Consider the following 72,089-nt stretch of genomic DNA (forward strand, 5'->3'; position numbering starts at 1 on the left):
AAAATACTAGACCATGGATGAAATAGAATTTTTTTTCTTGTAGGTTCTCCAAAGAAAAGCAAGTGCAAAGAGAAATTGGCCGACAACATGTGCTTTGTGATGTTACAAACTCATCGTCCACCATGTGCTTAAGCCATCCTTGCAATGTTTGTGGATTAGCACGTTCCTTTTTCTTTTTTTTTTTGTGATGTTACAAACTCAATGTTTGTGGGCTGCTTTTTAAAATGTGCTAAGCAAAAAAGTCGACACCCAGCAATGCTACAATAAATTGGTCCAAGACTCCGATCAAGTGGAAAAGAAATGGCTCAGGGCGACTTTGATAGGACCATTTTTAACTAGGGCTCGATTATATTATGTTAACAAAATGTATATTATTATTTTCCAAGCTTATACACATAAAGTTAAAAAAATAAATTATTTCAATTGATTCATATAATCATTTTTAAGAGATGATATTTAACAAGTTTAACATTCAAATCATAACATTTTTAATCATTTCTCTTATCTTCAGATTATAGCTTTCTCTGTAAAATAATTTTTAAAAAATTATAAAAAAATCCAGAATCCAGATTAAATAAAAATGGAATGCTATTATGGTTTATTTGACCATTGCTATTATGGTTAAAAATTGCCTTTGGAAAACATGGAGATATAGTTGAAACATTTATATATGTTGGAAAATTACAATGAAAATTTATTGTGGAAAATTTTGTATAAGATTTTTAAATAATGACATTGTTGTAAGAAAGTATTTTGACGAGTTTAATTAATGAAAAAAAAAAGCTAAATTAAATAATGAAAATTAAATGAGTTGTGCCAAGATTTATTTTTTTTTTTATTATTAAAAATGGCTATTGTGGACAACAAAGCATGCCTTTACTTCACTAGAGAAATATCAGTTGGCCTTTACAGAATGGATAACGTAGGACCTGCCATATTTTGTCACTCTTCCATATAGGCTTTTATAAATCTGATTTAATTTGTCTTCGTGTTCTTAGAATCAAACACTATGAAAAAAATGTTTATTATCGACGGATTTTTACTGCTGGAATTTTTTCGTCATTAATTATTGATGAATTATCAATAAAATTTTTAAAACACTTTTACCTATAGATTACCGACAAATTACCGATGGATCACCGACAAATTACTTTTAATATTGGTTTTAGAGTTTTTTTTTCATTTTTTGAATCATTTATTTTTTATTTGTGAAAGTTTTGTTGACATTTGTTGGGATTTGTTATATATTTATTAACTTTTAGATGTGTAAGATTTAGGTTTGGTTAATTTGGGTTTGATGTGTATTAATATTTATATTTATTTGTATAGATGTTTGATATTTAATATTTTCTAGATTTTAATAATAATTATAGATCTTAATAATGAAATAATGAAGAGATAAATTTAGCAGAAGTGACTCAAGTTGAAGAACAAGAAGAAAAAGAAAAAGGAGATGATGATGATGATGATGATGAAGATGATGATGATGATGATGAGGATGATGATGATGATGATGATAATGATGTTGATGTTGATGATGATAATGATGATGATGATGATGGTGAAATATATGAGTTTGCTTCTTCTAATAGCGATTGATGTATACAGTGCGATTTTTAATACTATATATAATGTTTATTCGATGTTCACAATATATCTCAAGTAAATATAATACTTTATTGCTTGTTTTATCTGAAATTAAATATATTTTGTTAATTTCATTTAATCTTGATTACTAAAGTAATATTATATATATTTGTTTTTTCTTGCTATTATTGGAATACTGAGGGAATGTTTTTGTTCTATATGGATCAAATGACGGGATATCGTGCAAAAAGTACTATCCATTGAGGTGGTTCTAGGGTAGGCTCCAATAGAGGTGATTTACATATCAGGTCATTATCAGAATTGATACAGCATAATCCACCATATGAGTCAACTTCACCATGCGAGTCAAATTTACCCCAGATGTGTTTGATTAACCATATTGGTCACCTCCAACATTGATGATGGGTGATTCATCAATAGAGCAATACGTCAATCCAAAATTAGCCAATGATCCACTAGTTGGAGAAAAAGAAGGGAAGACAACTAGGTAGAGGACGAGGGGGCAAATAAAGGGTTACTGACTCCTTCAAATCTAGTTAAACGAGTATAGAATACTCAGTTTAGAGATAGGTATTTATTGTTTTCTTATTGTTATTTGCTTGTTAATGAATTTATTCAGTTAAAATAATCTTTCTAACAAATGGATGTTGTTAATTGTTTTGAGTAATCATCGATTAGCTCAATAATTTTAGGAATAATTCAAGCAAATTATACTGGTCCTTGGCCGACATAGGGTAAAGTACCTATGCCAGTTTTGATAAATTTAAGGTAGTAAATGGATATTTATTTTTTGTATATATTTATATTTCATTTGAATTAAAAGTTCAAATTATTGTTAATGACTTATTATATTCTTATTTATTATGTTAGAAAAAATGTTAGTAGGCTGAGTCAGATGATGATCTTATTCAATGAGTCTAGAACAATATTTTGAAGAATTGATTGAAAGACTTATTGTCTGACAAGAGATATTTGGCAATAAAAAAGCATGAAGTTGATAACATCATAAAGTGCAAAGGTATGGGCTAGAGGTAGATCACAACTCTGATTTAGGATGCTCTTATTGACAATGTATGGAACACTCCATAATGGTAAAATATCTCCATCAAAGCCAAACAAAATCGTTGAACACAAAAAGAATAAAGTATTATAAAGCACATTAGGGGCTCAATTGCTTTTCCTATTCATAAAAAATGGTACTATCTTATTTCATGATTATTTTTATCATTAAATGTTAATAAATTATATATATATTGTAATGTTACATGTTTCATTGAATGTGTCTAAACAAATGCATTCACTTGAGTTGCAACGAGAACCCACCTTTATAAAACTTTTCAATCGCACTCATAAACATTTAAGAGGACATGGTAACTACATTGACAACAAGTCTAGAGTTGTCAATGTAAATGACTTTCAAATGACTGAATAATGATGAAATTACTACCTTGCTTTATTGAAATAGATAATATCTAGTGTGTTTTATAATGCAAAGACTTTGTAAAATTATGAAAACTATTGCATAATTTGCTTTATGTTTGGGTTGTATATTGTGATCTTGATTGTGCATTGTGATTGTTGATCAAGTATTGCATTTTTTACATTGTAATGATGGTTATGTAGTGTAATTATTGATGAACTATATATGTTAATAGTATATTGCGAAAGGTGAAAATTATTACGTATTTTTGTTTGTGATTCTATTTGTGTATTTTAATTGTTGATGAAATAAATAGTAAAGTAATTAAAAAGCAAAGACATGGTAAGAAAACCTATATTAAAGTATATAGTTTAGTGTATATTGAAATGCAATGAATTTGTAAAATGTGAAAATTATGCTTGAAGTTGTGAATTGTTTGAAGTTGCTAATTGTTTGAAGTTGTTATATTTTAGTGAACTATACAAATCCTATAGTAATGATTATTGTTTTAAACTTTTTGTACAAAAACTATGCTATTGCATTATCTCATAAATATTGTGAAGGCTATTCCAATAGCCCAAATTTCGATCCACAAACATGAATTGAAGCTATTGGAAGGGTTGAAACTACATGCACTTATGTGTATGACTTTGGACTAACAACTAACTCTAGGGGCCTCCTTCACTCAACTCAGTCCACTACTACAGTATGATCATATAACTTTGTTTGTGGTTTGTTATATGTACTTCCTCAAGCTTGTCAACCTCAAATAGAATAATGAATTAATGAGTTGTGGACTAAGCTGAGAGCTAAGCTTAGGTCGTTTATGGAGCAAATAATGCAGTTGATAGGGTCTAGATAAAGTCTACCATCACAATATTCTAGACCTGATAGCAACATCGAAGATTCTAGATTAGAAGGTGTAACAGCAACATAGTGACCTTTTTTGTTGGATTTGTATAAGGTTTAGATGGATAGATGCTATGGATGTTTTATGAATTGATATTTTATGATGTTTTATGGATGTTATAGACATTTAATGGATGTTTGATTGATGTTGGATGATGTATTTGATGAATGTTACCCAAATTTGATATTTTAATTAATAATAATGGCATATTTAAGTAATTACACATGTTTAAATTGTAATTTATAGGGTTTGGAAATAATTATAGGTTTTTTGAATAATTATAAATCTTTTTATTTAAATTATTGATGAATTTATACTTTTATCGACAAAATTTTACTATTATTGATGGAATTTTTATAGTTACCGACGGATATACCGATGAAAAAATTTTTTGTGACCAATCGATGGATTTACAGATGGAATTTTTCTATTACCAATGAAATTTTAATTATTATCGATGGATTTATCAATGAATTTTTTTTATTACTGATGGACTTATCGATGTTTTTACCAACAAAGAATTCTATAGCTAATTACCAACAAAAAATTTCGTAGGTAAAACCAAAACTAATAAATCCATTGGTAATTACTGATGGATTTTAAATATTATCGATGAAGTAGCATTATCAATATAGCTAGCATTTAAGAAATTTTTTCGTAAGTAAAACCATCACTAAAAGTATTACTGATGAATTTTAAGCTTTTATCAACAAAAATTCTGTCGATAAAGCCTATTTTTCTGGTAGTAAAAGTACATTAAAAATATTCTCAAAAAGTGACCAACAAAGAAGCAAATCACTTGGTCGCTTATGTGAGTGGTGCAAATGTTACCCTTGATGTTTTTCTATGGATGCATGATTCAATCATATGAATTATTATTTGATTAATTTATATATCAAAAATAAAGATTGGTTTCAAGGCCTCAAATTTCATCTTTATCTAAAAATTTGGCTTGGATATTTGGGTATTGGTTTAAGGGAAATCAAAGCTAATAACCATATGATAAATCTAGCCTATACAATTCTCCACTTATAAATTTGCATTACATTATATCATTGTTTTAAGATTAAAGATACAAGTGGACTGATAACTTGGGTGATCTATTTACCATTAAGTATGATGCAAACATACAATTATAACATTCATTGTGTTGTAACATAGTATATATAAGCCTAGCTCATACATATTTAATGATAATCTTAATAAACTATGTCATTATGCTCAGAAAGTCCCTAATCTATATGAAATGTTATAATGCAATGCATAAGAAACCAAACATGGAATAATTCTACACGGCATGCAAAATCATCAAAGTACCTCCAAGGTATATTAATGACTAAATGTACTAATTCTAAATGACATATTTGAAATGATATGTTATAAACGTCTTAATCATGGCATATTTTTATATGACACTAAATTCTCAACATACCTTTACCCTAAATAACATAGTTTGTACAATATAGTAACATAAAAAATATCTTTTATAATTTCATAATACTATCATATCAAAATATAAACCTAATTTTAAGTACAATGCATGTATTGATCCCTAATGTCTACTTTGTAGGCTGACCTTACATCTTAAGTTTTACCTAAAGAATAATAGCTACCTTGGCAATTGATAAGGATGGTTGCGAAGAGTTTTCTCTTAATTGAGCTATTCAGATCATGGTCGTGTTAACGTGAGCCCTACAAGACAATCACAGTTAGTTGTAGAATACTATTTTGTGATCATTTTATGTATTACATATTTCTTTAGTTGTAATTGAAATATTTCTTTATCCATATGTTTTACAATAATATGCTATTAATAGCTTATGTATAAAGCTTATGGAACATTAAGGCTTTGTAAAAGAATAATAAAAGATTATAATTATGATATCTTTATGCACTAAAGCCACTAAAACTATTTCTAGTCATTGTATTATCAAAGTAGGGCTTTGGCAATATTCAAATAGTGGCACATGTTAAGCTTCCTTACTTATGAAACAAGTAATTAATCTTTTAGGTTGAATTATATAGATACTTGGATAACATGTTGGTGCTTGTCAAATGAACAAGTTCATTGAACATGACCCACTATGAGAGTTTCGTTTGGTATTTCAATCAAGTCTCTATGGAATAATTTTTATATGCCAGTAGTGTAACTAATATTTTGACTTGTGATACTAGGTGATCTTGTGTGTGAATTGTCACACTCTAATTTCATCTCTACAGGTCTAAATAAGGAATGCTTAAAAAGGGTGATTTTAGTTGTAACATGAAGCACAAAAAGATGGATAAATAGTTGAGAGACAATTTATCACTCTAAGTGATAAGAGGAGACATATCTTCTTTGTTCCTAGTTTATATTAACTCAACAAAGTCCTTGGTCAATATGTCTTTAAGGATATAGAAAACAGAAGACTAATATGGAAAAAGGGTTAAGAGAAGACATTGTACTGCTCTTTCTCTTTTTGAGATATATGATGAAACGATCAAATTACACTAACATACTATACACTGAAAGATTTTTCAAAATATATTAACTTTCCTAATATTTGGTTTAACATGATGCATAACTAGATGTCACTCATGGTTGGTAAATGAATTCTTAATAAGATTAATTTATATTCATTGGTAACATGTTGGAAGCCAATAGATTACACACATTAAAGGTAACATTATTGAATCAAGCTGGGGTTGAGAAGTTTTTTTACTTAATTATGAAAATCATGATTTTCCTAGAAGGACATAGTTAAAAAGTTAATTAAATAGGTTAAAAAGACAAATAATGCAAAAGTTGTATAACACTTTGTTAGAATATGTCACCCATAATTGATGGATAAATATTCCATATTGATAATAACTGCATATAATAGTTATAAATGAAGTTGCCCATGGTAGTTAAGAGTTTGATTTTTGAATCAAACTAAAAGAAAATCAACTCTCTCATTCTTCCTTTGATATAGTATTCTGTTACATGAAGAATAACATGAAAAAGTTCTAGCTACGTCTATTCCTTTCTCAATGCTAAACATGGAACTTGGCCATAGCAAATTGAAGATGAAACAAATGGCATTTAGCTATTATGTGTAATGAAAAATATGAATCTATTCATCCAAACCAAGTATAAGAAAAGTCTCATATATGTGGGTTTATATGATGAATCGCATTTATAATAAAAGAGAAAAAGAAAGAATCTCTTACATTGATGTTTAAGGATTTAGATTATGAATAGTGGATAATTTTCAAATACATGATCTTGTCTCTAACCAATGAATCAAATCAGTATCACTTTTATAACATTTTTGTAAAAATGCTTTTGCTATGTTTTCGCAAATCAAATAAGTCTTTAACATTATTTTGATATATTATCATGTTGATATTAATTTTGCTTCATTGGTATAAGAGCCAAGCTGACTTGATTTTTGGTTGTTTTAAACTTTGCTTTAAAACGACAAAAAGTTTGACATGTTCTTGGTTTCTTACAAGAATGCATTAAGAAATCTATCAAATTATTACTTAAAAATGTATAACTTCATAGTAGAAAGTTATTGTCAATGTTTTTTAACATTAAAATGTGAGTTAGCATTACCGTTTAGATTATTTTTTATCGAGTTTTCGATTTTTAGAACTTAAGCATTCAAATGCTCGATAATGTATCTGAATTCCTTAAGTAAAATTTTAATTTTTAATTGTAATTTTTTAATATGCATTTGAATACACATCTTAGAGCATTTGAATGACCCTTTGATATTTCAAAAATAAAAATACTAAGGCATTTAAATACCTTCTTAAAACATTTAAATGCCACTATTTAAAAAATAAAGAACGCAATTGATTGTCCATCCTGAAAGTCGGCTACCTTACAATATTTTCTTTAAAAAAATAATCAAAATTTTTTTATAGTTCTTGAGTAATTTTAAGAGTATGAAAAGTACAAGAATGATTAAAATATATTTTAATCATTATGAAACTTGTGTGTGTTCATGAAATTTTTTTATATATGTTATAGAAAATCATGACAATGATTATGAAAACTCCTATTGTTATAAAGATTTAGGCCCAATTACTTAAAGTCATAAGACTGCTAATTGAACTAGCATAACACGAATCGATCCAAGTGATGATGATATTATGTGTTGTATAATTATAGGTTAACAACAACATTAATGAGTTGAACAGATACACTATAGACAATTAGACAAAAAAATCTTCTCAAAGATCTTTGGACATTTAACAAGAGAAAACATCTTAATGTTACAACTTTGATAAAAAAAAAAGTTTATGATTTTGTGAAAAGAGAGAAAAGAGGAATGCTACCTTCTTAATAGGCCTAAGTCTCCTTAATGGAACATACAAAGTTGTTGGATCTCTATAGATGGGTAATGAAAATGTGAAATAGTCATACGAATTTATGGATTCTATCATAGTCACTAAACAAGTGATACGTACTGATTGAGAGCTTAGTTTAATAAAAATTTAGTATGTTTAATGATGGAACTTGTTTATGTGCTTAGTATCTATATGCTTTGTAAAGCTTGCCTAAATGAATGCAATTGATATGTATTATTAATTGAAAGTAACCTTATGGATTATGAGAGTTCTAAGGTTTTTATAAATGCAATTCCCTTAGAATGATAAATTTTGCATAATGGAATAAAATGAGTGATAATCAAACACTTTAAAAATGGAATTTGCCCTAACATAGTGACCTTTTGGTTTCATTTTTATATGAATGATTGTCAATATTTTATTTGTGACATTATGGCAAAATAAATGTATGTATTGCTAGCATTAATTAATACATGAGTATCTTAATTTAGAATTATTTTTTGAATATGGCTTATTCATCTATGTACATAGTTACTGAATAAGGATAATTATAAAATATGGAGTATGAAAATTCAATATGTATTAGAATAACAAAAGGTTCTTGAAATTCTTAGCATAATCTTAATAGAGCTTGAGTAAAGGAATACATCTTTACATTGAATAAACCAATAGCTTGTAAAGCATAGATAGAGAAAATTCTACAACTCATATTATATTGCTAAGTAGTACGAAAAATAATATCATGTGTGAGTTTAGGTAGCATGATATTGTTAAAAGAGATGTGAAGTGTCTTGACAACAAAATTTGGTTAAAAAAGAAGGCTGACCATATTCTAACAAATGAACAAAAGCTTCAAGCTATCATTCGGTCATTCTCACATTACGAAGAGCACATAAAAGAGCACTGACCCACAATGAAAGTATAAAGACTCTTAATGATGCTTTTCATCATTTTAAATTAGAAAAAGATCATATAAAAAAATCTAAGCTTGGTATTAATGTGTATATGGCATACACAAATTCAAAGGAATGGTCCCAAAGCTCAGTCTAAGAAGAACAAAGCTAAAGTCAAGTACATTAACTGTGATAATAAGAGTCACTTTGCTTGTGAACATAACGAGATGAAAAAAACATTACGGCTACAAACCATGTAGCATGAGACATGACAAAAATAGTATATGTAGGAAACAGTCTAAGGATTTAAGTAATAAGCATTGACACTTACATAAAGTGTGTGTTGTGAAACAACATTATCTTACATAGTGTCTTATTTGATCTTGATATTTGATGAAATTTAGTTTTTGTCACTATTATTCTTAGTCTATGATTTGTTATAAATTTTAATAACAATCATATGTATATGTTTTTGGAAACAAATCATTATGGATCTAGATATTTACTAAATGGTTTTGTGATGCTAATATTAATGTGAATATTTGGTAGGCTAGACTTAGCCATATGGGTAAACAAAGAATGGATAGATGTATACAAGAGAGATTATAAGGCCCTACTAATTAGGTTAATCTACCATTATGTGCAAAATGTCTAGTGAGAAAACTAACAAGAAAATCATTTAATAAAGAAACTAGAGTTGAAGTTCCATTGCAATTGATACATTCTAAAATTTGTGTCATAATATATGTAAGGGCACGTACTAGAGTTTAATATTTATTTACATTTATTGATGATAAAACACGTTATAGTTTTATCTATTTGATTTTTTCACAAGTTTGAAGCTTTCAAAGTGCTTTAAAGAGTATTTGTACTTCACAAAAAATCAATTAAATAAAAAAGTTAAGACATGAGATCTGATTGTGGATATGAGCACTTGTTTAATTAGTTTTTATGTGATAAAAATGGTACTGATAGGTAATTAACTATTTCAATGACTTTACATCAAAATAGTATTACACAGAATAATTAAACTTTACTAGAAATGATTAGGTCAATAATGGCTTAAATGGGTTTGCAAATCACTTTTAGGGTGAAGTATTGTTATCAACTATCTATATGTTCATTGGAGTATCCTTTAAGTTAGTTACAACCCATCCTTATGAATTGTAAACTTGTAGAAAACTCAATCTCAATAACTTGAGAATGTGAGGTTATACTGCCTTTGTTTTTAAGTTCGCACATTAACATGGCAAGTTTGGTCCATAACGCAAAAAAATATATTTTTAAGATACTCTAAACATTCCAAAGGGATATGTGTTCATAAGTGAACAATGGAAAAAAATGTAATTGAATTTCGAATTTTAGAATATCACTTTTTTAGAAAATAAGTTTCCAAATAAAGGTAAGATGAGTTAAAAAAATGTTTCTTTATGAGATTGAGGATGCAAATGATTTGGTAAGTTACAAATCAATTCATGTATATTCTTGATAAATAACTAATAGTATTTCATCCAAGTGGAAGCATGATTAAAGATAATGAATTTGTTGAATTTGTTTTAAAAGAATCACAAGTCAGGCATAAAAAAGTAGATGAAAGTAATGAAAGAAGAAAGATGAAATCTAAGATCAAATAATGTATGAGAATTGATTGATATACCCAAAAGATGCAATTCTGGTCATTATAGTATGTTTAGATTTAAAGTTACATCAAATGCATGTGTCACATGCCTTTCTAAATGAAAAACTAGAAGATAAAATCTACATGAAATAACCCATAGGTTTCATTAACAAAGGTCAATAGCACAAAAGTGTACAGATCATTTAGATCATTTTATGGTCTTAAAGAATCTTTAAAACAGTGTTTGTATTCATCAAATGACAATATCATATGATTTTATCATGATCGATGAAGATCACTATATGTATGTCAAAAGAGTTAAAGATGAGCTTGTGATCATGTCACTTGTTGTGGATGACATACTATTGGTTATAAATGATTAGGAGTATTTTACTATGGTGAAAATTGGTTTTCCTTAAATTTGAAATAAAAGACATGTGCAGAACAGTTTACATACTTAGTTTAAGAATAAAAAAGAGATCATTTCAAGAAATTGTTCTCTTTCACAAGAGTAATATATTAAGAAGATTCTTGAATGATCTAATATGCAAGACTGTAAGCTAATTGATGCTATTATTAGAAAAGGTTATGGCCTAAGCTAAAGAGTGCGTCATATGATTCCATAAAGGAAAAAATGGTAAAAGTTTCTTATTTTAGTGCTACTGAAAGCCTTATATATGCTATGATGTGCATAAGACCGAACATGTACTATGCCATGAGCATGACAAGCTATTAATTCGATATTTTTATAGAATTATCATAGCTTTTCACGACAATTTGTGATGAAATTCTACTTGTTGCTTAAGAAATTATGGTTAAAATATTCTTAATTAGTAAAATATTTTTTATGAAGGTATTTTGATAACTTTTTAAGAAAAAATATTATATATATACATGAATTAGAGGCAATTTGATATATTTTAGAAGAGTTTCTCCTAAAAGGCCAATTCTAAAGTTCAAAAGATACCATTATCAACTTAAAAGACTTTTCTAGATTTCATTTAGTTATTTTTTGTGTAATTGAGCTTAATTGGACATGATTTAAATGCTTAATGTGTTCATTTTCTTTTTTTGTTTAAGTGTTATAATGTTGAAAAATTGCATGAAAGCTTAGGGGATTGTATTGTGTTGTCATTTCATAGCCCTATAGAAGCTAAAGTTAAGCTTAATTTTGTTGGAAAAATCACTTACTTAGCTGACATTTTGGAGACATATCATTGGCCGAAAATACTTCTCTTGGATCACCCAAGTTAGAGCTTGAAAGGAGTTACAAAGTGAAGATGCAAGTTTACCACATACGTAAGACCTTTAATGGTACAAGTGTGAATACAAGGGAAGGCTAATGGTTGCTTATTGACTTGGACTTTTAAAGGCTTTCCATTGGTTAATTAAAGTACACTTGAATCTTGAATAAGTTAAAAAAAAGATGACTTGAAAAGGAGATAAAGAAAAAAGTGATACATTTAAGCTTCTAAAAGGTTTTAAATGAGCTAGAAATATCTTCTCCAAATGACATTTTAGATAAAGCTTATTGGCTCTCTTAGATCCAAGATTTGTCTATAAATAAGGAATAGATGGGTAGCAATTATAGTTTCCATTTTTGCAATTTTCAAAATTTTTTTACTTGCATTTTCTTTTTCATCTCTAAAATTTAAGATGCATTAATTTCAAATTCTGTTCTTAGATGTAGCTTTTGGTTTTGCCTTCATGGTTCAATTCTTGCTTATTTTCATATTTTGCTTATGAAATAAAAGTAAAAGCATGAAAGTAAACAAACAAGATAAAAGAACATTGCATGTAAACATAATAAAAAGGCAAGTAAATAGACAAATAATATAATAAGCATGTATACATATATTTCAATGTTGATACTTATATGATAAATTCCATGGAATATAAATAAAGCTTTGCAAGAGAATTATAATGAGATTGTAATTATGAATTCATCATTACATAAAAATTATATGTTCAAAAATTGTTCCTAGTTGATGTTTTATCAATAAGAGGACATTGACAAAAGTTGTTAAGACTAGCACATGATTATACTCTTACTTATGAAGCAAGTAACCAATATCATAGGTTGAAGTTTAGGTAAACTTGAGCTAACATATGGGTGTTTGTTACAAGAAAAAGTTCATTGAATATGAATCTATATAAGAATGCTATATGGTAGTTCACATAGTGTTTATAGCTACATTTTCATATGATGGTTGTATAAGTAATCCTTTGACTTAAGATACTTATGATCTTATATGATGAATGTTATAATTTGACTTTACTTATGGTTCTAACCAAGAATGCGCTAATCAAGTATTTTTTGGTATAACACGAAGTATATGAATATACATGAAGTAATCAAGTTGAGATTCTTCACTTTTTGTAATCAAAAGAGTATCTCAAACAGTCTTGATTGAATTAACTTGATAAGTCTTTGGCCAAAGTGAAATAAGATTTAAGAATTGTTCTAAAATTTATTTGAGAGTCAATATCAAGGATAGGACTTAACATGATTGAATAAAATTAATTAGACACTAAACCATACTCAATATTCAAACCGAGATATTATGTGATAAAAAGATATTAATTATACACTAAGACCATTCATGGATAAGTTGTCAAGTCATATTAACTTTTTTCTAGCAACTAGGGGGCATGGCAATAAAGCTAAATAAAGTTAGCATTGACAATGATCTATAAATATAAGATCAGCTAATTGGAGGATTGGTTATAGAGTTTCATCCCTAGACGAACACTAAAACTTATAATGCTTGTGTTTATTGCTAACATGTTAAAGAACCAACTGGGTTACATGCAATAAGAGAATTGTGAAAGATTAAAATTGGGACAAGTTAAGTTGGACTTAATTTGATTTTATTATAACCAAAAATAGAGAAAATAAAAACAAGAGAAAAAGTTTCTCTTATTTGGTACATTTGACTAACATAAGGTTAATTATGAAAATTTGTATTCTAAGCATTAACCCTAATGTGGCTAAATGTTTCCCCTATAAAAAGAACATCAAGCCACTCCCTTTTATAACAATTAAGTGAGAGTAACCAACCAAGAATCTAAAGATCACTCAAGAAAATACAAGAGGTCTTGCAAACACTTATTAGCTATAATGTGACTTTAAGTTCTACCAAATTTTAGAGAAAGTTAATTCACAAGAGTTCATATGGATCACCATTAGAGACTGAATACTTGAGCAATTTCTTGGCTTGAAATCTATTTGGAAGATCACCAAATTGAACTAAGGGATTTTTAGCATTCAAGGTAACACCTTTAGCCGAAACTACGCATGCATGTTTTTTTATGTTGTTTGTATAATCTTATTGATTGATCTTAGCTTTAGAGAATTAAAATTTTTTAAAAAATTTCACTGCTTTAACTTGATAATGATACATAATTTCCTTCAAGTGGTATTTGAGCCTTGTCAATATAGATTATACAAATTAGAAGTTTGTTTAGTTATTCATGATATCAAAATTATTTTTATTACAATATGTTGTTGTAATGTAGAGGATGGAAAGTTAATTTCTTTTGTATTATTTTGACTTGATTCTTTTAGAATATCAAAATATGATGTCTTAGGATGATTGACATTAAATTTTATGATTTATGGATATCATTTGCAAGCTCAAAAGAAATTTTGTTTGCAATTTGTCCATATCAGAAAAATTTTGTTGTAGTGATATTATGAAAAATGTTTCTCACTCTAAAGATATTAGTGGCTACAAAATTTTAAAACATGAAAATAAACATATTGACTATCATTGTGTAAAAATTTCAGAATTTTTGGAGCTGATTTGGTCATTCAAAACTTGATGACAAGTTCATCTTAGAAATCTGCTAGTGACAGCTGGGCATGTAAAATATGCATATGATGCATGGTTGCTTTAATACAATTATGGTAATTAGTTTTCTTGATATAACAAGTATTTTTAAAAGTTAAGAAACTTTAAAAACTTTTTCATTGAGATTTTAATGAAAATTTAGTTGGTAATCAATATTTGGGATATTAGAAAACTCGTTATAATATGTATGGTATATGGTATTGATATTAATTCAAATAATAGATGTGTAAGATCATAAATTTGAACCAAACATGATGATTGTTATAGTATGTATGTTAGTTATGAGATAAATATCATGTAAGGCTATATTGATTTATTGTTATACATGTTAGAATTTATACGTGATAAATACCATGTATAATTGTGAGATGCATGATAAGATTACATGTATTGGATATATGATGAATTCTTATGCATGCTTGATGAGACCTATGATAAATCAAAAATCTTTCATGAAAAGTAATAAGTCTTGATGCCTTCCATTAACATAAACAACTGAACTTTCTACTAGTAGGGATTGTTGAGACAAAACTCAAGACTCTCATTATTCAAAATAAGATTGTGTTATGATTAATGGGTCTTACTTAACTATCATTATATTGTTTAGATGTAAAAAACTTGACCATATAATGATAGAGGTAATGATTGGGCAAATCACATAAGATGTAATTAGACAAGAAATTGTCACCCAATTGATTTAGGAGTCATATAAGGATATGATTGATAAGCAAGTTATCTACCTAATTTACTTATCATGGCTTGTTGAGACAAACCTCAAGTTATGGTAAACTAAATGGGATTATAGCCCATTAGAAAAATATGATTTGCTCAAGTTGGTAGTAAGGGTTATTGATTTGATTAAAATAGTGGGACAACCAATATATAGATTTGGCTTTTATTTTATATTGGTATTAAACAATATGATTGATACTTGTTCATATTTTATGGGTTACAAAAAGAGTAATAACTCGTTGTTTCATAGCATACTTGTCGCTGACAAGCTCACAAGGCCTAACTTGAATAATTGGTACCGCAGCTTGAATTTTATCCTAAGGTAAAAGAAAATGCTTTATGTTCTTGATGAATCAGTTCCATCGAAACTAGATGCTAGTATTGATAATGCAGTATGGCAAGTTCATGAAACCCATAAAAACCATGCTAATCAAGCCACATATATCATGATGGCCAGTATGACCGTTGAGTTACAAAGGCAACATGAGAAAATGGAAGCTCCGACAATCATTCTACACCTTAAAAAGTTATTTGATAAACAAGGGTGGACTGATATGTTTGAAACCTCTAAAAAATCATTTCGAACAATGATATTTAAGAGCACTTCGATCAAAGTACATTATCTTAAGATGATCAATTTGATTGAGAAACTTGGCTAATTAGGATTTGTGATGGATCATGAGTTACGTGTTGACTTGATCTTGTCATCTCTTTCTAGTAGCTTTACACAATTTGTAATGAACTTCAATATGCATTTAATGGAAGTAACATTACCATATAACCCTGCCAAAAAATCCATTGAGAATAAAAAACCTAAGGCTTTTCTAGTTTCTTCATCTAAAGCAAAGAAGAAAAAAAGTAAGCAGGTTGATAAGAAAAAAGACGTAAGCAAGGCTATCAAGCTTGCTAGCAATATCAAAAAAGACAATGGTGCATATCATCACTGTGGTAAGAAAAGTCATTGGAAGAAAAATTATAAGATCTACTTGGCAAGCTTGATAGAAAAGTCTAAAGAGACTTTTACTTCAGATATTTTTATAATTGAGATTAATAAATGATAATGGCTTATATGTTCTTAAATTAAAGAATGATATTTTCAATATAAATGTCAAGAAAGCTAAACAAGATAAACTAAATAAATCTTACTTGTGGCATTGTAGGCTCAATCATATCAATGAAACAAGAATCATAAAGTTACATAAATAAGGATACTTTGATCCTTTTGATTATGAATCATATATAACTTATGAATCATGTTTGCTTAAAAAGATGACCAAATCACCTTTTACTGGAAAAAAAGAAAGAGTCAATATGGTTCTTGGACTAATACATTCGAATTTATGTGGCCCAATGAACATAAATGCTAGAGAAGGATACTCGTATTTCATTATATTCACTGATAATCATATAAGATATGGTTATATGTATTTAATAAAACACAAGTCTGAATACTTTGAAAAGTTTAAAGAATTTAGAATGGAGATTGAAAAGAAAACTAGTAAAAGTATCATGACCCTTAGATTTGATCAAGGTGGTGGTGAATACTTAAGCCATGATTTTTTAGGTTATCTAAAAGAGAATGGGATTCTCTCGCAATGGACTTCACCTAGAACACCACAACACAATAGAGTTTCCAAGAAGAGAAATACAACATTGTTGGACATAGTTCGATCCATGATGAGCAATTTAAATCTTCTTATATCCTTCTGGGGTTATGCATTTGAAACATCAATTTATTTTTTAAATATAGTTTCATCTAAATCTGTTTACAAGACCCCATATAAGATGTGAAAAGCTAAAAGACCATACTTGTCCCACATAAAAATTTAGGGATGTGATGCTAATGTTAAGCATGCACAAGTTGACAAGCTTGGCACTAGATCGGTTAAGTGTAAATTTATGGGATATCCTAAGGAAACTATTGAATATTATTTCTATAGCTCTGAGGAACAAAAGGTGTTTATTTCTAGACATCATGTTTTCTTAAAAAAAGAGTTTATCTTTGAAAAGAATAGTGGGAGTAAAGTAAAACTTGAAGAAGTTCAAGAAACAAAAATTGACACAAGAATGAAACTTAAGCCAATGGCTAAAGCATTAGTTGGCAACTGAAAGCTCAAAATACATAAAAACTTTATAATAGTAGGGTTCGCCAAGCTTTTGAGATGTATGAATTTCTCATGGACAAAGATGAGTTTTATCATAGATAATGATCTTACTACCTATCAAGAAGCAATGTTGGACATTGATTCTGAGTAATGGCATAAGGACATGAAACCCGAAATGGAATCCATGTATGCAAAGTAAATATGGACTTTGGTAGAACAACTTAAAAGGATAAAACCCATAGGATGCAAATGGGTTTTCAAGAAGAAAACCAACAAGGATGGCAATGTACAAATATACAAAACCAAGCTAGTTATAAAAGGTTATTAAAAAAAAAAAAAACAAGGAGTTGATTTTAATGAAACTTTTTCACCAATAGCCATGTTGAAATCCATTAAGATTTTGCTTTTTATTGCAAGATACCATAACTATAGGATTTGGAAAATTGATGTCAAAATAGCATTTCTTAATGGAAATCTGCAAGAAGATATGTACATGACACAACTCAAGGGTTTTGAATCTAAAAAGAATGCCAACATGGTTTGATAGCTCCAAAGGTCTACCTGTGGACTTAAGTGAGCATCAAAGAATTGGAATATACATTTTGATAAAGCAATTATAGAATTTTGATTCATAAAAAACATAGATGAACCTTATGTATATAAAAAGACAAAAGGGAATGTAATCGTTTTCATAGTACTGTATGTGGATGACATATTGCTTATAGGAAAACTATATACCCATGCTACAATATACCAAAATTTAGTTATCAAAGAAGTTGTCCATGAAAGATTTGGGAGAAACAACATATATGCTGGGCATAAAGATCTATAAAGATAGATTAAAGAGCCTGATTGGTCTCTCACAATGCGAATTAAAAAGGTTGCTTGGTCTCTCACAATATGCTAAGACAAGAAGACACTATTGAATCTCTTATTAAAGTTATATCCCAGCAAAAACATGATACATGTATACAAATATGGAATTAGATACATGCATAATTGGCTTTAGTGCAAGTGAGAAATTATTGGTATTTGCCCTTTAAATCGAATAATATTTGTGCTAAGATATTGTCATATTTTGTAGTACTTTGATATTTAATATATTATAAAAGTCTTATTTCTTTATCATTGAGCTTGTATACATATTTTAATGTTGATGCTTATATGATAAAATCCTCATAATATAAATAAAGCTTTGCATAGGAATTACAATGAGATTGTAATTATAAGATCATCATTGCATAAAAACTATATGTTTGAAAATTGTTCCTAATTGATACTTTATCAATAATATGACATTGATAAAAGTTGTTGAGACTAGCACATGATTAAGTTCTTACTTATAAAGCGAGCAATCAATCTCATATGTTGAAGTTTTGGTAAACTTGAACTAACATATAGGTGGTTGTTACAAAAACAAGTTTACTAAACATGAGCTAATATGAAAAAGCTATATGGTAGTTTATATAGTATCTATAGCTACATTCTCATGTAAAAATGATCCTTTGACTTGAGATTACTTATGCTCTTATATGATAACTGTTATATTTTGATTTTACTCATGGTTCTAACAAAGAATGTTCGAATCGAGTATTGTTAGGTATAACATGAAACATATGAAGACGCATGAAGTAATCAAGATGGGATTCATTACATAGTGTGATCAATAGAGTATCTCAACTAGTCTTGATTAAATTAACTTAAAAAAATCTTTAGTCAAAGTGAAATAAGATTTTAGAATTGTTCTGAACTTATTTGTGAGTTAATATCAAGAAAAAGACTAAATATGATTAAACAAGATTAAATAGACACTAAACCATACTCAATATTCAAACTGAGATACTATGTAATGAAAAGATATTAATTATACACTAAGACCATTCATGATAGGTTGTCAAGCCATATTGACTTTTCTTTAGCAATTAAGGGTCAAGGCAATAAAGCTAGCATTGATCATGATCTATAATAAGATTGGCTACTTAGAGAATTAGTGATGTAGATAAAAAAGTTTATTTCATCCATAACTAAATAATAAAGCTTACAATGCTTGTGTTTATTGCCAACATTCTAAAAAACTTAATGGGTCACGCAAAATAGGACAATTGTAAAAGATTAAAATTATGACAAATTAAATTGAATTTAATTTGATTTTGGTATGACCAAAAATAGAAGAAATAAAAATAAGAGAAAGAGTTTCCCTTGTTTAGTACATTCGATTAGCATAAGGTTAATTATGAAAATTTGTATTCTAAGCATTAAACCTAATGTGATCGAATGCTTAATTTATAAAAAGAACATCAAGCCACCCCTTCTTATAATAATTAAGTAAGAGTAACCAACCAAGCATCTAGAGATAAATCAAGAAAATACAAAAGGTCTTACAAACACTTACTAGCTATAGTGTGGCTTTGAGTTTTACCAAACTTTAGAAAAAATTCTTTCACAAAAGTTCATGTGGATCACCATTAGAGGCTAAATACTTGGGCAATTTCTTAGCTTGGAATCTATTTGGAAGATCACCAAATTGAACTAAGAGATTTTTTGCATTCAAGGTAACATTTTTAGCCAAAACTATACATGCATGTATATATATATATTGTTTGTATAATCTTATTTATTGATCTTAGCTTTAGAGAATTAAAATTTTAAAAAAATTTCACTGCTTTTACTCTGATAATGATACATAATCCCTTTCATAATATAGGTTAAACTTTTTTGTTTCAGTAGTGCTAAATATTGTTTGAGTAGGTTGAGCCCTAGTACTTAGATCTAAATAGCTCACATTTTAGTCTTTTGGAGACAATACTGAACTCACTTTCTTTATTACTTGCACAGTCATACTCTTACAGCGAATCAAGCTTTTAAAGATGTTACCTAGGACCGAACAACTTGATCTTAGGTTTACTATCAAAACTTCAACATGTTTAATTGTAGTTTAGTTCACTTTCTTGTGTACATAACCTTATTGTACTCATTTTTTGTAAATAATGTACATATACCTTTACTTTCCTTTAGTTGCTCTTAGGTTGCCTTAGTTTCTTTAGGTTTCTTTGACCTAATTATCCTCTTGGTTAGTGCATGCAACAAGTTAGGAATCGAGAGTTAATTCCACTTGATCTGAAAATTGAACAAACTTTTAAGGGAATAAGAAAAAAAAGACAACTCGATCCTACAAACCTATACAGCATGATCGATCTATGGACAATGGGGTTTTAAAAGACTATGTTATGCCTCTTATTATGGATTTCAGCCTAACATTAGGAGGCCAACCATACAAGCCAATAACTTTGAGATTAAGCCTGCAATTATCCAAATGATTCAAACTTTTATTCAATTCAATGGCTATTTTAATGAGCATCCCAATGCTCACCTAGAAAACTTGGAAATATATGATACTTTCAAACATAATGCCATTAGACTTAGGTTGTTTCCATTTTCTCTTAAGGATAGTACCCAAAGTTGGTTAACTTCCATACAACTAGGTTCAATAACAACTTGGGATGATCTTGCTTAAAAGTTCATAGCTAAATTTTTTTCCTCTAGCCAAGATAGCTAAGATGAGGAATGGCATTACCACTTTTGCTCAACATGACTTAAAGAACTTGTATGATGTATGGGAAAAATACAAAAAGCACTTAAGAAAGTGTCCACACCATGGACTACCTAAATGGTTGAAAGTACAAATTCTTAATAATAGCTTGATGGGACAGATTAGGACTATCTTAGATGCTACTACAAGTGGGGCATTGATAAGTAAAACTTATGATGTTGTTTATGATTTGATAGAGAATACGACTATAAATAGTTATTAATGGTTTAATGGTAGGCAGAATCTTAAGAAAGCTTCAAAAGTTTGAGTTAGATTTCTACACAATCTTTAGTGCTAAGGTAAAGTCTTTGACCAAAGCTTTGGAGGCCATGAAAACTTCACACTCCAAGGCTAGTTAGTCTAAGTCCATTCGGAGTTCATTTAGTTATTATGAAATATGTGATGGGGCCATTTTAATGATCATTATCCTATTCAGACCGAACGTGTCTAATACATAAGGCAACCAAATAGCCATACATATAACCCTTACTCAACCATATTGGAAAAAGTAAAAAATATATAAATTATTTTCGAATTTGTTATAATGAATATTAATTTGAAAATATAAAAATTTATTATATAAAAGAATTATAATTTTAAAAGGGATCAAATTTTAAATGATGATATTAATTATTATTAATTTTACAGATCACATCACTTTTATGATAAAAGTTTCTTAAACTTTTAGATGAGAATTATAGTACTTTTCAATATAGTAATTTACTTACTTTTGATGATTTAAAATAATATCGTAAGGTATCTATCAAATATAATAATTTAATTATTATGTGTAAATTACTATGAATTTTTAAACAATCGTTTCATCTTAACATTTACTTATTGTAAATATATATACATATATACATATATATACATTGACTCATTTCGCTAAATGTTACAAATCTATAGTTTTGCGAAAGAAAATAGTATATAGATACAACATTCTTCCCTTCCTTTTACCTTTTGACCCGGTTACGCACGTGAGCTTCATGCATCCAATGGTCCATATATATCCTGTCATATCTAACGGTTCATAAGAAATATGATTACATGTTATCTCGTTGAAATGGAACCCATCGTAGTGATCAACCTTTATGGAACATCGAACCTAAACCCTCCATCTATTTGGAAAAACATAAACATTAAGCACAAGAATGTTCGGAGTGGTATTCCCCAATCGAAGCTTCCCAATGGACATCTCTAGCTTCACCCAAATCGGCACCTTCCATTGGGTCCTCGACATGAACACTTTCATTGGTGAGGCCTACCATCAAATTCGTGACATCTGCATCTTCCTTTTGAACAGCTTCACTTTGCCTCCGGGCAAGGCTTTAGCTGTCTACGTCCAGTCCCCTGGCTCTCCCTTCGTTTTCTGCGGCGCCGTCACTTTACAGCGCCCCTCCGCTGTGCTTTCCCTCATGTGGCCAGAGCCCGGTGGCCAGATGCAGTTACCCTCTCCTGACTCTGCCACGCCCTCCGCCAAGATCGGTGTCTCGGTGGAGGATCTAATTTCCCTGCCGTCCTTGGATGTGGCTGCCGAGAAGAAGATCGAACGGCTGGCGTTGAAAGTTGGGGAGAACTTGTTCAATTTTATGCAGTCGTTTTGTGGGGTTGATGGGTCTAAGTTGGTGGTGCCTATGGACATTTTGGATAGATGGTTTAAAAAATTTCAGGAGAAAGCCAAGCGTGATCCTGACTACTTGAAGGTTTTTGTCTTGTAATTTTCTGTAACTTTCTTTCTCAAGGTAACTTTTAAGGTTCTTGAATCGTTACAGTCTTAAGTTACCAAATCAAGTAAATTATGCAATTGTTGTAGTTAGAACTTGAGTATGCAGATTTTTTTTTTTTTTTTTTGGTAATCTTTAAAAATGAAGTTTCCTGGTTTTAGTTTCAATTCTGACTTCAATATGGTACTTCGCAAATACAACGTAATTGAATAGGTGGTAGGGTATTACTCATAAGTTGCCAGGAGAGGTTGTGCTAAGCTTGGTTATGGTAACCAGAATTACTCTTAACACAATTGCTCATGCTGAATGCTTTGTTTGCTACTAGTTGCTTTGTGGAATGATTTCTGTGAGTATACTGATTTCAATCCAATTACTATCACCAATTTTCTGTTTACAATGAAACAAATGGAACGAAGCGAAAAAAGCGGACGTCAATAAGCTGATATACATACACACACACACACATATATATATATATATAAGAGGAATCCCCTTTAGGAAATTCTGATCTATATCTTTGGTTCCAATGACTGTGCCCTGGTAAAACTCGTAACCCCCCAAGTGGTTATGTGTAAGCTGCACTTGAATCTGTGCATCTCGTTTTTTTTAATCCAACCATAACCAGTTGTTGTTTATGAAGCCACCTAAACTGAATCTTCCAAGGAATTTTATTTGTGGATGCATTTCATTTTAAGGGAATTTTATTGACTGAGTAACTGTTAGATTGCCATAAATTCCTGTAATGTGTTTTTGGCAAGTTAAACATGTTTCAAAGTGAACTTATCTTTATGGTTCAGTAGATCTTCAATCATTTCAGTTGAGTCTGTTTAGTGGTGTTATCTTGGATTGGTTAACTTTAAGATTTTTGTTGTGCCCTTATCTTCAAGTTAGACTTTTACACTCATTGCTAGTTTGTTTAGTGGTTTAATGCTTAAAAAGTATTATAACCCAAGTTTTTTATTGCTCTAATTATTTTGTCATATGTTGCTCAGTTTTTGCCCCATATATGTTTTCCATTTTGGAGGTTGGGGCCTTGTTAGTTGGTATTGTTAGAATTTTTCGGTAAGTAAACTTTGATTTTAATAATTAATAAAACAAATTAATAAATTTAGTTATAATCAATATCGAGAAAAAGAAAATTTTCAATTGTTGACTCAAACCAATTGTCGAAGTCCACTCAGCGAAATAAGGGGGTACTTATGGCAGAACGGGCCAATCTGGTATTTCACAATAAAATAATAGATGGAACTGACATTAAACGACTTATTAGGAATGGCATATACATCACACATCCTGGATCAAGTAAAAACTCTGGATTTCCAGCAACCCACTGCTACATCCATTTCATTAGGAATTGATGATCTTTTAACGATACCTTCTAAGGGATGGCTAGCTCAAGATGCTGAACAACAAAGTTTGATTTTGGAAAAACACCATCATTTTGAGAATGTACAAGCGGTAGAAAAATTTCCCCAATCTATTGAGATACGGTATGCTACAAGTGAATATTTACGACGAGATAAATATGAAAATCTAAATAATTTAATGTGATCACTTAAATATGGGTTTTGCATATCTAATTGAGTCAGTGTGATAATTAACTTTTATGCTATTTGCTCTACGTATTCTTACTTCAAAGTTGTGCTTTAATTCAATCTACTCTCAATGAGCATTTGAACTAAAATTTTCCTTTTTTTTTTTTTTGAATTCCTTAATCTAACCTGAAAGCTTTCCCATTTCTTTGTTCATGTTTATGATTTATATGTTCCAGAGAAGGAGAAATGGTTAATTGGGCATAGTGGTGACCCTAGCGGTGATATGTTCTACTTCAAACTAAGGCTGATAAAAGCTATCTGATAGGAGATCTACAAGCGCATAGAATCGTAAAAATAATATAATAATAAGTAAAAAATTGTTCCCGCAGAAATTGTTATATTGAGAGCAACAAATATCGAAATTGTATCACTCTTTTTTATACTTAGATAAAGCAAATAAAAGAGAATATAAACTAATCAAATTAAACCTAAAAACATGCAATACTAACATAAACTAGTCTAAATAAACTAAACAAGATCTAAATAGCCCTAAACTAGCAAAACCAAATGCAATAAAGCAAAATATGTTGAAACCGAAACCTAATCTAGCATAAATAACTAAACCAAAATCCTAAATAACTTTTAAATCATGCAATAAAATTAAATTAACCACTAAACATGAAATTAAATCAAAACAAAACAAAACAGAAATTAAATCAAATCAATATGCAAAAGTCATAACTAATAAAACCCTAAATTTATGCAAACATGCAAACCCTTATTAAAAGAATATAAATTAAATAAATGAAAATTCAACTAAATATTAACAAAAAAATAAAACAGAAACTGGTTTTTAAACAATTAACACTAAACCGAATGAAAACATGCAAAAAATAATGCAAGTAAACAAAACAAAAACCCTAAAATTGCAATCTAAACAAAGCAAGCAAAACTCAATTGTAAATCTAGTCCAGTTACATGAACCGAACGCTTTAAAGATAAATTAAACATGCAATTGAAAGATTTAACTAAACAGAATATGAACTGAATCAGTTAAGCAGCAAGTAAGCAAGAAACGCAACAGATATGCACCAAGAAGCAAAACCAAATGGTAAAGAGTAAGGCAAGAACATAAAACTAAATCTGTTTTAGCACGATAGATAAACCGAATGTAAATAAACTTGAAACTGAATGGAAATTACTCTAAGTAAAACTTTATTAAATTGAAAACTTGAAAAAGAAAGTGCATCAAATAAAAATTAAAAGAGCAGAAAACTAAAGAACCAAGAAAGCTTAAAACCAAAAATTAAGAACAAGAAAACTAAAATTGCTAAGGTTGATTTGTCACCACAACCATTGTACGTCTTTTCCTAGCACTTAAATCATGTATTTATAGGCCTAAAAATCCCCTATAGTGTTCGGCTGAAGATGAGAGTCCAAGAAATCTTCTCCCAATTTCGGTTGGACTTAAACTCTTCAATCCAAGAATGCTTTTAGTCTTTCACTTCAACAAGGATTCTTGACAAGAAAGTTTCGAGACCATACTTTGTCTTCCGTACCATAATCTTCATCCTCTTTAATATGTAGTAACTCACGTCATAATAAAAGAATGCATAGCCGAACATTAGATACCATGAAAATACATTCCGCCAAACTTGTATCATCTTCAAGAAACACGGTTTGCGTTGCACCAAGTTACGGCATTGCTTGAATTCTGGGAGGAAATTGGAGTTTCAATCCGTTTAGACTTCTTCTTAATTGCCATCCATAAAAGAATAGAATTTAACTCTTCATGGAATCCACGTTACATCTTATGCAAGCCTTGGCCTTTCCTCATCATGCCAACTCGTGGCTAAGGCAATTCAACTTGGTACCATTTCATGCCGTCACCTAATATCTTCATGCAAGTTTCCTTATGCCGCCACCTCCTACCAGGCATGCAACAACACGGTTTCCTTGTTCTTTTCCCTTGCAATTTCTTCTCCCGCCACCTTGCATTCTCTTACTTTGTCATGAATTTGCAAATCTTACAATAAATGCCTTGCACTAATGGACAAAATCTTCAAGGCAATGTAGCAACGTTTTTTCTCTTTTCTCTTTGATCCTTGGTCGGCTTTCCCTTGGCCTAGTCATTCTCGCATATTTGCTCTAAAATTCATCCAATTTGCTTCAAAATTCTTTTTTCATGAATTTTCCTGTACGTGAGAAAATTAAGCAATTTAGGAGTAAAAATTAAATTATTTTACCCAAAACTAAGCAAAATTCATAAAATTAAGCACTAAAGACAAATCAAAATAACTATTTTATAGAGTTATCACTGTCACTAGAATATGGGATACAGGACAGCACATGAAGGCTTTCTAATTGGAAGTTGCCTTTCAGACATTGGGTGTGATTTTCTTGGTGAACAACTTCTTTGAGGAACCAAGATTAAAGCAGTATCTTTATAGAAGTAATTTGAGGGCTTAGTTAATGCTGAACCACATGAGATTGTGAGGGGAACAGAGTCAAAGAACACTGTAGTTTTGGGTTCTCGCTATTCAGATATTTGTGTACATAATTTTCAAGACAATCATTTTTCAGGAGTGTATCGATAGACTGGAGATAATAGGAGTTATGATAGGAAACATAGACGAAGGTAGTAATCGTGATCTTGAGATTTGAGCTTTTAGGCTGTTGGATGGGAGGAGTCCATGGCTATGCCACAGAGACCTTTGGCTTTGATGTTTCGCTGCATCCTAAGGTATCCTTTTTCACCCCATCCTGTGCCCCATAAGTTCTTGATAAGCCAATAGTTAATACCATCTTCAGAGGTACCATAACCAACGGCAGTGACAGCATGGTCCAGTTCAGTTCCATAGTCTCCAGTGAAATTCCACTGGAGTAGAACTGAAAGGCATAACCTCGAGCATCAATGGACACTGATACTGGTTGGTTTGCAACAGCTTTCTGTAATGCCTGTTCGTTATTTGCAGGAACAATTTCATAGCCAGTAATCATAGCTGCATGGGAAGCCTCCTTTGCTGTGTTGCAAATACCGTCATCGCCCTTGTAGAGGTAAGTGGCTTCAGATGCGATGCCTTGATTCCGGATTATGAATTCAAAGGCATCTTCCATTTCACCACCACCACCACCAGCACGTCCACCGTTGGTGTCACAATCTACCAGCTCTAGCTCAGACAAGGAAATTAGTTTTTTTGTAGTTAGTTGGCGAATTCCCTCAGTCGCTGCCACAGTGGAAAATATTTGTTGGGCTAAAAGCCTCCAATCCAATCACACAAACGGAAGCGAAATCAAACAATAAATCAAACATATAAGAGACAATAATTTAACGTGATTCGGTCTAACTGACCTACATCCACGGATGAGAAACAAGATCTACTAGTTGTAAAGAATTATAAACATACAACAAATCATCAACCTCACTCAACAATTAATACTCATAAGACACTCTCAATCTCTTCTAGTCCTATGAAGTATTCTCAACCCAAACAAACACAAATACAAACCCAAACCATTGTACACCATTTCAACATAATTAAACACATACCCATATGCGCTTATACATCATACCTATGTGAACCCTCTTAGTCTCCTCTAGTCCACTTACAAACAAATATACACATCCCTAAGACGTAGAGCCCGCCCCAATACTCCTATGGGGTGTCTATCCCACAAAACCCTATAACTTTTTTACATCTTTTTCTCATACCTAACTCTATAGAGACTTCACCTATTTATAATCATACAAACTTACCCATTAAGAATCCCTCTTCTCTTAGAATTCTTCTCCTGTAAGTCAAACTTGCTTATTAAAAATCCCTTTTCTTTTTAAAATTTTTCTCTTGCAAGTCAAACTTACCTATTAAGAATCTCCTTTCTCTTAGAATTCTTCTTTTGTAAGTCTTCTTGTCCATCAAGCAATATCTAATAAATCTCAAACAAATTCCAAATAAATTTCAAATAAATCCCAAACAAATCCAAACAAATCCTAAACAAATCTCTTATGGGATTTGAGTCAATATTTCCAACAATCTTCACTTTGACTCAAATTCCATCAATCATCTATCTTCATGCTAGATATGCTTGGCTCCACCTGCAATAAAAGTCTCACAATCATTTTCTCTTATGTGTCTTGACGCTTCATACAAACTGATCTTCAAACCTCAAAACTTGAACTGGAACTCTTCTCTTAAATCGAGCTCCTCTAAGCTTACTTCTTCCCATGTCTCAAACCAAGCTCTTCCCATATCTCGAACTATCAACTCTTTCCATGTCTCGAACTATCAGCTCTTCCCATGTCTCGAACCTTTGACTCTTCTCACGTTTTGAACCTTCAACTCTTTTCACATCTTGAATCTTCAACTCTTCTCACGTTTTAAACCTTCAGCTTATACCACTTGTTGAGGAACACCACCGCTCTGATACCATTTATTAGAAAAAATAACACCCATACGCAACAATCATACATAAAACAGCAAGCTCAAATCAAGAATAAGAACACACAAATATATTTGGTTCGGCCCAACTCAAAATGACCTACTTCAAACCTAATCAACTATCAAATAAATCTTTACAATTGTGAGACTTATCTTCAACTCTTCTCACGTTTTGAACCTTCAGCTCATACCACTTGTTGAGGAACACCACAGCTCTGATACCATTTATTAGAAAAAACAACACCCACATGCAACAATCATACATAAAATAGCAAGCTCAAATCAAGAATAAGAACACATAAATATATTTGGTTCGGCCCAACTCAAAATGACCTACTTCAAACTTAATCAACTATCAAATAAATTTTTACAATTGTGAGACTTATCTTCAACTCTTCTCACGTTTTGAACCTTCAGCTCATACCACTTGTTGAGGAACACCACAGCTCTGATACCATTTATTAGAAAAAATAACACCTACACGCAACAATCATACATAAAACAGTAAGCTCAAATCAAGAATAAGAACACACAAATATATTTGGTTCGGCCTAACTCAAAATGACATACTTCAAACCTAATCCACTATCAAATAAATTTTTATAATTGTGAGACTTTTAAAATTAGAAAAGTCTCATAAAACTCTTTACTCAAAACTTAACTCAAAATCCAATTACACCTTTTAATAGGCTACTCACTTAGCTATTCTTTTGGTGTCTAACTCTCTAGGATTACCAAACTAAAAATAAAATACCTTATTTATAAGGCTGAAACCCCTTATACTTTTCTTAAACTCCCGATGTGAGATACAAGATAAATTCAAACTCACTTAACTTTCGATGTGAGATTCTAAGATTCAAGGTAAATCCCAACAATATCCAGCTGCCACCTATTTTTTAAATGCGTATTCATTATTCTGGTTCATCAAAGTAAGGTTTAGTTGTATGCTTGAATAGTTAATGCTCACCGCATTGGCCTTGGTTCTTGACAGGTGTAACAGCCCATTTTTTCCTCCAGCCTATACTGACTGGCGAAGCGGTCACATTCTCATACCTAAAAGATGTCTCTTTTCTTGATGTCAGTCTTTGGGGCCTCATGTACCCGTTCTTGTAAGCCCTAAACTCTTCGTTGGTCTGGTCTCCAAATTCATTGATGCTTAGCTTGTAAGCTTGATTTTCGGTAGCATTAAATGACTGTATAAACTCCACATTGCTTTTAAATATTTTGAATCACATTTCCTTCTCGGCATCATTCTTCTAGACTTGTCTATGTTCTGCCATCCACTGCTCGTGCCTCTCGTACAATAATGCCTCGTGCAGCTTGTGAGACATAACATGTGAGATGCAAACAGCTAGTACATGAAAACATGCTACGACACAATCTCTTGGGAAGACCAAAGCCATCTTTAAATTGGTGATGCTACAATTCAGAATTGTGGCATTTTGGATATGGACTTTTCCTTATATATAGAATGAAAACGATGCATAGAAACAGAATACTTACCTGAATTTTCACCTCACTGTCGTGTAATATGGATAGAATTATTCTTAGAGTAGCTGGTACACTGAATAAGATTTGGATTGATAGTGTTTCGTACAAGCTGTACTGCTTGCTTTAATTTCCTTATTTTCTTGTAATTATCATTTGTTTCATTCACATTTGATGACAAAATAGCTGTCTCCGATGATTTAAAAAAAAAATGACCATTTTGTAACTAGTGATTCCCCTGAGCTAGGCTGTGGGAGTTGTAATTTGGGTTTTGAAATTAAAACTAAACTAAAGTGTTTAAGTGGAATTTGAAAAGAAATTTTGAGTCTTTCAAATTTTTTCATTCAAATTTAAAAAAATTTTAGTTTTATTTTACTAATAAGGTAATTTTATTTTAGAATTTTAACTCATTAAAATCTCTTATTCCGAATGCATTTTTAAAAAAATAACAAATATATATAATCAAAAATTTGCTGATTGCCCAATCAATAGCTATCTAACATCTATACAATCTACACTAACAATAAAAACTATCTTTCTCCCAATTAATATGCATATCATATTTGTCTTAAAAATTAATTAGAGGGGTAATTTGGTACATTACATTAAAGATGAGTAATTTTTAATGATGGTTTGTTCATTTTAACAAGAAAGTCTCTCTTTCTTCCTTTTTTTTGTTTGTTGGTTTTGTCAGTTTGTAATTTTGGTTTTTTTCTTTTCCATCTCTTTATTTTTTCTAATTTGTTATTTGGGTTTCCTTCGATTCCTTTCACGCATATATATATATTATTTTTGTTTGTTTTTGTTAATTGTCAAGAATGTATAGTCAAATTTATGTCTTTTAATTATTTTGTTTTTATCTCAAGTTCTGTTGTTTGCTTAAAGTTTTTCTCTTTGTCAAATATAAGACCACTGTATGCAAAAATTTTTATTTTTTTTAAGGTTTGTAAAAAAAAAAAAACCTAAAAAAAGAGATAAAATTCTAAATAATAAGCTTATAACTTTCAAGAGACTAGGGAAAAGAAAGAAAAAAGGATTAAGTATGGAATTTTTAGGAGAAATGTGAGTTGAAAATAAAAAAAAGCACAACAACAGAGTAAGGAAAATGCAAAGAGATTTGGATGGTGAAAGAAAAAGAGGAAACAAAGGTGGGCAGGTGAAAGAAGATTTATATATCTGATTTGATTTCTTTTTCCATTTTTGAAACATTTTTTAAGACAAAAAGAGAAAATGAAAAGGAATGAGAGAAAGCATTGGGAGCTAGGTTCCATCATACTTTTCAAATTTAGGCTCTTAAACTTGGGTGGAATGACCACATTTAGGACCAAGCACAATTCAACAATATCCATTGAACCATAAAAATCCATCCCTTCAATAACTCGAAACATTTCTTCAATGAGATCCATTTTCTGTTGAGATCCAAAACCTACCTTGGTTCCTACTATGTTTGTCTTTAGCTTCTCTTGTTCCTTTGGATCATCTAGATTAGGAACTTGAGTTAGAGCAAAAATAAAAGCCATGTGAGTAAAAGCGACAATTGAAGGCATGTCAATATGCATATAGGGGTAGCTTGCCATAAATGGCTTTTGATGTTGGACCCTTTAAGATGTTTGTTTAGAATATAGGCCAAAACTAGGTAGGTATATTGGATCATTAATCTTTCAGCCACTACTTTCACTTTGTTCAGATTCTTCAATAATTCAACCATATCTTCTAATTGCCCTTTTATCTCTTCTAATTGCCTTTTCATCTCTTTTTATGCTTTTTTTCATCTTTTAGAAACGAAAAGTTAGTTCTTCCATTATAATTCTAACTTGATATGAAGATTGAACTATCTATAAACCTTAATTTACCACAATTAAGATGCATATTTAAAAAGATGTTCATCAAACCCTCATATCTTTTGCATGAATGAATGCATGTATGCATGAATGCAATAAAAAAGATTCAATAATGTAAATGCATGCATATATAATAAAAGAAAAGGGTTAGTAAGCATGATATATACAAGAAACAATATAAAGGGTTAATATGCATATAATATATACAAGAAAAAATTTATAAATTTATAAGTAGAATAATAAATGTCCCATAATGTGTCATATTTAGGGTTTTCTAGCAAAAGGAATGGCATGGCTCTAACTTAGGTTTAGATCCTTAGGGTTTATTTACATGTTAGGCTCAAAGGTCTAACATTCTAAAGGTTCTCAAATTATTCCTTATATTATCATCTATTTTATATTAGTAAGACACCACAATCCTCGTTCACCTTAATAAACTCAAATGCAAAAAGTTCAAGTTGAGTGAGTTTTTGCTAGCTCACATAGAGGTTATCACTTACAAAAATGTAAGTGCTTGCTCCCTCCTAAAAAAGTTAAAGCCCGGCTCTAAAGCTTATACATGAATACAAGTGTGGTGTGTGTAAAAAGATAAACCAACCTATATAATCAAATAAATTAGTATGCATAAAAAATTAAAATCTACAAAACAAACAAATAGATTAGTACATATAAAAAATCATAAGCTATAAAATAAACAAACAGGTTAGTACACATGTAAAATCATATATAATTACATAATAAAAACTATCAAAACAAGGCTTAAGATAACACATACCTAACTAATAGCTTGACTCACTAATGTCCCTAGTGGAATGATCAAACTGTTATAATGTTTAGGTTGAAAACCTACCCATTAGATACAAAAAATTATGAAGTTATCACTAATCTTTTTTATTTAGGTATGATTGATCATCTATATGAATTTATCATTTGTAAAGTTATTTTAAACCTAAACTAATGGTCTTTAAAAAGAATAAGTTTTATTCTACAACAATAAAACTAAAATTTGAGAGTTTGTTACATATAGAAGAAATATTAGTAACCTATTACATTCAAAATTAGTATTAAATTAATTATGTGTTATTTTGCCTAAACTTTATTAAAGATAGTTTTTTATCATACATATCAATCAATTCCAATCCTTTATTTATTTACACAACATGATCATACAAAAATTCAATCAAAAATATCAAAATATATAATAACAAGCAATCATACAATCACGTAAATATCAAAAATATCATGCAAATAATAAAATATAAAATCACACCAAAACCATACAATAAAACATGCAAATATAATATTATAAATCACACAAATAAATATATAATCATAAAATATTATAAATCATGCAATTAATAAATCATATAAATAAATATATTAATAATCATACAAATATTATTAACCATACAATTAATAAATCACACAAATAAATATGCTAACAAACATGCAATTATTATAAATCATACAATTAATAATATAAATCATATCAAGGTTTTTTTTTTTCTTTTTCTCGTCCTTTTAAATTTAACTAGTAAACAAAACAAAAAAATATATTAAAAAAATATAAAAACCAAGAAAAAAAACATAATATTAAAAAAAAAAACTGAATTAAGCTAGTAGATCAAGGATGGATCTCGCGTCAACAACCTCCTCTTGTAGACACCGAGAACAGTAGCGTTTTAATCTTCAATAAGACCCAAAATTATCAAACTTTTTTCATTTTCTCCCAAGCTTTCTCATTCCTGCTCTTCCTTTCTCGAATCTTCAACCAACCTCAAAATTCCAGAAATTAACCAACCACCGAGCTTACGGTGGGTCTCGCCATTTCTTGCCATTGTCGATGTCAAAGAACCCAAAAGCCTGATTCCCCCTTTTCTCGTTTTTCTTCTTCCTCCCTTGTGTTCTTCTCTCTAACTGTACCAAAGTTAGAAAAATCTCAACCTAGAGATAGGCAAGTTCCGTCGCTGTTTTGTCGTTTATCGCCGCCTATCACAGGTTTTCCATGCGCCACCACCATTTCCAGTCACCGATCGGCCAAGTCTGTTTTCCCTCTGCCAATTCCCGAAAATCCTAAAAGCTCTTTTCATCAAAACCCAAAAACACCAATTCAATCCCTAAAATCAACCTCTTTTGCTTCCTCTGTTTTACGCCACTATACAAAAGAATTTTTCTTTTTCCTTTTTTTGTCAAACACTGGTTTGCAGAACCCAACTTTCACCAAGTCAAAAATCTAAAGTTCCTTTTTTATTCTTTGCTTTCCGAACTGTGTTGGGTTTTGATTTTGATGATTGTATCTTGTTGTTGATGCTTTTGTACGATGGTGCCGATTTCTCTTTATGTGCCTTGTGTGTAGGGTTCGGGTGATTGCTTATGGGTAAGGCTGTAAATAAACCAAACGTGATAAAATGTATGTTTTTGTTAAATTATTTTTAAAAGTATTCGTATTTAATTCGCATTCACTAAAAAAATTATTTTATTCGATATATTCATTTATTTAAATAATAAATTGTTTATATTTAATTCGTATTCATTCAATCAAATTAAATAAATTTATTTATGAATATTAAAAGAATATGTTCATAAATATATATAAATAAATACATTTATAAATAATAAAAAAATCATAATTAAATAAATTTAAATAAACAAACTTTAAACAAATATAAATAAACTCAAATAAATATAAACAATTTTTAAAATAAGATTAAGGTAAAAGATAAATATATAATTTTATTAATATTATTATAAATGAATAATAAATAAATAATAAACGAATAAATTTTAAATTAATTATAATCGAGTTTGTTCGTAAACGTAAATGAATGAATAAATAATTGTTCATATTCGATTCATTTAATAAATGAATATATAAATAATGTTCAAGATTATTTATTAAGTTTAGTAAACGAACATAAATGAATTAAAATTAAACATATTCATAAACGGTTCATCAAAACATAATGAATTGAAATTAAACATATTCATAAACGGTTTATCAAAAATTGAGTTCGCTTACATCTCTAATTACAGGTTTAGTGGGTATGAATGCTTTTGGCCATGCTGATTGTTTCTTCTGGTTCTTCATGCGTTGAATTTAAATTCTAGCTTTGAATTACTTGTGATTCTGGTTCTAAAAATTGTGGGGCTTTCTGTCTTGAAGCTTTTTACCTGTGTTTTAATCTTTTGTGACTGTTTCTTAGTCAACTCCTACTACTGCTTGAATTTCTAGACTTTAAGTTCTTGCTCAACTTGTTGATTCGGTTGTCTTTGTTGGTCTTGGAATTGCTGTTTGCTGTTGTTGTGCTCTTTCTCGACTGCCTCTGATTTTATATTGCTTGGTGCTTTTTCTGTTTTGATCTCTTGTTCAGTGTTTGAGGCTAATTTTCGCTGCCTATGTGTGCTGGCTTCATATCTACCTCTTTGATGACTTCAAAATTTTGCCCAAATTTCTTGCTTTTCAATAGCCTGTCATTGATTTTGATTTGCAGTTGTCCGGCCTCCTCCTTTATGTTGATTGCTTGGTCAATTGGGATTGAATCCCTTTCCGTTTGGAAATCGAATATAGGAGAATTTGTGAGATTTGATTTTCTTTGTAATCATTCTTTTTTGCATGAAGATTAGGATCTAAGAATCCTCTTCATTAAGTTTTAGAATCCAAGGAATTTCCCACTTTTTATTTGGTTTTCTAACTTTTTTTTAACAATAGACTTTAACTCAAAATTAAGATAAAAATTAAAATTAAAATTAACATTAAAAACGAAATTCAAATCAAAATCAAAATTACAATTACAATTACAATTAAAATTAAAATTTTTGAGCTTTTAACCTTTAGGTTCAAAATTAATTTTTTGAATTAAGATTTAATTGTACAATCGAAACCTACTTATTTTAAAAAAAAAATTCCAACAAAATAAAGTGTCTGTGCCAACGATCAAAATTTGCTTTTGATTTCGTGTCGCTGATTGGTGCTGCATTTTATTTTGATTTTGTTGAATTGTGGATTGGTTGCGTAATTAAGTCTTTGCTTCTGTTGAAAAAATCTGTTCATTTGAATTGTATGACTTTCTTTTGCTGGAAGTTCTATATTTATTGCTCTGTGTGTTTGGTCCATTACTAGAAATTGGGTTGTGCTTTGGTTATTTTCTTTGTGTTCTGGAAAATGGTCACATGAAACCTAGTGGTGGTTTTGTTTCTGTAGAAAATTGGGCTATGTGAAAATTGTGTATTGTTGTTTGGCTGTTAACGGAAGGATGCTGGTTGACTGGTGAGAGGATAGCGGCTGTAGGAATGTGATACTGGCAATGGTGGTGTGTAAGAGACTGGTGGTCATCGGCTAAGAATCGGTTGCATATTGCAACGACTATTGAAGTTGCTATTTTTCTCCCAGTTTTCTAAGACTAAATTTCGTAACAATCAAATGGATTCTTAGACTGTTATGTAGTTATTAATGACATTTGTATGTTTATATAAGAAATTCAATCCCAATTATGATAAGGGATTAGATCAAAATGAGATTTATCTTCACTATTTTTTGAAATTTTTTCAAATGTTCCCAAGTTTAACTACGGAGGACTTCATCCATATCCGCACCACTCTGCATGTCAGGGGAAGATTCTTCATCCCTATTAGCCTTGACCCATTCATGAGCAATCCATATCTTTACCTGATTATTCTCCAAAAATTATACATTCTTATTTTATTTTTTCATTTTTTATTTTTTTTACTTTTTACGAAAATAATAACAAATAAGACATGAAAAATAAAATAAAATAAAGTAATTTAAAAAAGGAAAGAAAGGAAACGGGCTATGGTTTGGGTTTAAAACTCAGATCAAGTCCAATTAACTTAAAAGACTCAAAATGATATGGACCAAAATCAGCAATTTAAAATCCAGTTGAAAGTTTAAATTTTGTTAATGAATAAAAATAACTGAAATTTAAACTATTCCGAATAAAAATGAGGTGTTTAAATTAATTAATTTGTACTTAAAATCAAATTAATTTAAGTTTATATCCTTTTAACTTAATTTCTTAAATTATTTTAAGTTTAGGTTATTTTATATTTAGGCTGCTGATTTTTTCTGAACAAAACCATCGAAAGGATTTTGGAGTGTTTTGAAAGATGTAATGATAGAATAACAAAATAGGGACTGGACAAACAGAGTAACAGACAATGACATTTGGTAAGCAGCGCATTGCACACGCGGTGCATGCGAAAGCCAACAGTAGCAGGGGCAGGGCAGGCTCACCTCGAAGCCGACTTGTATTATAAAACGGTTAGGTTAGATTTCGTTTCGCCATCTCTTTAGCTTGCTAGCCGCCTTCCTCTTTCTGCTGAACGTGAATATTTCTTCTTGTGCAATGGCGGCGGCTGCTTCGTGCTCTCCCTCTATCTCCACTCCCTCTCCTAAGTCTTCCTCCAAAATCCACAAAACCTTAACTACTCCTTCTAATCTAGGCTTCTTGGTTTCCACTTCCAGATCCTTGAGGTCTCTCAAAGCAACCAGATTGAATACTGGTAATTGCTGCGGCTCAGCTCTGGCCTCTCGCATGGTCTCCGTTCCTGCCGTTGAGCCTCAGACTGCTCTTGATTTCGAGACCCCCGTCTTCAAGAAGGAGAAAATCTCCCTTGCTGGTCACGACGAGGTGGATTTAATTTTATTTTTGGTTTTCCATTTCTGATCATTTAGTGGCTTATTGATTTGGTTTTGTGTGTTAAAATTGGTTCAGTATATTGTGAGAGGAGGAAGAGATTTGTTCAAGTTGCTGCCCGATGCTTTCAAAGGGATTAAGCAGATTGGCGTTATCGGTTGGGGTTCGCAGGTTCCAAACAAAAACTTCATTATTCTTTTTAGGAATATATGTTTCGTTTTATGTATATGTTTGTTTTTTTTTTTTTTTTTTGTATCTTCAATCTGTTTGACGTTCACTCAGTCGCTTTTCTGATTTTTACTGGCAACATATAATACTTTGCACCTTCACTCAATTAAAGAAGGAATTTTTGTATCAATGGAGGAATCCACAACAAGAGTTGCTGTTGCCATTTCATTTAATGACTTTTCTTTTTCTTTTTCTTTTGAATCAATTTCATTGAATATCTTCTCCCTAATGAAGAATGTGTGTTTTTCTTCCGTCTCTTTTCTTTTCTTTTTTGTTTTTCTTTAAGGGACCTGCTCAAGCTCAAAATTTGAGGGATTCTCTTGCTGAAGCAAAATCTAATATTAATGTCAAGGTAATCTCTCTAGTTTAGTTTCCTAATTATTCTTAGCTGATTAATATGCTGTTTATGTGCTGTAGGCTGTTGTTGTTGCAACCGGCCTATTCTTATCTGCTTAATTTGTTTCACCATTTTTTTTTAAATACAGATTGGACTTAGGAAGGGTTCGCGTTCTTTTGCTGAAGCTCGTGCTGCTGGATTCTCTGAAGAGAATGGCACTTTGGGTGATATATGGGAAACTATTTCTGGAAGTGATCTTGTGCTGCTGTTGATTTCTGATGCTGCACAGGTTTGTTGAACATATTTCTTTTGTGTTTTTTTGCTAAACTGCTAATGATAAAACTAGTTATCATTGGTTTTCCTTTGTATGTTTTACTTGTTAAAAAAAATCGAATTCTATATGATTATGCAGGCAGACAATTATGAGAAGATATTCTCCCACATGAAACCAAATAGCATCCTTGGGCTTTCCCATGGCTTTCTTCTTGGACACTTGCAGTCTATGGGACTTGATTTCCCAAAGAACATTAGTGTAATTGCAGTGTGTCCCAAAGGAATGGGTCCATCTGTAAGGAGACTTTATGTTCAAGGCAAAGAGATCAATGGTGCTGGAATCAATTCCAGTTTTGGGGTCCATCAGGTATGTTTTTCTTCTCCTGCAACTTTCTATTTATGATATCCCTTACCCTTACCGTTCTTTGTTTAGTGTTAAGGCATTGACTAATTTCCTTGCGAACAGGATGTTGATGGTAGAGCTACTGATGTTGCCTTGGGGTGGTCAGTTGCCCTTGGATCTCCTTTCACTTTTGCTACTACTTTAGAGCAGGAGTACAAGAGTGACATCTTTGGGGAGCGAGGTAAGTAGTTTTTCATGCACTTCTTCTTCTGCAATCAACACACACCGCTATTCTTTTTTCTTTCTTTCTTTCTTTCTTTCTTTCTTTTTTCCCCTTAACTTACTGTGCTTAACAATTCTTATTGTGGATTCTAGGCATTCTACTTGGTGCCGTTCATGGAATTGTGGAATCTTTATTTAGAAGATACACAGAAAATGGAATGAATGAGGATCTTGCTTACGCAAACACTGTTGAATGTGTTACAGGAATTATATCAAAGACCATCTCAACACAGGTTGCCCTTTGTGTCCAATTTCTCAAACCTATTCTATTTCTAATCTTCATCTATTTCTTCTTCCTCTTGCTTTACTCCTGTTGATGCATTCACACCTAAGGGTGTAAATGAGACAGTGATACTAGCAAGCTATTCAAGTTTGACTCATAAAAAATTCAAACTTGGCTCAGTCTATATCGAGCCGAGCTTAAGCAGCTCAAGTTACCGAGCAAGTCAAGTTGGAGTATCTTATTGTTTGGCTTGAGTGGCTTGAAAGCTTAATCGAGCTTTTTCATTTTTAATATATATTTATATTTGCAATATTAATCTACAGTTTTACCCTCCAAATTGTATACCTAAAAGCCTGATATTCAACTTTTGGCTTCATCTCTCTTCCAATCCCAAATTTCCCAGTGGCGCCCCCAAACCCCTTTCCCCTCCTATCTCTTGCAAACCCACCCAAAGTACCCCATTAGCCAGCCATTCCTTTCCAACCCTTCAATGCCTGCAAAGCAAGTAGATTCTTCCCTTTGTTTCATTTAAAATTTTTCTTTCTCTATTTTTAAGCATATATTTAAATGCTTTTTGGACTTTTGATATTACAGGGCTGTTATTGTTTTCCTGTGAGGAGGTGCCTTGGTAGCTTGTAATTGTTATTTTACAGGGCTGTTGTTGTTCTCTTCATACTTCAGATCTTGGCTTTGAATGTTAAGACTTTTTAGCTTGTAATTAGTTTTGGGGCTTTAAAATTTTGTTGTTTTCTTTGATTAATAGTCGTGAAAAATATTTGCACACTTTCGAAGAGGTTACAAAGTATATCAAAACTAAAGATTGTTGGCTGATTATTTCTGGAAAATTTTCTTTTATTTAATTACTGGTTTTGATCTTTCCAGCAAGAATTTTTTAATTGCTTTTCCAATTTTAAATTATGATTTTATGGTTTGGATTACTTTTATTGCTTTTTCTATTTTAAATTATGATTTCCTGGTTTGAATTATTTGTGTTGATAGAAGCATGAGTTTAGTTTTTCTCAAGTCGAACTCGAACTAGATAAATGGAGCTCAATTGAGCTTGAGCTCAAGTTTTGAATTGTATTGACTTGGCTCGGGTCAGTTACATCCGCTACTCACACCAATTCATGAAAATGTTTGTATTTATTTACTTCATTCTATTTTTTCCTTTAACAGGGCATGTTGGCTGTGTACAATTCGTTGTCTGAAGATGGAAAAAGGGAATTTGAGACTGCCTATAGTGCATCTTATTACCCATGCATGGATATACTGTACGAGTGCTATAATGATGTCGCCAGTGGAAGTGAAATCCGCTCTGTTGTCTTGGCTGGGCAACGCTTTTATGTAAGTATTTTCTGTCATCTGCTGTCAATTCTTCAACTTGTAATGAATATGGATTTCTTATAATTTAAACTTTAATATGATCATAATTATCCATATATAGTTTTATGAATTTTTTTGCACTTGAGACCAATAAGATTCATTTTGTGTTTTGCATTGTTTTACAGGAGAAGGATGGTCTCCCAGCTTTCCCAATGGGGAAAATTGATCAAACACGCATGTGGAAAGTTGGTGAGCGAGTACGAAAGGCACGACCAGCTGGTGATTTAGGGCCATTATATCCATTTACAGCTGGTGTCTATGTGGCCTTGATGATGGCTCAGGTATGACACCTGCCTTTGATACAGAAAAAGGTTGTCCCGCTAAGTTACCTTTAGGCTAAGAACAAGTGTAGTGTTCTTATCAGTTTAGCATCTAATAACCTATGAGCCTACAGTTTCACATGCAGGCCTATGAGTTTTGCCTATAGGTTGATATTAAAACCAAAAAGTTGAAACAAAATATCTCTATTTCTGAAAAGTATTTAAGTACCCAAAACAAGAATGCAATTATTTGTAACAATAAAATAAGGTAGTAGGAATATATGTTTTTCTTCAGTTATGCTAAAGCAATTGCAGTGATTTAGACAGACAAAAAGAACAGAAACAAAAAAAAAAAATACTATGCTTTGGTAAGATAGTGGCTGGTTGAGAAAACAGTTGACTTGGTGCTAGTCTGATGATCCTTTTATGCTGGTTTGAATAAATGCAGATTGAGATATTGAGGAAGAAAGGGCACTCGTACTCTGAGATCATCAATGAGAGTGTGATAGAGGCAGTGGATTCATTAAATCCGTTTATGCATGCTCGCGGAGTTTCCTTTATGGTTGACAATTGCTCTACAACAGCAAGATTGGGATCTAGGAAATGGGCTCCTCGATTTGATTATATCCTTACCCAACAGGCTTTGGTGGCAGTGGATAAGGGCACTCCCATCAACCAAGATCTGATCAGCAACTTCCTGTCAGACCCCGTGCATGGTGCCATTGAAGTCTGTGCTCAATTAAGGCCCACGGTCGACATCTCTGTGCCTCCAGATGCTGATTTTGTGCGACCAGAGTTGCGTCAATCTGGCAATTGAGGCCTATAACCTTTGAACTTGAATGGACAACTATTTATGTAAGTTGAGGCAAAACTTGCTTGAATGAACTGAGTGATGTGGTTTTATCTCATGTGTTGGGCTAGTGTTTATGTTTTTTTTTTTTTTTTTTATATGTAACTGTAGGACCAGAACTATCATGTGTTGAGAAAATGAGGCATGATAATAATGTATTTTCTTGCTGGTTTTTGGGTAGTAATGAAGTACTCGGTTTAGCTTGTATGAAACATATATGTAATTCCCCAATTCTCATTGCATGCTACATAAAATAAGATTTTGGTGGGAATGAATGACCATTCTATTCCCCCTTTGTTCCAGCACGAGTTCCAAAGTCTTTGAATAGTCATTCAGAACTGAGATCCAAAAGTGGCTACTACCTCAGTAATCCATTCTCCTTTCCCCCGATACACGTCCATAGATAATTGTTTAATGCAAATATATCTTGGATTATTTTTTTATAATCAACTAAAGTTATTTAAGATGAAAGTGATTTAATGAAGCTAAAATTCTTACTGAATATATTATTATTATTATTATTATTATTATTATTATTATTATTATTATTATTATTATTATGTCATTGACTGAATTGATACTTCGAGTTACATAAACTTGATTGGTAAATTTACATTAAACCAAATATGTGTCATTTTATTATTATTATTTTTTTTTTATAAAAAACACATTTCTAAAAAAAAGAACTACGTATATTTTAAAAATTCTACCACAATTTTAATCTCGTAATTTCCTTTCCTCCTATAAAACAATTACTTTTTCTAATACCCACATAATGGGTTATCAAATTCTAATAATAATTAAAAATGAATTTAAAATTAAAAATGATAATTTAAAAATATAATAAACAAATATATTTGTTTTTGTTAATTCAAAAAAAAATTTTAACATGCGTACTTCAATAAATATTAGTATTTGTTGTCATGTTTCTTGCAAGTGAATACTTATTTTTATCTATTTTTAAATAATAATTATTTATTGAATGTATAGTTATATATTGTACAAATAATTGAAATTAATAAAGTGTGTGTTAACATGTAGAGTTTGTTCTATATAATTGATATAGCATATATTAATTAACATAAAGTTTATTACTTTTAATGTTAATCTAAAATTAAAACTTTGAAAAAAAAAGTACAATGTAAATTTTAACTTATTTTTAATTATCGAAGACATTTATTCAATTAGAAGCTTTCAATGGAAGTAAAATTCTTATATATAAATTGATCTAGGTTGCTAATATTTATAATAAAAAATTAAAATGGCAATTTAGAACTATAATGTACATAGATGTCCATTTTCTTTAGTTCAGAAGTTTCGCATCATCCGCGCTCCTATATATACTAATGAATGATCGTGTACGTCGCACATGAAAATGCAATAATTATAAAATATGTAATTACTATTATTAATTGAGTTTTACATTTCTTAATCTCACAAAATCTCAATTTGTTTTGAATTAAATAAGATCTCATTAAAATAAATTCTTAATTATAGGATCAATTTTTTATTAAAACAAATTAAATTATTAAAAAAATAACAAATCTTGAATATATCAGTACAAATATATTTTGTTAATTGGAATAAATTTGTTAATTGTAAGATATACAATTAACCGCTCATGAATATTAACATTAATTTGACAAATTTACCCTAATGCCAAGAGAAACAGATTCTCTGTTTGAATCAGAAAGATTACAGAACAGAAAAGAGATGTTGGAAACAGAATTTCCTATACATAAAAGTCTAAGGTAGCAGCTAGCAAGCTACATGATGGAGATAAAAAATATGCTTTGGAATAGTTATGGAGAACCACATCAACCTCTATAATTCACCTAGCAATTCTTAAACTCTACTGTGTCATCAGCATTATTAACAGGAAGACACCCGCAAGAAGACTCGTTCAGATCAAGGGTAAGTCATAGTGTAACATGTATTTGTTTTGCCAAATTGTTTAAAACAACGATCAGTTTCTTCTTTTGTCTCTAGCTTTATTAACACTTGACAGGTTTCATGGCAAAAATTTCTACCAATCTATGAAGACTGCTCGTTTATTACAAAGTCTTTTAATGAACCTATAATATACGTACAGAACAGTTCCATGTTGCTATGAACTAATTTAGCTCCCTCACAAGGCAAAAAAAAAACAAAAAAGAATGTATTTGTATAATTTACATTCTGGATCCAAAATAAATTTGACTTTGTTGGACATAGGTCATAGAATCAATCAAATTATTTTATCTTAATCCCAATGTAAAATATAAAGTACAAGACTTGTTTAAGTAAGGTATAAACTAATCAAACTGAAAGCATGGTAACATGATTTAACAATTTATTGCTAACTCATATAGATCTAGTACAAAATATCACGTTATTAAAGAGGAAGGAAGATACTCTATTTTGACAGTGTAGTTCGAAGGGGCAGAACACTTTCAACTTCCTTTGATTTAGCATTCCTTTCTGCTACAACTTTTGACATTCCAAACATCTGAAAAGGAACCCGGATTATTAGTCAGACACCAATATACACAGAGTAGATAACCAACAAGAAAGCTCATATAGGACAAAAGATAGCGCGGAAGATCATGGGAAGAACCTTTTGGATGGTCTTCTTAAAGCAAGTTTTGTGCTCATCCATTGATGCATGAATGAACTCATCCATGTGATCCTTCAAGTCTTCAAGGAAGGTGGCCTCCTCATTCTTTTTCTTCCTGCAAGAAGTCACCACTGGGGCTGGAGGAGCAGGTGATGGTAGGTTGTCAGGTTGACTCTTTTTTGTTTCCATTCTCTGTCTCTCTAAGGACTTTATAACTAATATAATAGCAATATATAAGCATCCAACCAAAAAGATGTTTTATAGTATAAGCTAATAAGAAAATCATCACAAATCTTGATTCAACCATTTCTGGTACAAGAAGGAAATTATTTCATAAAGTAAAATATCTCAACCATAAAAAAAAAAAAATTTAAACCAATCCCAAACCCCCAAAAATATAAATAAACAACAAATCTAGCGTCAATACCATGAATTTAAGTAATAGACGATTACAAGCAATTGACAACAAAATGGATAAGTTGTCAATTCACACTAGCTTTAACCAAAGCTTTACTAAATATGAAGTTATCCAACCATTGAACATATAAAGAGAGGATAAGTCAGTCAAATGAAGTAGAGCTTAGCGACTGTATTGGATCAAGAACCATGACGTCCCACCAGATTTCAACCCAACGTAGCTAAGAACATATAAGTAAACTATTAACCCTTGATAACTTCAAATGTCAATTTCATCACATAAATCCAAGAATCTAAAATTGATTAATAAGGCGCACTAAGTAAAACCCTAAGCATATTATCCCTCAATTCTTTTAATACATTTTTTCGAAAAGCGTATGAATGAGAAACTCATTTTATTGATAAAAATAAAAGTTCTCTTAGTTCTCCCCTAAAAACAGAAATTTTCGCTATCTTAAAAAGTCAAAAAATTCAGAAGACATGGAGCTAAAATCAACTCAAAACTAAACATCAAAGTAAATCAAATCTAATATATGCTATAATCGGAAAGATCAGACAAAATATATTTGTTTATATTTGGTTGTTACAAGTGGGTAGATAGAGAAGCGCACCGGATTCAGATAGTTGTTCCAACGGCGGAGAGTGTGTGTGGGACGAGAGAGGAAGAGAAAAAAAAAATGAACCGACAGTTAGCTGTTGTGACAAAACAATGAACTGCAGAACTAGGTTACAGGAGGTGTCGCTGGGCTGCTGTGAATGGGCCTTTTGTAAAACCAAACTTGTGCCTCTCGAGACATATATTTCTTTAATTATTAAAATTATTATATTTTTAAATTAATAGTTTATCTTTTCTTATATATTATGAATTAATTTCACATAAAAATAATATTATTTATTTAAGAGTTAAATATAAAAATAACTTATATACTATACACATTATGTCAATTTAGTACTTAAAAAAAATAAAATTATCAATTAGATACTTCAATTTTTATTTGATTATCTGCTTTGTTACATGAGATTAATATTATCAATCAACTTATTAACATGACATAAATATCCAAATATTCAGTTATGTTCAAATTTCTTGTTCTAAACTTACTGTTTGTTTACACTTCTCACTTTTTCATTCATGTTCATTAGTTTAGATTTACTTTTCAATAATGTTATAATTAATTCAATGGAATTTAGTTATTGTTTTTCTTAGATTTTCAAGTATGTTTTCTTTGCACTTACTAGGTATGCTTTCGGTAATGAGTACTTTACTTCTTGGCCTTTATTTTTTTTGTTGAGACTAGCTTAATAATGATTCCTATAATCAAATAAATTAACTTTAGATAGATTATGGCAATAATAGGTATTTAACTTTGACTTTTTAACTAATCCTCATGAGAACGATATCTTGACTTAGGTCACTATTATTACTTGAACGATCTGTGCATTTGCCAAAATCTCCAATCAGTCCACCTTTGTCAATTTCCCAACCTTATGAAGATCAAATACATGAATTGGAATTGAATGGTGTGAATAAGCATGCTGAAGGGGTCATCTACTTGAAAACTTGCTTAAACCTCTACAAACACTCTTTGTTAAGCCTAATGAAAAAGATGACGACACCTCATTCGTTACACTCACTCTAACTATACCATCTATGGAAAAGCATTTGGCTTTAGAGCCTAAACTTATACTTTCTATGATGATACATCTTTCACTGGTATTGAAGCTAGTGCAAACCTTTTTAAGCCCATTTAGGGATATACTTAAAATATTTATATAGGTGGGGAATAAATTAACAATTGCAAAGCACTAGTATCCCTTAGTTCCTATTGATGAGAATGTCGTAAAAAAAAAAAGAATTAAGTGGGTGGATGTTAGTATCAAGTGTAGGGTAATCATTTAACCCTAGTAAAAAGTAATCTAGGTATAATTTATAACTAAAGCGCCACTTGGAGGCAACTCAAGTTCTACATTTAAATGATTTGTAAGCTTTAATTTTGGTTTTTCTTTCTTTAGGAGCAAGCCTACTTTGATTTGTTTTGTTTTGTTTTTATAGGAACCAAAGGGAATTTATGGAAGCTTAAGACAATGAACCTAAACTACGAGTTGTTAACTTAAGGATATATGAGGCAATATGATGTTTCTTCAAAATTCAAATTCAATCTAGGTTTCAAATTCAATCTAGGTTTCAAATTCAATCTTAGTGAGTTAAGGGGAGTATTCTTCTTCTCTTAGTACTTTATTGCTTAGTTTTTACACATTGAGGACAATGTATCATTCAAGTTGTAGGGAGAGAAAATTTGTCAAAAGTTTTTCAACATTTTTCAAATTCTTTAGTTTGAATTGAAATTGTCATGTTTAGAATTAGTATATTGCTTCCTTTCTTTATTTTCTCATAATCCAATGATAGAACTTTGATTGACTTTGAATATAGCTTATTATAAAAGAATGAATATAGTGAAAAAATTATGAGTTTTTGAATTTGTTTCTTTGTGATTGTGATATTCCAATTTTTTGAACACCTAGTATTGATCACGAAGATACATACATGTTTAGTTAAAGTTTATATAGATATGGGATTATATTTATATTTAGAGTTATGTTTTTATTTTAAAACTTGTTTGAGCATCTCTTAAGGTGAAATCAAGACTAAACTTAACTAGGGTGATGATTTAGGTCATATTTGGATTATTTGAGCTTTTTAAACTAACTTTTATATGTTTATCCTTAGTCACTCCATTTGAACTTATGTATATCCTTTTTTTGTTTTCATCTACATGATATTAACTAGCCTTTAATTTATTTTATCTATCTTTCCATTCTACCCTATGTGTATATGAATCAATCAAATCAAAATAAGAGAGCTATGTGCATTTAAGAGAAATATGGTGCTAGGAGTTGCAAAGATAAAAAAGGGCAAAAATTTGTTTGCAAACAAAGAAAAGAAAAGTTTAAACAACATTCAAATAAAGAAACACATAATTCAAAAAAAGAGAAAAATGGTGAAAATGTGAAAACAACAAGGTATATATGCAAATCATTCAAAAGTTGCTATTTGAAAAAAAAAAAAAGAAAAAAGATAAAAAAAAATCTATATTTGTGGGTGTACAATTCTCTTGAAAGCTCTCTCATCAAAGAAAAAGATCTCAAGTAATGTATGTGTAGAGTTTATAAGCATATATTTTCCTTTATCATACCTTAACCCTAGCCATATCTTACAAACTTAATAAAGACATATTGATATTTGGTTATATGTGGTTGTATTAACAGAGAGAGATGTGAAAAGCAAACTTATGAAATTTATGCATGTTTTGACGTAATGTGTTGATTTCATGTTTATATAACTTTAATTGAATGCTTTGCATTGATATGAGATAGATTATTCACATAAACATGAAAATTTGCAATTGAGAAGTAAATTGTTCATGAATGATTCTTATGTTCAATTTATTCTTATGATTTTCTTCAAGTTATATTCATCATGCAATTTTTGAATAACTTAGAATCTGATATTGGAAGCATATATTATGATCTCTAGCATGTTTTGAGATTTAGCTAAGTTTTATTTTGCTTGAGGACAAGCAAAAGTTCAAGTTTAGGGATTTAATAACTCTATGAAATATAGTTATTTGAACTTGTTTTTAATATTTAAATGAGTTAATTTTGCTTAATTCTTAGCTAAATAAAGATCTTTTTATTCCTAATGTGCTTAATTGTTGTTTTGTAGGAAATCTTGAAGAAAAGAAGAAATTTCGGTAGATTTTGAAAAATCTTGGAGATTCTTATTCAATCTTGATAGGTTTTTGGAACATTTGGAGTAACATTGGATTGTTCTTAGTTAAGTTTTGTTGATTATTCGAGTTATTGAAAATCTTAGAGTAGAAGTTATGAAATAGTGCAAGAATTTATTCAAGATTTGAGTGTTGTACCTCAAGACTTAAGATTAGTTAAATGCAAATCCCTGGTATTTTATGTAGGCCCATGCATAGGATTATTTTGAATGACATAGCAACAAGTCTTTTTTTATTGGCTAAAAAAGATAACTTGGAAACTTATGTGACATGTTGACTTAGAAATTCTATCTATACTTGAAAAAGTCCAAATCGTCTTTAGTAATCCTTATTTAAGAAGGTTTTTTACTTTGAGTTGGATTTCCCATTTTTATTAAGCAATCCCACATTGACTTGAAATTCCTATCTTAACTAGAAAAAGCACTTAGTTACCTACTTAGAGTTGTTTTTCCTAAGTTGACTAAAAAATCCTAGTTTGAATGGGCATTCCTACTCGATTTGTATGAAGATAGAAAAGGATTATAAAAAAGGAGACAACATATAAGGAGAACATAACTTAGAATTTTATCTCTCTTCTTTAAGAACTATTCAACTAGAAGCATAAGTTCAAGATCTAAGAATTTGATATAAGATCAATTGATTTCAAGATTCAAGCCCCAATAGAAGAAGTTGTCTAAGAAAAGCCTAAAACACTTCAAGATTTGAGGTTGCCAAAAGGAAAGGTCAATTGTCCATTCTATTATTCAAGAACACTTAGCCCAATTCAAGAAAGGTCCAAAAGTGCTAAAGCCTAGTCAAAGTTGGAGTTCTTATTTAAAAAGGCTACCGAGCATTTAAAAGTATTTATAAAGCATTCTTTTTTCTTAAAGAAAGTTTTAACCGCTACCTACCTATCTTTCTAACTTTAGGATTCTTTATATTCTTATTCTATAAATAGCTATAATTTATTTAGAGAAAAATTGAATTAGAGTTTGGTGTGACAACCCAACCTAAAATAGTTAGCTTTTTTAACTTTTCTTGTTATTTGCTTTTCATGTTTTTAAGCTTTATTTGAGTTATTTTAAGTTTATGCAAAGATTGATTTTAATTTTATTTTAAATCCAAGTTTTATTTTGTTTCCAACTCAATTCAAGCTTACTTAGATTTTTGTTCTTGCTTTTAATTCATCTTAAATTTGCAATTTTCCTTTAAGTTTGATTTTTTTTCTATGTGGTTCAAGTTACATAATTTTTGTTTTTACTTTAATTTGTCATTTTGAGGTTTTGGGTGATTAAATTTAATTCGGTTTGCATGTTTCTAAATTTAATTTTATTCGATTCTAAGTTATTTTACTGTTCTTTAATTAATTTGGAGTTAATTAGTTTGCATGTTATTAAGTTAATTTGATTTGGTTTAGTTAAGTTGTTTGTTCAAGTTTAATTTATATTAATTTAATTAGTTAGTATGTGCTTAGGGTTAATTAGTTTAAATTGCATGTTGTTTGTTGTTATTAAGTTTATTTGAAGTCATTTAAGGGGTGTTTGGTTCTCAAAATCTTGAATTCTGGGAGAAAATGTGATCCTCGGGGTTTTTTTCAATTTTTACGGTATCCTGTATTCAGATTCACTCGTTTGGTTGAAGAAAATCCACATATATTAATTCTTAAATGATTACTATAATCTCCTTGACATATATGATGGCAACTTTTTATTAGCATTTATTAATAATAAATATCCAAACGATAAATTATGCCTTTAACATTAAAAGAAGACATATTTTGTTTAATTGCTATTTTTATTTCTAAAATATCATCAATAAAAAATATTGAGAATTGTTTAAGGCGGTTCTGATTAGGAAATGCCTTAAATAATCATTTTTATTTTTTTTAAATGGAGAATATTAAAGCGCTAGATGGAGAGATCAAATCTACAACCTTATAGTTAATAATCATATGCTTTAATCGACTAAGCTACACCAATTTTTTTTTTTTTATCTTTTAAATCTTATAAGAAATGAAAATGATTATTTAAGGCATTTTTTACTAAAAACACCTAAAATAAGTTTTTTCATTATTTATAAGATTTAATAGATAAAAAATAAGAAAAATTGGTGTAGTTTAATTGGTTAGAGCATATGACTATTAATTATAAGGTCGTAGGTTCAATCTCTCTTTCCAGCACTTTAATGTTTTTGAAGGGTATTATTTAAAACGTTTTTAATCAAAAATGTCTTAAATAATTTATTTTATTACTTATTATATTTAAGAGATAAAATATAAAAATATTATAGTAGTTCAGTTGGTTAAAGCATATAGCTATTAACCATAAGATTGTAGGTTAGACCTTTCCTCGTAATGTTTATTTTTGGAGATTACTTATAAGAATTTTTTTTTTAGATTATTTAAGGTATTTTTGGTCAGAAAACGCCTTAAATAATGCTGATTAATTTTTTAAGAGATTATTTAAAGTATTTTTGGCCAAAAAATACCTTAAATAATCCCTAAAAAAATTAATCAGGATTATTTAAGGCATTATTTTATGCCAAACGCCATTAATTGCAATATAAAAAAAATATTTTTTAGCAATTAAAACTTATAATTGACTGTAATCATTTCTAGATATGCTTTTCAAAATGAGAATGACTATTTCATAATTTTTTATTCAGGTCAAATTTAAAAATAACGTAACTTTTTCTCTCGAAATCTTAGAATACCACAAGAAAATATGAGTTTTTTATTTCAGAACTTTAAGTACTATTGGGAATTTGTCATTTTCTTTTAGAATTGAATTACCTTAAACTAAATGTTGGAATCAAATATCCAATAGTAAGATTTCGAGAGAAAATGCATGGAATCCCTCAAACCAAACTTAAGGTTATTGCATCTTATTTTATGGTTAATTATATGTTTTTAAGTTTCTTAAGTAAATTTACATTCTGCTTTGTTTAATTTAAGTTGTTAAGTTTAGATTTACTTTATTTTGCATGCTTAGTTAAGTTATGGTTTAGTTAGTTAATTTAAGTAGTTATTTAGTTTTTTGCATTCTAATTTTCGATCTTCTGGATATAATTAAGAATGAACAATCTCAATAATTTGTTTTCTTCCATATAACTTAATTTTCATGGGAATGATACTCTACTTTACTCATTTTATATTGCTATTTTGATTTTGTACACTTACAAATTCTCAACCACCTATTCTTAAGTATAAATACTCCTCATTACCCTCACGAGGTACTTGACATATTCCCTATTTCTTTTTAATGTCTTCATATTCCTAACTTTCTCCTTTTTTCAACCATTAATTGGAACATTGGAACACAAATTTCGAAGATAATTCCAACTTTTACTTCTAATCAATCTTTGATCTTATAATTTTAGGTTTTTATCTACCAAATTAAGTTGAGCACAAACAATACCCATATTGCATTTTTTACATGGTTGTTTTCTTATCTTTAGCATCATTATTTTTCTTCTATAATTATTTTTTCCCAACAAATTTCAATAATAAAAAATTTTATAAAAAATATTTATCTAAATAATTCAAGTATAAAATGCAAAAGTTTTTTAATTATGCATTTAAAAATATTTTTATTTCAAAGTTTTAAATTTCTCCATTACATGCACTTTAAAAATTGTCAATAGTTTAGGAGTTGTTTGGTATCATCGTCAGTTTTATATTTTATGTTTTTGAAATTTTTTTTCTTTTGTTTTAAAATTCTAAAAATAGAAAACATGTTGGGTTAAATTATGTTGTTGTTAGATATCAAAAGCTAAAAACATAAAACATGTTTAGTAAGTTTGACAGATTAAAATATAATAATTATTTTTATTTAATAATTTAATAATGTGGAACATTTGATATAATGTATTAAAATTATATATTATTGATATTTTACACTTTTAAAAAAATTGATATATTAAAAATTTTTATTTGCAATGATAAAAAGATAATTCAAATATAAATAAAGCATGATAAAATGGTATTAAGAGTTCATAACTAATTAAAATTTAAATTTGCTAACTATCTCTTAGATCAGTTGGCATATCATTGAAATTGGCACTTGGAGATTGCGGATTCAAGAAAGTTTAGACACGTAATGTCATTTTCAACTAGATATGTAGTAGGACAGAGGGGTTTAAGGGTAAATTAGGGATAAAAAAATTTAAATTTATATGAAATTTAACTAATTATAAGTTTACAAATCTAATACTTTTTATATATTATAAATAAAATAAAGTAAAAATAAATAACAATTAACAAGAAAAAATGCTGGATGAGCAACCAAATAAGGATCATACCCTATAGATAACACAATCCGTAAAGAACAAAGCTTAAAAAAAAAAACTAGCTTGACTAAAAAAAATGGGTTGTAAAAGAAAATTAAAGTTTGGTTTAGTGGCTTTCTCAACTTCTCTGTTCTTATTTCTTTTCTTCCTGTATTCTTCCACGGTGGCTCTCTCAACTATTCATTTTGCTAATTCATTGCTCAAAGCTACTTATTTCCTAACTATTTAGAGCATTTAGTAGTCAAAAGGGTATGTTGGTCTTTTTTACTATTAGGTACCCCTAGCATATAACTAGGGATATTTAGGACATTTGTGTCGACTACCTGACATGGCAAGTTGACCAGACATGCTCAGTGCCCTGTCAGTTTGGCCATATCATTATTATCCTCTGCCAGTCCCCTACCTTTTATCTAAAAATATAGACATCCAAGCATTATTAATGTAGGTTCTTCCTAATCCGAATTCCATAACTTTCTCTCATTCCAACCTTTTCTTTAACTTGCACATCAGAGTGCAAACACAGGAAATACTCCCTACCTTTGCCTTTAATCACTTTTTTCTTTTGTCTTTCTAAGAACATCCCCACATCAAAGCTCCACACAAACATTTAAGGTGCCAGGTAAGGGCCTTTCCATTCATTAGCTGAGCACGAAACAATGCCACATAGGAAGAGAACTTTAGAAGAAAGAGAGATGACCACTTCGATCGAAACAAAAACACGCCATAGCTAGCATTTGGACCGATCGACCCTACAATAGGCTAGTCCAACCATGAAGCAGTTTCAAGCCTTAACCGAACAAATAAAAGCCTTTAAACAAATGTTATAGATGATAACCCTATCACAAGCTTTAAAAGTACTAGATTTAGTTACTTCCGATCGATAGCTATAAAAAGACAACCAAGTTACGAAGAGATGAAGGAGTTTTTTACCTTAAAAGAAAAAGAGTATAACACTCCAACTTGCCACTACCTCCACTATAACATGACACACGCCATGACCAAAAAATCCAAACAAACAAATATTAAGCCCCAGCCAAATAAAGACTTAAAAGCTCAGACGTAAGCTATGAAAAAAAAGTTGAAAGCAAAAATAGTGGCCTTACCAAGGAGCCTAACAGAGCTATGCCTCCCAAAGGGTTCAAAATGTTGATTTTAAAAACTTATGATAGTACTTCTAATCCCTTCGATCACCTAAAACTTTATAAAAATAACATGATAATATAGGGCATAGACGAAGCTTTGATGTGTAAGGGCCTCACTACCAACTTTAAAGGGATAACTTAGTCTTGGTATAGCAGTCTAGAGTTGAGGTCAATCACAAAGTTTAAAGAACTTAACAACTTATTTCTATCTTAATTTGTAACTAGTCAAAAAATGAAAAAGACAACCTTGAGCTTAGTGTTGATCAACCAAGGTCGCAACAAATCTTTAAAAAGCTATGTTATGCATTTTAACATGAAAGCTCTGTAGGTAAAAAACCTAGAACAAATAACCATTGTAACCACCTTAACAAGTGGACTCATTAACAGAAAGTACCACCTGAAGTTGACCTTGTCATTAGAATCGCCTAATACTTTAGTCGACGTCCTACTTGTAGTTGAAGTGAAAGAGGTTCATCCCCCTTTTTCGATGATCAAGGTGAAAAGGGCTCATCCCCTATCCTTCGCCAAAAAAAGGTAAGGATTTCTACGATTCTCTCTAAAAAAAAATACGACATAAGGTTAGAAGCCTTAGTAGAGAAAAAAATTATATAGCACTGAATAACTTCTGAAAGAGGATTCTGATGCAAATTGAGAGAAACTTAAAGCTCAAATGGTTGAAACAACTGAGATAAAATACGAAAAAAGATTCGAGCAAAAGATGTGCCTTTTATAGGGATATAGGTTATAATACTGAAAATTGTATTAACCTAAAAAAAGAGATTGAAGCTTTGATTAAGAGAAGTTAACTGAGGAGGTTTATGAAACAGTGAAAATAAGGACAAACCAGATTGGGTTACAGATAGGACCAAAAAAAAAATCCACTAGGGATAAAAAAGGTAAGCCAAAATAAAACAAAAAGAAAAAAATTTGAAGAGATGATCTAAAACGGGAGGAAGGTTGAACTGATAATAATAAGCCAATCATTGGAGTGATTAATATGATTACTAGAGGGAGCTCAACCTTAGCCAAAAAAAAGTTTAACCCAGGAATAATCATGGCTGTGGGTTTTTCAACAAAAAAGAAAAAAAATTGAAAAGATAAATCGATCTCGTTCAGCTCAAAAGATTTGAAAAGAATCCAATACCCACATAATGATGTTATAGTAATTATAGCTGTGGTATATAATTATGTAGTTAAAGAATCTTTTTCGATAATGGGAGCTCTATTAACATCATGTACTATAGCACCATGAAGAAGATAAGAATAAAAAAAGATTAGCTATAATCGATCACTATAACCTTAATGAAATTTGAAAATGAATAAGTACCAGTAAAAAGAACTATTAAGTTACCAATCTTTATAGGCACAGAATCGACAATGGTCACCTTTGTCATAGAATTCATGGTTGTAGATGTCCTATTTGTCTATAGGATGATACTAGGTTGACTTAGTCAATCTGTTATGTGACTCATAAGCTTAATTTCCTATTTGAAAGTGAAATTTCCAACACCTTAAGGGGAATTAGAGAGGTAAGAGGAGATCAATTCACAGCACGATAGTGTTATGTCACCATAATAAAAGAAAAGACTAGAAAGCAGACTGGCAGTTCAATCAGGACTGAGAATGTCGAAGAAAAGCCAACAATAAAAACTGAGGAAAAAAAAATAAAAGCAAGAACATACAACATAAGACCAACTTGACAGAAGCATGCTCTTAAGCCACTTCAAGCTTTTAAGCTCAAATGAAAAAATATTTTTTTGTTCCATTTTTAAATTTTTGAAGTAATTATGAAGATGACCAAGCTCTCAAGTCGGTACAAATAAATTATATGGCATCTGGATCGAGTTAACATGTTGGCTAAAATATAGTTTGAAATGAAAAATATATACTGATTCAACTATATATTCCAGCAGATTATTAATAACATACTAATCATCACGTCAGGATCTCTATTCACAAGAAATGGTCTTAACCTAACTGGACAAAAAAAAGATAATTGACCAAAGACCTAACTCGAATGAAAACTAGCTTGAACCAACAAAAGATCTGTTAGCTATACCATTCTAGGATAACATCTTTGAAAAATATATGCAGATTGGAATTAATCTTAAGCATTGGGAATAATTAATTCAACTTTTGAGAAATAATGCTAACTTTGTTTACTTGGACACCATCAGATGTGCCTAACATTGATACCGAGATAATGGTCCATAGACTACACACTAACCCCAATGTTAAACCAGTTCAACAAAAAAAAAATTTTACCTTTGAAAGACGGAGGGCTATAGAAGAAAAAATTGACAAAATATTATAACAGACTTCATCAAAAAGGCTTATTTACCCTGAATGGATAGCCAATGTGGTTATGGTCAAAAAGCATAATGAAAAATGAAACATGTGTGTTGACTTTATCGACTTGAACAAAGCATACCTAAAATATAGTTTTTCCATCCCTAGTATAGATCGGCTAGTGGATGATAACGCCAAGCACAACCTTCTCAACTTTATGGATGTTTACTCTAGTTATAACCAAATTAAAATGTTGAAGAACAACGAGGAAAAAATAATTTTTATTACCAAGAAAGGCTTTTACCGTTACAAGGTGATGGCATTTGGATTAAAAAATATAGGGACAACCTATCACAAGCTGGTTAACAAAGTTTTTAAACATCAAATCGATCATAACATGAAAGTGTTTATGGATGACATGATAGTCAAAAAGCAAGAATTTGACCAAGCATTTGGAATATTTTAGAGAGATCTTTAATTCTTTAAGAAAATATAATAATAAGGTTTAACACAAATAAATGTGCTTTCGGAGTCATATTGAAAAAATTTAGTTACAGGATTAATAAGAAAAGGATAAAAGTGAACCTAAAAAAGATTCAGGCAATCCTAAACATGAAAGCATCGATCTCAATAAAAAAGATACAAAGGCTAACTGAAATAATAGCCCCCTAAGCAAGTTCATGTCTAAGTTAGCAGAGTGATGTCTACCATTCTTCAAAATTTTTAGAAATATCTCTGACTTCAAGTAGACCTCTCAATACCAGAAAGTTTTTTAAGAACTAAAAAAGTTCTTATCCTCTCCACCTATCTTATCCAAGTTGAGGTCCCGTGAAACCTTATACCTATACATGGCCATCATAAACTAGGCTATTAACTTAGTCTTAGTCTGAAAGAAGAGGGGAAACAAAGACCAATTTACTTTATGAGTAAGGTGTTAATAGGGCCAGAAATAAACTATAGCAGTATAGAAAAATTAGCTTATGTAGTTGTCACTTCGGTCAGAAAGCTCAAGTTGTATTTCCAAGTTTATACGGTTTATATACTGGTTGATCAATCGTTGAGATAAGTCTTATAAAAGCTAAAATTGTTAGAAAGATTAATTAAGCTGGTAGTAAAGCTCAATGAGTTTGACCTACATATACTACCTAGGTTAACCCTAAAATCTTAAGTGTTAGCAGACTTCGTTGTAGAGCTTACTTCAGCTTATCTTGAAGGATGATATGAGGAAAATGGTGAAATTCTAGACAAGGAAAGGTGAAAACTTTTTGTTGATGGATCAGCCATAAACCATAGTGAAGGAGTCGACCTTTTTCTAATAAGTCCGAAAGGACTAGAATATTAATACACCTTAATGTTTAGATTTAAGATAACTAACAATAAGATGGAATATGGACATTAGTAGCTGGCTTAAGATTAGTAGCTAAGTTGAATGTTTAACATATAATCGTGACTCTCAATTAGTGGTTGATTAGATAAATGAAGAGTTTGAAGCTCGAAAAGAAGGGATTTGAAAAATCTTGATAATGCACTGCTCTTGGTCATTAGTTTTAAGAAAGTCAAGGTAAAGAAGATATCGAGATCTGAAAACTCACTGATAGACTCTCTGTCTAAGTTGGCTTTAGGAATAATAGCAGAGAGTTTGGATCAAGTCCTAGTGAAAAAATTGGAATAGAAAAAATTGAAAAAATGCTCATAAGATAAATCACAAAAAAAAAAAAACTTGAATAACCTTGATTATGACATACTTAACCACAAGAGCGCTACCTAAAGATAAGGTTTGAGCTAAAACATTAATAAGAAAGGCTCTTTGATACATGATCAATGAGAAATTATGTAAAAGATCTTTTAACTTACCTTATTTGAGATGTGTAAATAAGGAAGAAGTAGACTATGTCTTATAAGAAATCCATGAATGAATATACAAAAGCCATTTTGGATCTTAGTCATTAGCCTATATAGTGCTTAGATAGGGCTACTATTGGCCCACTATCAGAAAAGATATGATCAACGTGGTTAAAAGATGAGATAAATGTTAAAAGTTTGCTCATGAGCAACATCTCTTCTCAATCAAGCTCATTTTTATCATTAACCCTTTACCCTTTATGTAGTGGAAAATGGATATCTTCAAACCGTTCATCTCAATCACAGAATAGAAAAAGTTCATCTCAATAACGGTAGACTATTTCATGAAATAACTTAAAGTTAAAGCCTTGGCCACTACAACAGAGGCCTAAGTCGAGAAAATTATGTCGAAAAACATAGTTTATAGATTCGTCCTATCTTGGTCTATAATAATGGATAATGGCAAATAATTCAAAATTTTAAAGTTTAAGAAATGATGTTCAAACCTTCATATCGACTTGAGATTCATATCAGTAGCCCACCCTCAGTCCAATAGATAAACCAAAGATGTGAACAAGACAATATTAAAAACCCTGAAAAAGAAATTAGACGCAATAAAAGAGAAATAGGCTAACAAACTTCTCAGGGTATTATTGCCCTTAAGGATAACCACCAAGGTACTAATAGAAGAAACCCAATTTCACCTGACATTTGGAATGAAAGTTGTGGTGCCCGTCAAGATCAACTTTTCAAGCTTAAAAGTCAAATTAAGGTTAGAAGAAACAAATGAGAAAACTCTTAGGGTCGATCTAGACCTTATTAAAGAATAGAAAGATGTAGCCCTAACATGAATAACAGCTTATCAATAGAGGGTATACAACTATTATAATAAAAAAGCCTGAAGTAAGAACATTTCGAAGGGTAACCTAATACTTAAAAGGGTCGAAGCCTCCGAAATCGATGACCAATGTGACAAATTAGCTTTAACTTAGGAAAGATTATATATAGTTAAAGAGATCATCTTTGATGAGACTTACAAGCTACAAGACATGAATAGCAACACCATTCTAAGGACATGAATGTGAATAACTTAAAGGTGTATTATCAATAGCTTAGATACACTGGGCTCATACTGTAACCTAAAAATCAATGAAGTTGTAACAATTATGTTCACTTCACAGTGCTCATGTTTACTCTTCGCTCTAAACAACTTAACAAAATTTGACTTAATTTTTTAAATGAATTCTCAAGCTAATTTATCCTTAGATATTTAAATGAATTTTTAGATCACTTTAATCAAACTTAAAGTTTGGATTATTTTCAGTCAAATCAAATACCGATTAATTCATTTTGGATAGTTCAAGGCAAATTCATAAAACTTATGTCACGACGACCTTGACAATAGTTAACCAAGCTTAAACTTCTTCAAGTAAAGAAAAAAATGCTGAACTTATCGTTGATAGCAACTAAATTTCTTTCGAGTTAATATATCTCATTGCAAAAAAATAATATTTGATAGAAGTTTTGGTAGAGTGATTCTTATCCAAGACTACAACAAAAATCAACCTTATACGTCAGTAATTTTAAACAAAAATTTACAAAAAGTTAAAAAAAAAAAGCTATGATTCAGCAACATTAGTAGCAGCAATTGCAATGGCACTTTTATCATTAAGAGCAATAACAACAACCTCGACCTGAGCGTTCAAAATGGCCTTAAGCTTAGCATCTAATACCCCATATTCATCTTCATTCTCTTTCTCTTTCCAAAACTGATTCATAGAAGGCCTAGATCTGATATTGTTGATATCAATATTAGGAAAATCGAGGTTGAAGTAAGTAAATTTGAATTATATCTCATTTTTGGCCAGATCAAAGGCACTTAGTGTGTTATACCTGTAAAACTCTACTTAAAGCTTAAAAAATTCATCAGAGGCCTTGAAGTCCTCATGGCATTTTTCTTCAACTCTTCATTTTTCTTCTCTTTAGCTTCTAGCTCAAACTTCAGCCTAGCTATCTCAGCCTAAGTGTCACTAAGTTTTAACTTAGGTTATACCCTCATTAACTTTACTGAGGCCTTATTAATATGCACAATTTCAAGTTTGGTCATTAGCTTCTATATTCTCTTTCTTTATTTAGCCTCTTTTTTATGGGATGCACTGAGATTGGACCTAAAGTTGCCTAGAGCATTTAAGCTATTCTTGTGTTATTTGCTCAGGGCGACCATGTCTTTCTCAACCTTGAGCAAATAAGCCATAGCAAAATAGGCATGATGTAGGGTCTGGGTAGTGTTGTTAAGAGGTTGAGGTGGAAGCTTTTGATGAACTACATAAGATGAGTTTTGACTTAAACAAAAATAAAAATGAAGAACAATAAACAAGCTAAACTAGAGTTAAGTAGTGCACACTAAGGGAAGGGACTGTGACCTTACAGAATCTCTTCGTAATGTCAAGGTTCTTCACGATATCATTAGCTAGGGTGTACTCTAGTATCATGTAGATTTTTTTGAATTGGGCCTTAACACCCTTAACTTGAGATTCTCTAAAGTAGAGGGGGAAATTTTAACCTTCAGCTTCTTGTTAGGGGTACTATTAAAGAAAGCTTTCGATGAGCTGTTGACTTTGTTTTTTGATTGATTAGGAAGTGTTGTGCTGAGGTGCTCAGTAGTTTATCCATTCTAAGGTTGGTGACCTTATTTTCCCTATGAAAGAGGGCATTGAGCTGAATATTCTTACTTTAGATCTTTTTGGGCCTCGATTTGTGTTGGAATAGGGAAATGTTGAAGCCCTTGTTGGTGGACATCTTTGCAAAACTAAGTTAAGTGTTAGATAAAAATTAAATGAAACAAAGAATCCACGAGGTTACTTCACACCTAACCTAGATTTTATTTTATTTATTATTTCAAGGGAGATTAGTTCGTGGGCATCTATAACGAGCTCCCCCTTTGAGTGTAGTCCATTATTTTATCCCAATCTAATAAGTTCAGGATGGATAGAACTATTGGCACATTTACAAAAACATTGAGCTCATTTATTATCTCATAGGCCTCAACCTCAGTCTCACCATTCTTATTTATTTTTGCTTTTGAAGGCAAAAGAAAAGCAGCTTTCAATTTTTGATAAAGCTCGGGGTAATCAACAAATAATTTTTTATTATGCTAAGCTGTTACCACCTCCTATCACTGGGTACCTTTTAATAAAAAAATTTCCTAAATAGAATAAGATTGGGAAGAATATCAAAGTGTTGGCAAAAATTGATAAAACTTATTATGTACAATATAGAGTTGGGAGTGAGCTGAGTGATAGATAAATTATAATAATTAAAAATTGAACAAATAAAAAATGTAATAGAAACCTTAGACTGGCCATGAATGAATCCCAATATACATAAAGTCGATATGACTCCAATTTATTAATGATTCAATCTAAGGAGTTTGCTATAAGGAGTTTGGCATTAACTATACCTTTCTCTAGGAAAATAAAAGTTCGTTACTAGAATGCGAATGTAATGAGTTGAACACACGTTAAGGCAGTCTTCAGGATTATCTTTGCCTTTTGGTTTTTTCATCACATATTTGGGGATTACATCGAGGTTACAAGAAGTATATACAGAAACCTTAACCAACTCATCCTGCTTTAGAAGACTCCCCTTCTCATTATCACTTTCTTCAGTCGAGGTACCTCATTTCTCTTGTTCCTTCTTAAAATCATCCTCATAATCAAAATCTTCACTACTAGAAGATTTTGACTCTTGAGTAGGAGCAAGATTTTGAAATTAAACAGTAACTAAGAGTAACATAACCTTGGAAGAAAAAGGGCAAAGTAGAAACCCCTTAAGAAAAAAAGTAATCTTAATGAGAGTTGACCAAAAGGGAATGAAAGTGACAACAGAAGCATGGTGGTGGTGAAAGAGCAAAAAAAAAAGGAAAATTGATGAGACTATACCCTATAAGGGAAAACAACTAAAAATAAAAAATATCAATTATAAAAGATGGATCGACCTGAGATATAGGATAAAAAAGTGGAGGTGGATTCTCTAAATCAAAATTTATCTAAGCATAGAGCTCATTTGTCCTTATGACACATTTTGTTCTTACCCAAGCATTATTATAATTTCGTTACCAACCTTCCTTGGACATTAGATTAAACCAATAGGCCAATCTCTGATAGTCACGACCTCCGATAATTGATGGAATTAGGTTATTGTCATCCTTTCTGAGCTAACCTCTCTTAGGTTCTACCTTGAAACACTTAACCTCCTCAGAACTAAAACTAAAATATGTAATGAAAAGTAAATACTAAAAAAAATAAAGAGAAGGAAAAAAAAAAGAAGAACTGTAAGGTCAAAAAAATTTTGAGGTCTAAAAATTTAAGTCAAGTTAACAGCAATGAAAGTAGAAAGGTAGAAAATGAAGGCCCCAATGGCCCTTTATATAATTGCGCCTCAAATTAGATAGGTGACCCAAATTTTACCATGTGTCAAATTGCAAACTAAAATACATCTTTTTGTCTTTCCCGTTTTAGATTTTTCTACTCAAGCTACTTCTTTTCTCATTTAATGCCATTAGACCAGCTAGACTAGACAGCCTCTCAAGTTAAACTGGATGGCTCTCTAGGATAGGCCAAGCAGATTCCCCAACCTGAACCAACTTGAGGAATCGACACCTGGTTCATCATCAAAATTCAAAATGAAGACTTGAATCCAAACTTCTAAAAAAAAGTCCAAGTCCCACATCGACGAAATGAACTCTTATCTTAATCCTAGATCACCTTTGACAAAGGGCACCTCGATCACTTTAAAGTTAGCTATGCATTCAACCCTAAACATGTGTACAAGATTAGACCCCCACCAGGTCAGACCACAGTTTGCGATCGGTTACCCCAAATGTTGACTTCTACATCGAAATTGACTATAAGAGATCAGATCTCATGCCTTCTCCTTTCATTTGATCGACTTATACAAAATAAATTAAATGCATACCCTATAATGTAACATTCATATTATTGGTAAGATAATAGAATGTTAGGGGCATTTAGTGGTCAAAATAGCATATTGGTCTTTTTTTTTATTAGGAACCCTACGCATTGTCACCCACTGGTCCCCTCCTTCTCATCTATAAATACAGACATCCAGGCATTATTAAGATGGGTTTTTTCTAATCCTGATTCTATATCTTTCTCTCATTACAATCTATTCTCTAACTTGAGCATTAGAATGCAAATGTAGAGAATACTCCCTACCTTTACCTTTAACCATTTTTCTCTTGTGTCTTTCTAGGAACACTCTCATGTAGGAGTTCGGCACAAACACCAACAAAGAAAGGATGACCAACAATAAAGAGTTTGGATAAAAAGATTTGAGGATTTGAAAATATAAATTAAACTGAGAGCTAGAAGGGGACAAATGAGAAGATGCAACAATGGCACTGCAATAAGAAAATTGTACAAGTTTCTTTGATAAAATAGAGAAAAAATTTGAAAATGAAATAAAGCTGTCATTTATGAAAATCGAAGGCAAAATACCTTTAAAAAGTACTGTTCATCTTGTGTTTTTGGCTAAACTTGTTTTGAAAATGTTTTAAAAATGATAAGAATAAGCAAATTGTTGTTTTTTCTAATTTCCAAAACATTTGCAAAGATTGATGCATGTTTTATAAAATTCAAAACAAAAACATTTACATACGTAATATTATTTAATGATATTTTCAACTAAGGGTGTAAATAATATATTAGTACTTGTAAGTTTTCAAATTTGATTCGAATAAAACTTGAATTTGACTTGATTATTATTGAGTCGAGTTCGAGTTCAAGTAGCTCGACTTATCAATCGAGCTAAGCTTGAGCATTTTTATACTCGGTTCGAGTAGCTCGCGAGCCTAATCGAGCTTTTATATTTAAATATATATTTATTATTTTAATTAATAAAATATCTCAAACTTGAGCTTGAATTCGAACACAAATAATTAAGTTTTTATCGAATATAAGAATCGAGTATATTTTTATATGTTAATAGAGTTTAATTGATAGAATTTGAGTAGCTTAATTTTTATTTCAAATTGAACTTGAGTTAAAAAAATAAAACTCGATTGAATTTGAGCAAAATTTCGAGTTTTGAGTATTAAATTTTGAATCAAATTCAAACTCAAATTTAATATTATATCGACTCAAACATAATTGATTATACTCCTAATTCCATTTATAGCCAATCGATGCAAATAGAAATGCATGGAAAGTCGCAGTTAGCGTCCCCATTGAAAGGAGGATGAAATGTTACTCTGATTGCTTGTAAAAATATTGTTTGAGGATTATTTTTCCCGTTAAATACCCAACTCCGGTTACTTATGAAACAGCCCGGAATTAAACCACACGCTCCCATTTCTCGGCAGTGAAAAATATAAGAAAAACCACAACTAAAGCTCCCCGGCGAAATCTAACCGTATAACCTCAACTTAACGTCGGCTTCACACTCCATTGTATCCTGTTTTACAATTGGATCGTGCTAAACACGTAAAGAAAAAGAGCGTGAATCTAACACTTCCTATCCCGGTATGATATCTCCCTATCAAGGCTCTTCTGATGGACCCACTCGCTGCTCCAGTCGTTTGTAACCACGAGAGTTCTCCCACCGTACACCTGGAAGATAAGGATAGAGGGAGAAACAAATCGAGAGAAAAAACGAACAGAACTTCTAGAGAGAGGAACAGAGTACTGTGGAGAGAGAAAGACTCTGAAGAAGATCTGAAATCGAACAACCGAAGGTAATGAGCTGCGAAATTTCTTTTCTTTTCTTTTGTCTTTAATTTGGTTTGGGTTTATATAGATGATTGTAGTTTTAATTTTGTAGATGGAGGAAGGATTTTGTTCTCTAGATTTGTTGTGTTTCTAGTTGGATTAAGTGGTAAAAACTTTGGGAGCTTTCAAGTTTGGAAGGTGAAATTAGGGTTTTTGGTGCGGAGGTAGTTAAACTGTAGTTTGGATTGATTGGAGAAGGTGAATTGTTTGATTAGAGACTGGAAAAAGGGGAAATTAGGGTTTTAAACCCTAATATATATGTATGGATTCGGGGACAGTGGTTGGAGAAGGAAAAGACGGTGAGAGAGAGAAGCAGAGGTACATGGAGAGCAAGGTTTATACTAGGAAAGCTTTTAAGGATCCCAAGAAAAACAGTCTTCTCACCACCACAACCAACAACATCAACGTCAACAGCGCTGCTGTCAGCACAACCGCCGCCTCTGATACTGTGAAGAACGAGGATAACTCCAATGACAATAACAACAGCGATAACAACAACAACAACTCCGCTGAAGCACCAGCTCATCCTCTGCCATTAGGGTATGGGGATCCAGCTGACCAACAGCCTGCTCCGCGCGTAGATACTGCAGTGTCTGATGACTCTTCAAGTCCTAACAAGAAGCAGGTTGTGGCAGGCAACGGAGCTGTGAAGCCCAGTTCTGAGAACCGGGTGAAGTTCAATTTGGCTTCAAGGTCAAAGCAGGAGATGCAGGAACTGAGGAGGAAGCTGGAGACTGAGCTTGATTTGGTGAGGAATTTGGTGAAGAGGATTGAAGCTAAAGAAGGCCAAATAATTGGGTTTAATAATTTCCGTGTTCCATTGAATGACAGTCTTGATTATGGATTCAAGAGGTTTCAACCAGAGGTGGCTTCAGTGGGTATTTCTAAGGAGCCTGTTAAGCAATCAAGGTCTTTGAACCAGTTGAATATTTCTGTCTTGGAAATTAGTCAGGGTGCAAATGAAAATTTGGAGAAGGAGAAGAGAACACCTAAGGCCAATCAGTTCTATCGAAATTCTGAGTTTTTGCTTGCAAAAGATAAGTTCCCGCCAGCTGAGAGTAACAAGAAATCGAAATTGAATGGAAAGAAGCAAGGAGGAGGTGAATTCACTCATGGGTTTGGTATAGGTAACAAGTTCTTTAAGAGCTGTAGTTCTTTGCTTGAAAGACTAATGAAGCATAAGCATGGTTGGGTCTTTAATACTCCTGTTGATGTCAAGGGTTTGGGTTTGCATGATTACTATAGTATCATTGAGCATCCAATGGATTTGGGTACTGTGAAATCAAGCCTTAACAAGAACTGGTACAAGTCACCTAGAGAGTTTGCAGAGGATGTGAGACTGACATTTCGCAATGCCATGACATATAATCCTAAGGGACAAGATGTTCATGTAATGGCCGAACAGCTATCAAAGATATTTGAGGACAAATGGACTGCTATAGAGGCAGATTATATTCGAGATATGAGACTTGCAATAGAATATGAAGTGAGTCTTGCTATGCCAACACCCAGAAAGTCACATCCAATGCTACCACCACCGCTTGATATGAGAAGGATCTTGGATAGATCAGAGTCGATAATACGTCCTGTTGACGTGAGACGAAAACTGATTGTTACTACTCCAGGTAGGAGCCCTACTCCAAAAAAGCCTAAGGCAAAGGATCTGTATAAGAGGGATATGACTTATGAGGAGAAGCAGAAGCTTAGCACTAACCTTCAGAGTTTGCCTTTGGAGAAGCTGGACAACATTGTACAGATTATTAAGAAAAGGAATTCAGCTCTCTTTCAACATGACGGTGAAATTGAAGTGGATATTGACAGTGTGGATACTGAGACTCTCTGGGAGCTAGATAGATTTGTTACCAACTACAAGAAAAGTTTGAGCAAAAACAAGAGAAAAGCTGAACTTGCCATTCAAGCTGGAGCAGAAGCTGAGCAGATTGCACCAGAGAAGGTAAAGCTTTCTGTCATAGTTTCTTATGTAATAATCTTTTCCCAAGAGATGCAGAATTCATGCTTATGTTGTATTTAGTTGCAGACCCCAGCTCCTGTTTTGGTGGAAGTGCCAAAAGAAGCCACAACTGGTAAGTTTTCATGTTATAAGGATGATGGTACTTTGGTTACTGCATGCTTGGTTGGATTGATACTAAAAATTTATATACTTCTACCTGCAGATGAGCAGAATATGTCCACATCACCTGCTGAAGTGGAAAAGCTTGGACATAATGCTAGTAGGTCTAGTAGTTCCAGTAGCTCTAGCAGTGATTCTGGGTCTTCTGCAAGTGGTACTATGATTTATTTCTAACTAGAGTGTTTTTGGGGGTACTTTCTCTCTTATTGTTCTAACTTATATAGTGCTTGTTGCAGACTCTGATGGTGAAAGTTCCTCAGCGTCTGGGTCTGATGCTAGACATTCACCATTGTCTTGAATGTTTTTGATTCAGGTATGATAAAATGTTTCTGTGTCTTGTAAAAATTCATGATTTGATTCCTCGAAGTTCCTTGAGTGTATATGCTTGTTTTTAAGTTGCATCTTCTGTTATAGAATTGTATACAGTTTTGTTTATACTGTGGTTCTTTGGAATAGTATGAATGGTGTTTATTGATGACATTTGATATAAACGGTAGTCAATATTCTTGCCTGGAAGTATCACTATGTAAGTGAATTAAAATTTGGATGATTAAACAATTAGATGAGACTTCAACTTGGGGGTCTCATATTCAAATCTTGAGGAGGGGAGTGTGAGGTTTATAAGATCAAGAGAGTTACCTCCCTTTCATTTGAAATAAATGGGCACATGTAAAAACAAAGAAAAAAATTGTAGACCTTCTATGTCTCAGCAAATTAATATTGTTGTGAGATGAAGATGTATACTTTCTTCTTTTTCTCTATACAATTCATTCATCATTGGTATCCCATTTGGTAAAAGGGAAAACATCATTTCGAACAGATAATTATTCAGTATTTGGCTTATGTAGCCTCCAATCATCCAACATTGAAACTATACTTTCTGGTTTTATTGTATGATTGAAATCAACTGTGATGGAAAGATGACATCATATTAGTGATGGAAAGAGTGGTGTTATACTTGATATTCTTGGTAATAAATGTTTATTCATTCTGTGGTAACTCATTAGGCATACCGGCATCTAGGATTTGGCCTGTAGATGCTAGTCTATGAAATATGAAAATTTATTGTTGTTATGGTTCTTCATAGTTCTGCTTTTGGGAATTTTTTTCCTAGATGCTTTGCAGTTAGTTTCATATCTATTAATTTATGATAAAATGTGTAGTTTTAACTCTTCTGATCATCTGTGTTTTTACAGAGGTTTGGTACCATCTTACTTTTTTAAACTTCGAATTTGTTGTTCTTTTGTGTTTACAATGTACAGACATGATATGTCAAGAGAAATAAGTTTGCAATATTGAGTACTCCCTTTGTGATAAAATTTCGGTCATGAGTCAGAAATAAATTAGTTGCTGAGAAATACATGTCTATTTCATTTTTTTCCTGATGGAGTGAGGCACTTTTCTGCATGAAGAATTATATTAATCCTCATGGGTTAATGCAATATATAACAAACAGGCTATGAGCAACCTCTCCACTATGTTGTGGGGAATCTACCATTTTTTGTTGGTTGTATTTAATGCAAATAAAACTACAGATAACTATATCTTTGTGAATATATTCATCTGATCTAGTGGTGGACATCTCCTTTTACCTGACTGTACTTAGGTGAATAACAAGTTAGTTAATGTGTGGTGGTTTTCAACTAAAAGAATTTCTGATAGACCTGTGTGCTAGTTATTACATCCACCTCATCAGCACCAACAACAACAATAACAAACTAAGCCTTATATCCTATAACTTTGGGGTCGGCTGTATGAAAGGTCAACAAAAATAATCATGTTTGGTCGTAGTTTTGAATCTTCTTGCGTCACTCATTTTTATCAAAAACAATATTTTCCTCTACTTTTTTAACCCTCATATCATCAGTTATTGCTTGCATCCACGTCTTTCGTAGTTTACCTCTAGAAGCTTTTATCTCTTCCAAAGCTAGAAGCTCATTTCTCTTAGGTGGTGCACAACATCCACCTGATCCTTTGGAGGAAATTTAGTCTTTTTTTTTTTCCTGGAGATATGCAGAATTGTGAGTCAACCTTGCAATTTTGATAAACTTTCCAACCAAAATTTTCTGATCTAGTTTGCAGTGGGCTATGTTGTTCTGACTTGGTCTGCTTTTAGTATGTTGTCTGTGAATGACTGTGCAGAGGCTTGGGTTTGGTGTAGCATTATATTGCAATCCATGTAAATGGAGAAATATGGTATATCATAAGTTGTATCATATTGTTTCTTATGGAATACAAAAATAGGATGAAACTTGAAAGTATTCTATTCATCCACCATGCCAAGAAAATTAATGGGATTCAACTTTGCCATTAGTACAACCTTGCTTGTTATGGGAGCAAGGGTTTTCTTAAGATCTTTTAGTTAATGGGAATCGAGCTTTGATTTCTCTGGATTTTTTAGCCCCAATTTATAGGAAACATATTCTTGTTTTCTTGTTCTGTTATATCTGTATGATGGCTCTGAATTGCTTTCCTAGTTGGTAAATTGATGTTTTGTGGTCACTGCGTGTTATTGACTAGTGAGCTGCTTTGTCCTAACAGACACCATGCGCTTATAATTCAGTATTCTACAATAAAACGTTTCCTTAATTGTTATTGCAAATTGAGTGGGAAACTGTTTGGAATTAAAGACGTTAAGATGTGGTTTAGTTGAGCAGCTGCTACTGTTTATGATGAAGGTGGTGGCTATAAATATATGATGCTACAAATGTTGCCCTTACCTCTTTGATTTCGTGGACGTGTATAGTGGATTTAGGATCGTTCGATAAGAGTAGTGTGTTTTTCTGTAGCTTCTTTGGTGTTTGAAAATAAAGATGAAACCAACTATGTGCAATTTTTTTTTTTTGGGGGGGGGGGGGGCTGAATGGGTCCTTTTGAATGTACTATTCAAAATGTGGACTAGGGGAATGAAAGCGAGGTTGAAATAAGATCAAATACCTGTCTCAACGTTCAATTGTTTGCACTACCTTTTGACAATTTTCTACAACCATCTGTGATATTATAGTTGGTGCAGTACTGGTACTATTTACTAATTTGTTGTGTTTTTTCTATCTTTGCAGTGGCTGATCTAAGAATTTAGAGTAGGTGCTGATCCATTGTGATCCTGAAGCTTTCCAGAATCTCTTTTATGAAATTGAAGTAGCATTTGGAGTTGTTTATGGTGCCTGGAACTCGAAGGGTTCCATCCATTTAGCCACTGCAGAGTGCAGAGCGGGTCTGTTTCTGCTTTTGTTGGAAGTCGAAACTAGGCTACAACACTCTCCATGTGGACAATCTGTATAATATGGGTAGAATGTGGTGTCCATGGTTAGGAAAATTTAGGTTTCTTTTACGTGGCACGTGTACATTGCTAACTGCTGCTACTCATCCTTAGTTTCAGGGGGCTTTTCTTTTCTTTTTTTTTTTTTTTGGGTTTATGGTGTGGCAGATTCAGGAGTCTTCGATGTTATATACAGAAAATTGCATTGTAATTCAAGTTATGAATTCATAATTGCTTCTCATGAAATAATTAGTGATTGGTTGTCTTATTTGTTGGCACTTGGCATCTCTCTTCTCATAAATTTATTTATCTTATTATACTACTAGTTAGTTACTTCCCTCCAAAGATTTGCTTTGGGAATTGGCAGCAGTGAAAAAAAAAGTTGCACTTTCAACATTTCAAAGTACCTGTTATCTTTCTCTCACCGCTTCATAATGGCTTAGTGCATTTCCTCCAGGGGTAATTCATTTTCCTTTTATGGAGTAAGGATAAGGACTTTTTACTGCTATGAAAAAAAATAATTATAAAAAAAGGAAATGACATCTTTTTAAATTCATGAGGAAATCACAATCACAATTTTATCTTTTAAAGCATTAGTTTGTCTTCATATTTTTCTGAATTTCTGAAATCAAATAAATGTAATTAAATTATATACAAATTAAAATATCAAAGTTAAATTGAATTAAAAGTAATTTGTTAATAATATAAAATTATTTTACATTAAATATAAAATTAACTCTGTTCATAACAAAAATTTATTAATGGTTTTTTTGTTGATTGATATTTCGTATTTATATTCAATATTTCCTATATTAACCATTAATTTATTATTAGTGATTTATATTGATTTTTCATACAATTATATTCGGCCACATTATTCATTAGTAATGAATTGAAAATGAGCATACAACTAGACACTTTCAAGAAGACTTGCCATCAAAGTTATCACTAAATAGCAAATAATATCAAACTATTGAAGTAAGAAAGTTTAATCTATAGCATTCTAAGCTAGGAAAACAAATTAAATGCAAGGAAGTAGGAGAAGCAAGTAAAGAAACAATACAACTAAACATGATAACAAAGCAAGTAAATGGACAAGTAACATAACAAGTAAATACGAGTAATCTAATCTAGGGATGCATCAAAATAACATCAACATAACATAAAAATTTATTAAAATGAGACTCAAAGTATAATAGGCTAAAACAAGCTAAAACAGAAACTTCAAAACTAGCACTAACAAGGAAACCAAAACTTCAAGACTATAGAATGAATGCAATCGAACCTAAAGTCTATATGCATTGATGTAAAACACATTAAAGAACAATAAACTATTATAGATCTAACTTGAAATTAATTCCAAAGTATAAAAATAAGTAAGAACCGAACAAGGAATGTAAAACGAAATGCTAGATCTAAGAACAAAATTTAAAATTAATGCATCTTAAATCTAAGATCTACACTCCAAATGAAGGAATGGACTTAGACATGAGCTTGGGTATTACTAGATTTCTAGTGGTATCCAAAATTTTTAGTTCAAATAACAGAAAGATGCTATAAATTTTAGTTTAAATGAAGAGGCTTGAAGATGTTAATTGCATCTAAATCAGAAAATAAAAAATAAAAAACCACATCACTATCACATTAAACTTCCCACAC

At 31.0% G+C, this 72,089-nt stretch overlaps 4 protein-coding genes, 1 non-coding gene and 1 pseudogene across 8 annotated transcripts; 3 read left to right on the top strand and 3 right to left on the bottom strand.

Annotated features, from left to right (window-relative positions):
* Nucleotides 1-21,014: 21,014 nt before the first annotated feature.
* On the bottom strand, nt 21,015-21,121 carry LOC149511891 (small nucleolar RNA R71). The gene has a single exon (XR_016333442.1). It is a non-coding gene; the product is annotated as a small nucleolar RNA R71 (small nucleolar RNA).
* An 819-nt stretch (nt 21,122-21,940) lies between these two features.
* Nucleotides 21,941-22,943, top strand: LOC111316036 (protein OPI10 homolog). Its single transcript, XM_022918048.2, has one exon. It carries the CDS (start codon nt 22,204-22,206, stop codon nt 22,768-22,770), a length of 567 nt encoding a protein of 188 aa, XP_022773783.2. The 5' UTR covers nt 21,941-22,203; the 3' UTR covers nt 22,771-22,943.
* A 1,056-nt stretch (nt 22,944-23,999) lies between these two features.
* Nucleotides 24,000-30,378, bottom strand: LOC111316037 (senescence-specific cysteine protease SAG39-like; annotated as a pseudogene). The gene is made up of 3 exons (XR_016333309.1): nt 29,718-30,378; nt 28,781-28,793; nt 24,000-27,573 (listed from the first exon to the last, which is right to left on the bottom strand). The product of XR_016333309.1 is annotated as a senescence-specific cysteine protease SAG39-like (transcript).
* Nucleotides 30,379-37,380: 7,002 nt separating this feature from the next.
* LOC111316797 (ketol-acid reductoisomerase, chloroplastic-like) lies at nt 37,381-42,214 on the top strand. The gene is made up of 10 exons (XM_022918947.2): nt 37,381-37,727; nt 37,812-37,904; nt 38,248-38,313; nt 38,447-38,587; nt 38,711-38,938; nt 39,038-39,155; nt 39,290-39,429; nt 40,596-40,763; nt 40,928-41,083; nt 41,511-42,214. The coding sequence occupies exons 1-10, from the start codon at nt 37,443-37,445 to the stop codon at nt 41,877-41,879; spliced, it is 1,764 nt and encodes a 587-aa protein (XP_022774682.2). The 5' UTR covers nt 37,381-37,442; the 3' UTR covers nt 41,880-42,214.
* A 1,916-nt stretch (nt 42,215-44,130) lies between these two features.
* On the bottom strand, nt 44,131-45,694 carry LOC111316038 (uncharacterized). Of its 2 annotated transcripts, none has more exons than XM_022918049.2 (3): nt 45,537-45,694; nt 44,509-44,723; nt 44,131-44,400 (listed from the first exon to the last, which is right to left on the bottom strand). In XM_022918049.2, exons 2-3 carry the CDS (start codon nt 44,695-44,697, stop codon nt 44,308-44,310), a joined length of 282 nt encoding a protein of 93 aa, XP_022773784.1. In that variant the 5' UTR covers nt 44,698-44,723; nt 45,537-45,694; the 3' UTR covers nt 44,131-44,307. The 2 variants fall into 2 exon arrangements, with proteins under 2 accessions (XP_022773784.1, XP_022773785.1); XM_022918050.2 differs by having other exon boundaries at nt 44,509-44,715; nt 45,537-45,680.
* Nucleotides 45,695-64,925: 19,231 nt separating this feature from the next.
* Nucleotides 64,926-70,708, top strand: LOC111316799 (transcription factor GTE4-like). 2 transcript variants are annotated; one of them, XM_022918948.2, is made up of 6 exons: nt 64,926-65,006; nt 65,093-66,994; nt 67,073-67,124; nt 67,215-67,325; nt 67,408-67,484; nt 70,231-70,708. In XM_022918948.2, exons 2-5 carry the CDS (start codon nt 65,303-65,305, stop codon nt 67,467-67,469), a joined length of 1,917 nt encoding a protein of 638 aa, XP_022774683.2. In that variant the 5' UTR covers nt 64,926-65,006; nt 65,093-65,302; the 3' UTR covers nt 67,470-67,484; nt 70,231-70,708. The 2 variants fall into 2 exon arrangements, with proteins under 2 accessions (XP_022774683.2, XP_089609520.1); XM_089753394.1 differs by having other exon boundaries at nt 67,079-67,124.
* The last annotated feature ends 1,381 nt before the right edge of the window (nt 70,709-72,089 follow it).

This window comes from Durio zibethinus, chromosome 24, assembly GCF_047325235.1.
Source record: "Durio zibethinus cultivar Kanyao isolate XHJ-2024 chromosome 24, ASM4732523v1, whole genome shotgun sequence".
In the NCBI taxonomy this organism is placed as follows: domain Eukaryota; kingdom Viridiplantae; phylum Streptophyta; class Magnoliopsida; order Malvales; family Malvaceae; genus Durio; species Durio zibethinus.

Coding starts and splice junctions, on each gene's coding strand:
- LOC111316797 (XM_022918947.2), top strand. CDS start 37,443: ATGGCGGCGGCTGCTTCGTGCTCTCCCTCTATCTCCACTCCCTCTCCT. Junction 37,728..37,811: donor CCCTTGCTGGTCACGACGAG/GTGGATTTAATT, acceptor AAATTGGTTCAG/TATATTGTGAGAGGAGGAAG. Junction 41,084..41,510: donor TGGCCTTGATGATGGCTCAG/GTATGACACCTG, acceptor GAATAAATGCAG/ATTGAGATATTGAGGAAGAA.
- LOC111316038 (XM_022918049.2), bottom strand. CDS start 44,697: ATGGAAACAAAAAAGAGTCAACCTGACAACCTACCATCACCTGCTCCT. Junction 44,401..44,508: donor TTAAGAAGACCATCCAAAAG/GTTCTTCCCATG, acceptor GTTCCTTTTCAG/ATGTTTGGAATGTCAAAAGT.
- LOC111316799 (XM_022918948.2), top strand. CDS start 65,303: ATGGATTCGGGGACAGTGGTTGGAGAAGGAAAAGACGGTGAGAGAGAG. Junction 66,995..67,072: donor AGCAGATTGCACCAGAGAAG/GTAAAGCTTTCT, acceptor TGTTGTATTTAG/TTGCAGACCCCAGCTCCTGT. Junction 67,326..67,407: donor TTCTGGGTCTTCTGCAAGTG/GTACTATGATTT, acceptor TGCTTGTTGCAG/ACTCTGATGGTGAAAGTTCC.
- LOC111316036 (XM_022918048.2), top strand. CDS start 22,204: ATGTTCGGAGTGGTATTCCCCAATCGAAGCTTCCCAATGGACATCTCT.